This window comes from Trematomus bernacchii, unplaced genomic scaffold (assembly GCF_902827165.1).
Source record: "Trematomus bernacchii unplaced genomic scaffold, fTreBer1.1, whole genome shotgun sequence".
Lineage (NCBI taxonomy): Eukaryota > Metazoa > Chordata > Actinopteri > Perciformes > Nototheniidae > Trematomus > Trematomus bernacchii.
Genome location: NW_022987727.1, coordinates 4,516,701 through 4,588,789, shown reverse-complemented (window position 1 = coordinate 4,588,789; position 72,089 = coordinate 4,516,701). Strand labels below are relative to the sequence as shown.

At 40.4% G+C, this 72,089-nt stretch overlaps 3 protein-coding genes across 9 annotated transcripts in view; 1 reads left to right on the top strand and 2 right to left on the bottom strand.

Annotated features, from left to right (window-relative positions):
- The first annotated feature begins 38,372 nt into the window (after nucleotides 1-38,372).
- perm1 (PPARGC1 and ESRR induced regulator, muscle 1) lies at nucleotides 38,373-44,276 on the top strand. The gene is made up of 4 exons (XM_034145126.1): nucleotides 38,373-38,424; nucleotides 38,843-39,714; nucleotides 42,097-42,303; nucleotides 44,161-44,276. The coding sequence occupies exons 2-4, from the start codon at nucleotides 38,868-38,870 to the stop codon at nucleotides 44,274-44,276; spliced, it is 1,170 nt and encodes a 389-aa protein (XP_034001017.1). The 5' UTR covers nucleotides 38,373-38,424; nucleotides 38,843-38,867.
- A 1,041-nt stretch (nucleotides 44,277-45,317) lies between these two features.
- On the bottom strand, nucleotides 45,318-59,305 carry plekhn1 (pleckstrin homology domain containing, family N member 1). 2 transcript variants are annotated; one of them, XM_034145241.1, is made up of 16 exons: nucleotides 59,124-59,305; nucleotides 57,301-57,391; nucleotides 57,008-57,169; nucleotides 55,995-56,075; nucleotides 55,398-55,488; nucleotides 53,432-53,565; nucleotides 52,565-52,711; nucleotides 50,546-50,626; nucleotides 50,366-50,441; nucleotides 49,948-50,093; nucleotides 49,550-49,702; nucleotides 48,680-48,922; nucleotides 48,012-48,167; nucleotides 47,322-47,567; nucleotides 47,037-47,097; nucleotides 45,318-46,172 (listed from the first exon to the last, which is right to left on the bottom strand). In XM_034145241.1, exons 1-16 carry the CDS (start codon nucleotides 59,195-59,197, stop codon nucleotides 45,988-45,990), a joined length of 2,127 nt encoding a protein of 708 aa, XP_034001132.1. In that variant the 5' UTR covers nucleotides 59,198-59,305; the 3' UTR covers nucleotides 45,318-45,987. The 2 variants fall into 2 exon arrangements, with proteins under 2 accessions (XP_034001132.1, XP_034001133.1); XM_034145242.1 differs by having other exon boundaries at nucleotides 47,322-47,564.
- A 5,883-nt stretch (nucleotides 59,306-65,188) lies between these two features.
- The window catches only part of klhl17 (kelch-like family member 17), an 18,051-nt gene continuing 11,150 nt past the window's right edge, over nucleotides 65,189-72,089 (bottom strand). For all 6 annotated transcript variants that reach the window (XM_034144855.1, XM_034144854.1, XM_034144857.1 and 3 more), the window contains exon 12: nucleotides 65,189-67,549. In XM_034144855.1, coding sequence (XP_034000746.1) covers nucleotides 67,321-67,549 — 229 coding nt within the window. In that variant the 3' untranslated portion in view covers nucleotides 65,189-67,320. The remainder of the gene's footprint in view (nucleotides 67,550-72,089) is intronic.

Below are 72,089 nucleotides of genomic sequence, written 5' to 3'. Positions count from 1 at the left end.
CGTATCTCACACCTAAGAAGCCTTTAGTTTCACTGAAGTTTCCAAAGGTCTCCTGCTGCTCCTGTGAGACACTTGTTCCCAACTGGCACAAAAAAGCCCCTTAAACGGTTGACTTTCTCACAGAAACAGCTTGCTAAATGGTATTTCTGTAATGGACTCCTGCTAGGGTTCATATGCGTTGTATAGCCACGTTGCACAAAGTTGAGTCAACATGATTACCATAAGAATGCTCTCAAAGAAAGACCCAAAAAGGTTTTTTTTGAATAAAAATCTGAAACTATAGAATTCTTTGTTTTCCCAGAAAAAAAGATGAAAATCAAAGACATGGATGGTCATTTTTTTCTATTGGAAAAGTGCTGCCAAATGAATATCCCATTTACATGCCAATGGGAAGGGCTGTGGTTTTAAAAGGATGGGAGAGCAGGGGCCTCTATTATAGTGGTGCTGGTCACAGAGGCAGTGGCTACTCCGGCAGCCTCCCTGCCAGGCTGCGGTTAACAAGGCCTCGGCTGAATTAAAGAATAGCAATGAGTATTTAATTGGTGACACATTATATTTATCAAGCTGACAGCAGAGTGACTGCGCTGCAGCCTTCTTGTTTTGTCCTTGTGTGCGCATTACTTCCCCCTATGTGCCCCTGCATGATACCCCCTATCTGCCGGGGTCCCTCACGTGTGAAGAGAGAAGAAAAACATAATAATCGAGGATCAAGTTGAATGATAACACTGAATTATTCATTAGGGTCCCTTAAAGTGTTGGATAAATCAACCCCCCTCTCTTCTTCTTTTTTAACAAAAGCTTCTCTTTGTCACTCTGTCCAATCTCGCTGGTTTAAGGCTTAGCATAAAGACAAGTCCTTTTCAGACCTTTTTATCCATCTTGACAGAAGTTCTTCTGCAGGGCCGGAAAAGTTATTATTAAGTGTTTAATATTTAGATGGGAGTGTTTTGGTCACCTCTTCTATACATTGCATTTATGTGGCCCCCAAGCAGCTTGTGACTTTAACATTTGATAATGACAGTCAATGTTGCTAATGTGACCATATGTCATGAATATATTTGAATTTCCTTACACAACTTTTATTATCAGGCTCAATGTACTCAAACTCTCTTTAAAAATGTTCATTCACTTCACTGACAATCAAGTATCTAACGCTGTTATCCAGACTTTTTTATCTTTTTATTAATCATTTTAATCATTTAATTATTTAATATGTTTTATCTTTTTGTAGAAGTAAGTACACATTGAATTACCTATATTTTACTATAAAATATAAATACAATTTACGAGTAGCAGCCCATAAGAATACATTATTGATCTATTTCGATTGATGAGGGTTTGTATAAAATGTCATGTACACAAAAGTTTGGTTCAGTTTGGAAGAAGCACCCAAATGACAAAGTTTGGGCAAATTTTACTATTTTTTAAGTTCATAAGACAAGAAGGAAAACATTTTAACTTGAGGCACAATATAATGTTCAAAGTTATTCAAAATGTACCAGAAATAACGTAGCACATGCCTTTCTTCTGTTACATTTGAAACACTGATTGTTTATGAGCAGCAGGTTCCAAAAACAGTTTTGGCAGAAACCCTTTGTTGTCTTCGGGGCGTTACTAAAGCGAAGGGGGAGTAATGAGTAGAGGTCCTCCTGGCGATGCTCTTCAAAAAGGTAGTGAAAGAAAGGGAGCGGGGCGAAGGAGGCCTAATGAAATATTTAAGATTTAGGCTAAAAAGGAACTCTGAAAAAGTTTGCAACAAAGGGGTCTGCTGAGGGCCTCCATTGTCCCGGGGCCTGGCGGAAGCAGGGGCCAAGATGCTACAGATATGAGGAGGGCCCATATTGAGCAGGGATGTGTAGGCCCTGCTCACAGCTGTGTCGCCGCACTCCCGCCCCAGCCACCAGCCCCCTGCCTTTGTGAGCCTTTGTGTGGGCCACAGAGCGCCGATTTTACACCGAGCTGATTGCACAGCAACGGCTTTGTGTCGCCAACAAGAAGGCCTCGCCCATTCCTGACCATCGGCACTCACTCCCTCTGCATCACAGACACACACACAAACACACACATTCATCCCCATCCAATCAGCCTACACTGACATTCAGCCTCATAGGTTTTTATTATTTAAGGATGACAAGGTGATGAATCCCCCTTCAGTGGGCTGATAGGGACTGTGGTGGCTGGTTGTGGGGGGGGGGGGGGGGGGTTGATGGGTAGGAGCCCTCCTCCTTATCCAGGATCTGCCTATTTAGCGCCTAACTGCTTTTGATTAATGAAGGGCCCATTCTCTGTAACATATGCCATTTTTAGGACCCAAAAAGGGGACCACATTTGAGTAATGATGTCAGAAGGTCACAGTGAGTTGTTTAGACACAGAATGAGTTTTTCATTTGTAAAAGAGCAGTTAATCCAACATCTGGTGGGAAGTGAATGTGTTTAAGTTGCTGGTTATGTGCTTGAGATAAAAACATGAGAACTAACTTAATTGAAGCCAATTTGACTAAGCAAACAAGTTAAATCCCAGAAGCTCAGATGTATCTTTTAGTCCCAGGCAAAACCTGAACAAAATAAAGACAACTTTTCTTGCTTTGCTAGAGAGTTTTAGTCTTGATGCATAGAGTTTAATGCATCTGGCCCTTGGTCTTTTGTTGTATTCATCTGCCAAACATAAATGCTTTCCCTCAGAGATGATTTGACCCCACTAATAAGAGTAAAACCTTCCTGAATGCTTGACCATTCCCCTCTAAATCCTCTGGTGTCACCAGAGCTATGAGGCGAGTTCAGGCCTGAGCACAACAAGGGCGCAGCAGCTTAACACCCACCTTAACACATGGCTCACTCCATCCAAGCTCGTAAAGTCTTCCTAATGTGGCTAATGCGTCGGACAATATAGCTTCGCCCTAGATAACGACTGGGTCAGGTATCTGGAATAATACAACTCACTTCTAACAAATAAATATATTTGGGAAGATTTGTAAAGACGTTAATGGTTACTGCAAGGTGAAAGTAAGTGAAATTAAGAATAGCAACTTGTTACAGTGGCTTTAATGAACTAATCAAAATGTTATGAAATCAGAATCAGAATACCTTTATTGGTCCCACAGAGGGGAAATGTACATTGTTACAGCAGAAAAGAGCCAAAGACAGCTTAATTTTACCTAAGCATGCATACAAAAATGTACTAAAGATAAAAAAAGAAATTATAATAAAAAAGTTACACATTTTACAAAAATAATAAAATAAGTTACACATTTTACAAAAAGACACATCCTGTAACAGTTCTGAGGATTTAGCAGACAGGTATATATTGCACAGTTTTTAACGGCATAAATATATATATATATTTATTGCACATATTGCACATATTGCACATATTGCACATATTGCACATAATTGGTATTTAACAACAAGAGGTGTTATAGTCTGTGTTTTTGTGTGTGTGTGTGTGTGTGTGTGTGGGGGGGGGGGGGGTCTACTAGCGGCCGTGCTGGTTATATAGTCTGACCGCTGCAGGAAGGAAGGACCTGTATGTAGACAATACTGTGTAGGTAGTTGAAATCATTCATTCATAAAAACAAAATGACACTAATTCAGAATCTGCATCCTACAAAACTTTACAACATTGTATACAAATACAATTTGTTCTTACTTACTTTTATATTAGTTGATAAGCAGGTTAAGGAGTCAATGCAGCCACATACCCATTGTTATGGCTAGCACACCCTAATTAAGAATACATCTTTATTATAATTTTGGGTAAAATGACCCTTTAATGCATAGAACAAGTCTTTTGTCATATGACTTAGTAACTGAAGATGTTTTCCATATTGGTTGCACTGCCAATAAGAGGATGCATAGCAGTGCAGTAATGACATCACTGAAGCTGGAAAATCTTACCTCTAATTATCCTGCTATATAATGTCTGTTTGGATGTGCCCTGCCAGAGTTATGGCTGGCAGTATAGCCCGGCTCCACTGGGACGCTTTATAGATCTGAGGCTGCTGGAGCGAGTCAGGCAGCACTGCAGGCTTGATACAAACCAGACGCAAGAGTAGCCAACCTGTTAGCCTCCCCTTATTTAAGCAGAGGTTTTGCTAGCTTCACCTTCATGGGAGTTTGTCTCTCTGTTGTTCACAAAGACCTGTCACGTTTAATGGCCTGTTGGCTGAGTGGGCTGCTGTAGCCTTCTCTAGAAGAAAGCCCCATGAAGAAAGGCTCATGGTCAGCTAATGCAGCTTAATATTCTTTAAAAAGGTTTGGGGGACAATTAAGAGTGTTTCCCATGGCTCTCCCCCCAGCGGTGCTCGACTGCCTGTGCAGCAGCTCGTCTGTTTGATGGACTCTGAATGCATCTTATTGATGGGGGTCAGAGATTAGGAGCAGCCGTGCAAGTGGAAGAGAGTGAAAAGAGGGTCCCACATGGCGGCCTCAAACACACACACACACACACACACACACACACACACACACACACACACACACACACACACACACACACACACACACACACACACACACACACACACACACACACACACACACACACAGAGACACACACATACAGAACAGCTCTTCCACTTGTCTGTCTGTGAATGGTATTAATCTAAGCTGAATGCATGATTGAGTGTTGTATGTCCTCTTTCACAGAATATCAAAAAACTGTTTTTCTTCCCTCATGATCAAATTTCCTGTAAAATGGCATGATGATTTTACTTATAGCTACAAGTCATCTCCCCAAGAAGATTCTAGAAATCAGCCACCTGATACATGGGCGTCATGCTGTTTCATCGCCCATGTCTGTCTGCAAATGTCCTGCAGGCCGTCTCGCTGGCGGAGGAGTGCTCTGGCATGCAGCCATGGTGCAGATGCCACATGTATGAATGTGCTGGGTCATGACCCCAACAACAGACGCCTGAAGCAGAAGAAACAGCCAACCAAAGAGAGCAGAGAAATCACATATTTCTGAATACAAGCACAGAGAGCAACACACTGTACCTTTGTAAGCTGGTGATACAAGTGAATTACTTTAACATGAGCATTGAATATTCTGTTGTTAAAGTAACCAAGCATGGCCAGTATGAAATAGTAATGGAAGAAAAAAACAGCTTGCAGGACATTATTATCAGGGAAGTAGACTGACTCTCATTAAGCATATTATGTTATCAACACATTTACGTGACTTTAATTAAATACGATGTTGAAGCAAATGAAAGCTTTAGGTATAAAGCCTGTGATGCTAAAGTATAGAAATAATTAAATAATTTCCTGTGATGTATGTGTGTATTTTAAACGTATAGTGCTGTGTGGGGTTTTCTGGTGCTCTACTATAGGATAGTCCTCCTACAGCTGTAGCTGACCATGCAGTAGCAATTAGAGGAGTGTTTTGGGTCAAGAAGAGAGCCAGGGTTTTGTTTGCCTCCATCTCATGACTGAATGGCTATGTATAGGACCATGAAAGAAAAAAAGCCAATTAAGAGTGGGGCGGTTTTATTTTTTTGTCCCGTGTTGTAATTAGGCCCAGACTCCAAAAAACTTCCTCAAGTACCTTTTGGGTTGTTTTGTTGTCAGGTCATATCATTAGGGCCAAAATGATCCGCCCAGGTGCTCAATGCCTGAATATGTTGAGAGACTATAGAAAAACGGCCGTCCACAAGCTTTTGGGACTTGTTACACACTCTGTGGCTCATACACAGCCACATAAGGGGAGTCCTTAAATCCTGCCAATCAAGCCGGTTCAAACAATGTCCAACATGTTTCACATTCGGGTGATCAGAGAAAATAAATGGACTTCTAACGTCAGTTCTGTGATGTACATTCAGCCATTCTAAAAAAAAGATGGCCTAAAAAATGAGAGTAATTATTTTTGTTCCTTGGACATTTCAAAGGCACTTCAGAGCTTCTGTTACCTTTGATGGTGCAGAGCCAGGAAGTGAATCACATGCAGTGGCTCCAAATGTCTAGTTTCCTTCACAACTGCATCCAATCAAAGGTCGTTTTTTTTTGTCCACCAAGACATTGTGCAGTTCACATTTTTCCACTCGCTCTTTAATAAATCATGGTCTTGAATATCAGTAATTCATGATTATTTTGTCTTTCTCTTATATGGACTGCATGTCTAAATGAATCAATGAACTGAATGGTTCATTGACGTGGCCCAGATTGTTGTTATCTGATAACGTTTTCAGCGTTTAGCTCACACATCAAGTCCCAGCTGTGTGTAACGATTAGACAAATCAGTCTAAACTGTGACTGACAAAACAGGAACTGTTGGTATGCATATCTGACCAATTAATCAGATACCATGACCCCATAAAGTCCCCACCCTGAGACACCCACACACACATGCTGCTGACACACTCCCTGCTCCCTGACTCTGGGAAAAGGAGAGTCTGGCAGCTGCTGTCAGGGCAGGCGGTTAAGGGAGGGGGAGTCGAGGGGCATGGGAAGGATTTGAGTGTGCCATGTTAATAACTCACAAGTGGCCGGGGCAGTGGTCACTCTGTTAGTAATGTGCATCCACACTCCTGGCATGTGACCGGAGGATGCATTCCTGGTGTAATGGGCAGCAGCTGGACCGAGGTTTCCGGAGGACAGCTGAGAACAAGCGTGGGCGACCATGGGGAACACCCACCATTATCACCCCCCTGAGACTAAAACCTGCCCCCTGCCTGCCCACTGGTCCCTCCTGACCAGGAAATCTTTTCAGTTTTCCTGTTTATAGAGGAAGACGAGACAGAGAGGGCATTATTTGGTGCAGCTTATGTCTTGGGTATTCTTGGAAAAGCTTAGCTCTGTCTTCCTGTGGGTGGATATCACATGCTTAATTCAATGTTCAATCTCAAGTGTCCACATATGTTGTTCTTTTGGGCTAGTACAAGTTGGCCTCTCATGGCCATTCAAATATTAGCCTAAATGAATCATTCGCAATTTGGTTATTAAGAGACGACAGACACCTTATTGAGGAATCCTGTATTTTATTACTTTGAATTAAGCCCAAATTGACATCCATTTCACTCCACATAAAGCTCAATTGGCCTTAATAAGTAAATGCATTGCAACATGCAATTATGTTTGATATCTTGATGAAACTGATATTTCCTTATTATGTTTTGAAAGTATTTGTTGTTTTCAGGGCAGTTTGTGTGAAATAAAACCTACCATTAGTGCACCTATAGTTTTTGAAATCAAGTAAAAGTTTGACCCTCTTAAATATGATTTAATTCATTTAATTTATGAACAGGATAAAACAAAAGTAAAATGTTTTAATATGTAATTGAAAGGCAAAAGTAAAAACCACAACAGGCTGCATATTTCAACACATTCAAAGCTTACAGAAGCTGAAATATCAAAGATAAAAACATTATCATTATCAGTTACATGTACCACTTCAAAGTGCTGTCATTCTGACATCCTCCCTGCCCCTGAAAACATTGAGCTACAGTTTGGAAAACTGACACAGAGAAAAAAAAGCCCACTGCGGTTTAACTCGATTGCCAGGAATATTTCTTTTCTCTTTTTTCCAAGCACCTTCTTTCAGTGTCCATGTGTACACAAGAAGTGGGGGCTGACACACAGACCTCAGTCTTGGCTGACGACCAGCGGCCGGACCAGCTTTGGCAGCAGGACCGTGAGAAACAGGGGGGCGACACCCAAATGTCATCACAGCTGCAAAACTGCTGAGCATAAAAGCCAAATTACAGAAATATGTACCCTGAGGCCTCCCGACAATGAAAACAGAGCAGCGTTTGAGTGGCTGCTGCCCGAGGAGTGCAGTGGAAGTTGTCCTGCGTTATGTTTCGTGGGATTTACCATGAGCAAGTAACTCCAGATTCCACAGCTGCTGGCAGACATCAGGCTGCACGTGTGGGTGGTTGTGTGGGAATTCGTACTGGGTCAGCCTCGCTATTATAGTGCCATGTTATTGCTCATCAAGCCTGATGTCCACTGAATGTGCTGTTCACTGTATGAGGGAGAGCTCAGCTGACAATTGGCTACATTATGCAGAACATTTTCCTAATGACATGGATGTTTTTACTCACAGTAGCTTGACTGTCTTAGTCACCAGCGTATATCTTAAAGACTTTAGGGAGGGAGAAGTCATTATTTCTTGTATTCTTAAAGTTTATTTTGGCTTTATGATTAGGAGCTCATTAAAACCGAGCTTGAGAACTGTCATCGTGTTCTCCGCCCGTCTATGGCAGGAAATGTGTGTGTGTGTGTGTGTGTGTGTGTGTGTGTGTGTGTGTGTGTGTGTGTGTGTGTGTGTGTGTGTGTGTGTGTGTGTGTGTGTGTGTGTGTGTGTGTGTGTGTGTGTGTGTGTGTGTGTGTGGGAGAGGGATTGTTGGGGTGGTTGTGTATATCAAAACATCTGCACACTGAACTTCAAACGCTTATTTTATTATCAGATCAAGCACAATCTCCCGCTTGAATTTATATCAGACTCGGAATCATGGGATTTTTTTTCCCATGAACATATTATCACTCGTGCAAATCTCATGTAAACATTGTGCAGGTTTTAAAAAGTGACTTGTAGAGCACAATTGTACCTTTTGGAAATCTTTTGGAAACCGTACCAGATACAAGCAGAAAGACTGTTATTTGGTTTACCCATGTTTACCCATACTCATTATGTGCCCAAAGTGACCCATATGCACTTTATAGGAACTATTGAGGAGGGGCCTGTGTAACCTTATTTACTTATTTTGTTTCTACCTGTTTTGAAAGGGCTGTTCTTCCTGCAGCGTTCATTGTTTCTGCTAATCCCACTCTTGGCATACGGCTTATGTAGACAGACCAACTCAGTAAAAAAAACATGATCCTCCCGACCATATCAACAGATAAGGACATACAAATTTGACAATTCAGCAAAACCCAGTTTATGTGGTTTTATGTCCAATGCCAACATTTTTTAAATGTTCTGTTCATGGTAACTTTTGTATGGATGAGGTTGAGGAAAGGTCATTGTAACAGTTGATTATATATGTTTTGATTGCATGTCTGTTCAGACTTTGTAAACGAAACTGCTTTACAGCAACCTCTACACATCCAATTTCATCCTTCCTATTTGAAGGGCACACTCCATGCTGCATCGGCAGAGAGATTCGGCATTACACATACATTATGGGGAAATGGATAGGAAATCATTCATGGGAAACTTGCCTGCAACACTTACCGGCTTCCCATTCATGAACACTGCCAAATGTGACCAGCCAGGAAGCTGCTTCCTGGGACTGAACCAAATTTGATAATTTGAAAGATGATATAATAATAATCTAATAATCAAATTCTAAATACGATCAGCAAACTAGAATTTTTTTAACACATGGTATGGTATCCATCAATGGTCTATTATATTCATGTCATCGGGAAACTGTGAAAAAAGTAGTTTCATTACATAGATGTACTTCTCCTATAACTCAGTTTGTGTGTGCAAAGATAATCCTGCAAAGTTAAAACAGCTACGGCCCTGCTGTCACGAAATAATAGGCATGTGTGTGTATTTACATATACACAGGTGTGTCAGCATGTTTATATATGCAAGTGTACAACAGTAAGACAGTACAGGTTGGTGATTATTTGTGCATGAGAGGGAGGCTGGGAAAATGTAAGAGTGGCAGTAGCCAGGCGGGTGGCTGTGAGGGAGGTAGATTTGTGGTTTGGGAAGTTTGGGGGGTGGGTGTTAGCGATGTGAGCTTAAGGAGGCGGATGAAGAGAAGGGGTGTGCAGAGAGGGCTTGTGCTTGTGCCTTTCAAGGTGTGTTATTTGTTCAAGGCTGTCCAAACATTTACAGAGCGCTGGCAGCCCTGGAATGCAGAGGCAGGGCCGAGGCAGAGAGCAGCAGCCGTGGGAAACCGCTGCTCTCCTCAACCTCTGCAGACTCGTTCCCCTTCGGGCAGAGTGTCAACACAGACAGTGCCAGAGATGTGTGGGCCTGATAGTGACAGGTCCCGTCAGCACACACACACACACACACACACACACACACACACACACGCACACACACACACACACACACACACACACACACACACACACACACACACACACACACACACACACACACACACACACACACACAAACATGCACACACGCGCAGTTCCAGCAGGCACACAGCCGGGCTCATTGCCTCGCTTGCAGACTGACACACATTAACAGACAGAGGCAGAAGCCAGAGGCACACTCCCCTCCCACACACAGGCACAAAACACACACACACAAACACACACACACACACACACACACACACACACACACACACACACACACACACACACACACACACACACACACACACACACACACACTCAAGCACTAAGGTACTTGCAGTTTAAGTATTGTGGAAAACAAAGATTAGATCATTATTTCATTGCAGGGTTGGTAGTTTTGTATTATACCACCACATTTAGGTTTAAGTTTTCTTTGTTTCATGTTATGATATAGGTGTCATAAATAAACTAAATGAGGATAACTCCCCACCTCAACCCCTGAGGTTTGCATTCACTGAACCAAGGGAGTCTCTTCACTCTTGTTCCTTGCCAACACCTGACTGGCACCAACATCACAAAGTATCCAGCGGTACCTCCCAACACCTGTAAGTCAAGAAGATTTAAATGCAATACCTCAACAGATGACTCACTGAGCGTCAGTGCAGCAGAGTGATTGTACTGTTGGCAAATTTGATACCGCTCCAGGCAGGTTTCAACCACAGTACCACCAGTACCACCTGTAAAAATGTCTGAAATCTTCAAGATGTTCACTGTAGCTACACTATTTACACATATATACAAAAAACACAATAGTTGCAAAAATGTTTTGTTACTGAAAGTCGTTAACTTGAATGAGGAAAGCAGAGGCAGTGAATGGTTAAACATTCACCTGTTGCTGCTGCTTGTCAGTCAGACTGAGGTGACAGTACAAATGTCTCCAGGTGGGGACCTGCCGGTGCCAAGCATGAGAACCATGTCTTGTTGAAAGCCACACCAGGAAGTCAGTTGTCACTGTGGGCTGCTGAAGTGATATCCTGTGATAAGAGCTGCTTCAGAAAAAATACCCAGGAGTTCACAACGTTCCCAGGTGCAGATCAAGTTCACTCTTGGTGTTCCTGTTCCTCATTTAGAAAGAAACACCAGCCTCAAATGAGATCATGCATGACTGACCTGTTGCTGACACCTCGCCACACAACGTTTTCTAACATATTTGTAATTTTTGTTAATGCAACAGTCATGTTAAATGTACACAAATACACAATCAAAGAGTTCACCTGATCATGCTCAACACTGAAATTGAAACAAACTGATACACATTTTATGTATTTAGTTCGAAATCACGTCAACCAAATTGACCTCCCCACACATGACATCCAACTACGCTGGCATTTTCAAATAATTTGGTTATATTTGCTTTCTAAAATTAAATACTTTTTAAAAATGATCTCTTATTACTGGAATGACATTTGTGTGAGGATGTTTTCAACCGCTTTATGTTGTTTACAGATCAAATGAATAAATAATAAAGGGATAGTCAAGATTGGATATGCTGAGCAAATCTGGATGACCTGGTTTTGAGTCAAACCTTAATCACCAAGTATGCTTAGTATAAATTGACAGTCAAAATAAAGAAAAACTGACACAAGTTTATTTCCCAACTTCCTTTAAGGCAACCGATTGTGAAATGTTCTGTGGGAAACATCCTTATTTGATGTAGGAGGCTCATTTGCCTATGTATTGGCAAAATATCCACTGTTTGTGTACACCTGTCTTCAGGTTAGTGGAGCAGCTGCTAAACACAAAGGCATAGGTGAAGTGAATGCTCTCGAAAACAAGGTGCTCAACGACGCCTCACACGTATGATACTTAGAGTCTGAAGGTATGACAAAGCATGAGTGAAACTTGCTCATCACCCTCCTCCTCCTCACACGTCTCTTTGTCCTCGTGTCTGGCACACACACTTACCAGCTTCTTTGCCCTGCAGCCTCGTACACCTGCCTGCGCTGCTGGAAGAGTGTCGTGTTTCAGCGATGAGGCAACAGCCGTCCAATGAGCTGCGGTGAGAACGGTTAGGGAGCGTGGTGGGAACTCTCCTCCCATCTCTCCTCTCTCTACCTGGGAACCTGCGCTGCCTCAGGGAGGGGCCCCCAGCCGCCTGCTGTATGAATGAACACCAAACAAAAACTCTTACTAACAGGTGAGTTACACGAGTCAATGTTGGTTTTTCTCTAGACTATTATTTTTCCCTCCCCCATCATTTTTTTTTCATGGCAGGCACACTGCTCTACATTGGACTGAAAAAAAAGAAAGGACACAGAGAAACAAAACAGTCGTAGTGTGGGAACTTTTCTAGGTTCCTTTTTTCTTCTTCCAAGAGCTTTTATCAGTATTAACTCTGCTTATACAGGTATTTGTTCACCTGTGGCACTGGATTAGTGGATCAGCTTCTTCTTTGTGTGCAAAAAATAAGCACTGTGAGTTATTTTTAATTCCAGGTCTCTGACTGAAAACACATTTAATCCTTTGCTGAATAGCCGTAAATGCTTAGATTGTCAAAGCAAACTGTGTTCTTGTTTAAAAAGAAAAAAATGCTTTAATACAGTGAAGAACTGCTGATGCATGTCCATTACTCTATTGAGTTGTTTCTGATGATTTTATTTTAAAACAAAATGAGAACCGAGTTATGTCTGACAACTGTTTAAAAGGCTGACATTTGTTTCTCTGAGCTGAATGACCATCTTAAAAATGCGTCTCGATTAACCAACAAATCCAACAGTGCCTCCCTCAGTACAGGCATGAGTAATGCCTTTGTTAAATGACATCAGGCTTCTGGCCTGTGCATGTTACGTTTGTGTATAACTAAATGTGAACAAAGTACAAAGGCTAAAGGTTAAGAGGAACATGAGTTATTAGATGTGATTTATTGGCATCAAACACAAAACACATCATAAATTATTCACTGGTAGAGCTGAAAGCATTGTTCTGCTCTCAAGTTTGGGTCTGCCAAGTTTTTATCTCTTGTAGGTTTAAGTAAATGGCTGGACCATATCTAACCAGTAACATAAACAGTATTTATTTGACCTAAACTCAATTTTGCAGATCTTGCATCAGCCTATCAAATCTGCTGTTTTTTGCATGTCTTAGCAGCCCATTTGTGCATGGCCAAATCAGTAAACAGCTGACCAGTAACTCCAGAGACTTTTTAACTTTAGAGTTGTCGCTATCACTCTGCCTGCTGCTTGTGTCCGAACGTAATCTTCTTTAACCAACCCAACCAATGCTCTATCCCCGCTCAGAGAGGTATTTGATAAAAACAGTCTACATACAGTATGTGTTTGTGTAGAAGTGTGTGCATAGGCCCTGTTATTGCCAACTCTGGGCACTTCCATCATTATGAATGGGCCTGTTAACAGGATCGACACCTAAGTGTGAAAGAATCTTAGCTCCTCTTTTACTGAAGCCCCCAACTGAGCTGCACCATCCACTTGACCGCCCAATAAAAACACGTAAAAGGCTGACATTGCACTTCATTACACTGCATGCCCTTCACTCTGCCTCCTACTTAGACCATTGTCATCCACAGGGACTTGGCTTTGTTGAGAGGTTCATGTTGTCCATAAACCAAAACACCAGACAACAATAGATGGGCAGCTGTTTCCTGTGTGTCTTGTGTCCTACAAGCAGGTGCTTTCTCATGATGTCATTTTTTTGGGAAGAGAAACGCAGCTGAAGTTTCCAGGTGACTAATGTAATCCGGTCTTTTCTATGTCCTTGTCTTGCTATACTCTGATTTCATTTTGTGTTCATCTTATGTTTTGGAAACTCTATAAGTTACATTTGTGAATACCAAACCACAAGAAAGTTGCAATTTTGTGGAGTTGTATTCCCTTACCCTAACTCTGTTAGTACTACTTTTGTCTAACTCTGACCTTATAACAAAAAGGACATTTCCACAATTGCTTGATTTGAGTCTCAGTAAAATGACATCACTTCCTAAAGAATCCTGCAAATTGAAGGTCCAACCCTGAATACAGTTCTCACAAGAATAGAAAACAAAAGAGTAAAAACCCATCAAATCGTCTCTGAGTGTGTAAATGGCTCAGTTGATTTGGCCTGCAGAAGGATGTGCACTCTTTAGAGGATCATTCACAGTGAGGTGTCAGGTGTTAGAGTCAGGTTTTGAGCAACAATTCCCCCGAGGCAACACATTAACAGTGGGCCAAGACCTCATCCTGCATGCTAGCTGGCTTTTGACTCCTTTGACTATGAGTAGTGTCCTCGGAGAGGAAACACAGGAAGCTGAGGAACCACAAACCCACAATGATTATAATTAGGACACAACTCAGTCCACGGAGAACAAGTATTTAATTTGCTGACACATTTTAAAGGAGTTACACTTCTATTTCTTTGTATTTGCATTGTTTCTGCTATTATTTTCTCTGCAGCTGTAAAGAGTGGTATCAGTAGCAGTTAAGACAAACACACTCGGTTTAATCTTTCTGTTTCAACTTCCATGCTTTCAAACTTCACCCCGCTTTCTTTACCTTTCTGACTGCTCTTTTCCCCTCCTTTTGTTATGCGTCTTTCATTCTTTGGTTTACAGCAGGTCCACAGGGGAGAGGTGCATGTTTGCTCTCTCTCTCACCAGAAGGGGCTGGCAAAAAGCTGGCAATCACAATGAGCAAATATGCTCATGCAAAATCAGGCTACAGAAGGGAATTGAGGGTTGTTTGTTGGCGTATGCAAGATGGGGAGTTGAAGACCGTGCCGTGACCATAATGGGCCCCCCTTTTACAACTGTTATATTTCTTTCACATGTGCATACTCACAATGGTGACAGATGCCTTTCTCGCTGCTTGTACTGTAGCTTTGTGTCCTCCTGAGTCAAACAGTCAATGCTCACACTCACCAATCACGTCTCTGTGTGTGCAGGACCAAGAGGAGATGGAGGGTCTGTCCAGTGTCATTTAGAACATGAGTGGATCGGACAAAAAAGCCTTGGGTCTCTTAGGAAGAAAAATAATGTACCAATGTTCCCTTAAGTCTTCATAAATTGCACAGTTCTTGCAAGTTGTGGACTTTAAAGCTGTCCATTATTGCAAAACATCTTATTTTAGTCCATTACTTACATTTGGGTCACAGTGTTGTTGTGTTTCAATATAATGACAAGATTATAATTTATGTGATGTAATCGTATGGGACATTTGGACAATTTGCTAGCAGAGCATAACGTAATGTAATCAGTGATGTGAAATCTCTGCATGAAACATTGGAAAAATAAAATGAGAACCATCAGCTGCAGATAATGTATTCCTGTCCAGGAATGATACAAAGCAAGCAAACAATGTGCACAAACAGGTAATCTGGACCTATACTTCTAGGTGAAGGTTTGACTTTTTGCTTCAGCAACATATTGTACTTTGCAATAAAGCAAAAGATATTATTTACCTGACCTGAATAAGTTGCATTGTGTATGAATTTAAAACTCAGATTTGGGCAGGGTCAATTGACACAATGGTCCGACTTGTTCTGTTGTCTGCTGAACCTATTGACCTGGCTTGAACAAAATGATAATAGAGCAAATGTTTTTTTTACACACAGCAACAAACCCATATATGTTGCTCACGCCAACATGCGATGAAAAAGGTTGTTTGCTTGACAAGTAGGGGGGCTAAGTAAACTTTGTTCAACTTCTTTACTACCCAGTTTAGAAAGAAGTGTGAGTACGTATAGGTGAATTGTATCCTTTGACAACCTTTGTGGATCCATGGTGTCAAATGAGAGAAATGTGTCTCCTTGCAGTAATGTGTGATTTCACACTTATGTATTGTTTCCAGTATGACTGTATGCTAAGTATCCATTAGTAGTGGTAGAACATATTACACAAGAGGCAATTAGATGCATGCAAAGTAAAAGTGATACACACAAATATGTTGATGCATGGACTTCTGAACATTTCATAGCCAAAATTAACCTTTTGCAAACTTTACAGTTTTCATTTAAAGAGTTACCCCTTCAAGCCTTTATGTGCCTTTTCCTCAGTATTTCCATTTTCCCTCCCTGTCTGCCAGTGGAGGAAGTGACTTGTTGAAGCAGCACAAAAGCCAGCCACCTAATAAAGCTAGGGGAAATAGGTAAAAGAAAGCAGGGAGGACCAGAAGAGAAAGCAAAAAGAGCGAGGGTGTGAAAACACTCAAGGAGGAACGGTTTTATGGCTCCATGTTAATTGAAGCGATTTAAAAAAGAATCCCATATCACTGGAGGGCTGAAAGAGACAGGAGAGAGCTCAAGGCAGAGGAAGAGGATGTACCACTATAAAACAGCTGCTCCTCACTTGTATCCAGTGGACCTCCTAGACACAGTGGAAATGTAATTATATACTTGTGATACTGAAAAGCGTAGGACATCCTTGCAGGAAGAGAAAATATTTAATATTTAATTGGATTCTGTAATATGTCAAATTATGTATTCTCTTGATATTATCTTGTCTATGCCAAATTCCCCCAAAGCCTTTACTGCTGTCATTTGTAAGCTAACTTTAAAAGTGTCACAGGGGATCAAAACAGTTTATTTTCTGTATCTCTTTCTTTGTCATTTTAGGTTCTCTCTTCAGCCTCATAGCTCAGACAATTTTAAACCAGAATAAAAACCCCTATCTCTGGGTTTTGTTCCATCAGCCCCCTGCTGGAAGCTGAGCCCTAAGACAAAGCCCTGTTTACACTAATGGCCCACTAGGCCTTTTGCCACAGAAACAAATAACAGTGGGGGGAAGTCAATAGAATTTAACATTTTGACATTTTTCCTCAAGCTCTCAAAACCAATATTGACCCAGCTCCCCTACATGGCTGTCTTTAGTCCAGGACCTTGGCATACAAATCAAGCCAATGCAGCCAGAACCACAGGCAGCCAGTCGAGGGGTGAGGCCAACAATAGCCTGCCCAGGATGGGGCTCTCCCACTGGGCAAGGAGAGTGGCCACTGTCCCTGGTCTCAAGCTGGTACACAGAGGCTTGATGTATGAAAGAACTCATGCTATCCCACCCGCTTTAATGATTCCTTCTGAGAGGGCCAATTGTGCCTGTACTCCAGACCCTGCTGGTGAGTGAGGTGGACAAGTAGAAGGGACAGTGGGGGCGCTCACATGTGCAGAACAACCCCATAGCGGGCCAGTTCTTCTCAAAGGCCAGATTACAATCAATTAGAGACTAATGAGCGGGAAGCTGGACTTGTAACCTGTTGCAGCAGGGTAGTTGTTTAGAAAAGCTCAGTTGGCGGACACATCAATAACCTCTGAAATAGCTTTAGACTGAAAGCAAGACGCAGCAGGACGCGCCTGAGTGCGTGGCCGTCTATGTCTGAGTCGTGCCTCTGTCCCCTCGCCCAACGCAACTGTGTCGTGTGGTGGCTGCGGGCAGAGGGAGGAAACACACAGCAACATAACATGTTACTGTAAAACATACTTTGTATCTTTTACTTTCATGGATTCTTCTTCATTTGCCATGATAATAAGGCTTATTGTGGCAGGTGGGTGACCAAAGAGCTCATTCAGAGAGAGCAAACAAAAAAACATCATAGGCATTCATAAACATGGCAATCAACAGGTTGTAATCGCCTTTCTAGCATGTGTGTGTGAAAATGCCTGCTTGCTTGCAAATGTGCCCATGATTTTAAAATGATATCAACCAAAAGTGGGGAAACACCCAATTTTGGATGATATCTAGCTCTTGCTACGTGGTTTGATTGCACTTATTGAAAGTTACTTTTGGCAAAAGCATGTTCCAAATGAATACAATGTAAAGCCGAGATCCAGCTTCCTGCAGAGAAAGGGCAGAGTGTGTGAGCATGTGTCGCAGCCCAGCAGGACAGCTCGTCCTTAGGCCGCTCTTACCTGTGGAGCCCCTCTTTCCATGGAGACAATTCTTTACATGGCAGGTTGTCCCACAGCAGGGGGACAGAGGATGGTCATATAAGAGAAGGTGAAACAGCAGGAGTAAAAGCGATATTCTAGCCTGAGGTGAAATCAGGAGGGAGTTGATTGGTCGGAGTAAGTGAAAGCAAGTAGTGGATTGTTTCAACCAACAGAAAGGAATGATGTTACAATGTTAACAAGAGTAAGCCAGTAGGATTAATCAATATATATATGTTGAACAAGTTTAATTTGTTTTCCTGGTGCATTCTGGGAGCATTCAGACCAAAACCAACAATGTGTTAATAGAGAAAGTCAAAAGGCAGTGCTGATATTTTGCTCAGAAAGTTGTAAGATGATGAAATAAGATCCAGTTAGAGAAAGAGGTCCTCTGAGGCTAACGGCCAGGTAAATAGCACATCACTCCTATCACGTTACAAATGATTCTACTAAACTTGCCGAGCAAACGTTTTCTTTGTGGCCAGATCATTCTAGGTTTGCAGTGGACTCATGGAAATGAATGACAGAGCTTTGTGTTTCTGCCAACACTGACTATCAAAAAACTCAAAGTCTGATTGTTAAACATGTAAATGTCTTAACTTAACTGTTACTTTAAGATGTGGATTTGGAGTAACCAAGCTATGAGCTTATAAACCTACTGAAAGCTGACAGAGACTGACTCAATCCTTTCAGTGGGACGATATTAAAAAGACCTCACCCTTTAAATCTCCGTCTCCACATGCCCTCCGTCTCATGTTCATGATTGTTATGGGAAAGCTCACGAGCCCCAGCTGATCATTGTAATATACGATGCTGTTGGTTTCCTCATGGCAAGCAGTCGGGTACCACCGGTCACCACTGTGCTGAAACACTTTTAATCAACCAGAACCTACTGTGAAAGCCAGAGCCCCACCCGGCTCCCCACCTGCCAAAACCGAGTGGTTCACCTCAGCAACCTCAAAGCGACAGCTAGTATTTAGTAATATTGTGTGGCAGTCCAGCAGCTTCCACTATAATGTACCCACTGACAGCACTAACCTCTCACAGCCCTCGTACCCCCTTCTAAGGTTATATTACAACACAGTGGGAGCTCTGAGGGGTGAAGAGGGGAAGGAAGTGATTGTTTGGAAGTTTTCAAGACAGGCTGGCATTTTCCCAGGCTACAGTGGGGGTAGGCTCTCTCCCAGCATGCCATGCTCGTTTCAGTTTGATTAAAATGGTGAAGTATACAGAGTTGCCCAAGTATATGGTCATTGTTGGCCCTAACTACCCATTACCCAAGCTTTCTCAGTCAAATGTGGCCACATATAAAGTCTTGCATTTTGACCCTTGAAACCGTTTGTGGGTTTTCCCAGTGTGATTATTCTCAGAAACAGTGTAGGCGACACTATTCAAACCAGTACTGTGTTTGTGGTCACACATATTACACCACACTGTAGAACTGACGGTACATCGAGGTTAATTTGTTCCATGATGAAATATTGCAGAGTGGAAAAAATAGATGATTTTGCAACATAAAGTATTCTTATCTGGATTATTTTGAGACAATACAAACAGACTGCTGAAAAAGTGCAGACCAGAAATGTTCCCCCGCGTGCATAGGCGTTGACCAGAATTAAATCACTGTTACAGTCCGCTGTGGCTTAATAATCATACAAGATTAGGTGAGGACTTGCAGTGAACCCACAGTGAGTAATGGCATCATCATCACCAGAAACTGGCATGCGTGTCTTTCTCTTGGCTCTTCTTCAGCCCTGAAGGAAATCACTGATGTCATGTGAAACCTTACAAATCAGATTTAGCCTTTTTTATTTATTTTTTTCACTTAAGTTGGGCAATAGAGTGGGTCAGTGTCAAGCATGATATCCCTAGAGTCTTGTGTTTCAATCCTGGTACTGGCTAGTGTATATATATTTTCCACATGTGAGTTTAATATGATATATTATAATAAAATGCAGTTTACGATAATGCTTTGTAAATCAGAATACCTTTATTATTATAATATAAATATATATATATATATATATAATATATAAAGCTTGTTTGGTCAAGCATTTGATATATCGTATCGAAGTCAACATCGTACATACATGCTGAAAAGTTTTAACAACACAGTTACTTACATTTAATGATATATTATATTGGTTGTGATCCAAACTTTTCATTCGAAAAGCTTAAATTATAAGCTCATTCAGATATTACAGTATACAACAGTTAAACAGGTTGATTATAACTATTCATTATGAGTAAATTAACCTTTGTGTGTAAACCGAAAGGTCTAACTAGCATCTAATTTTAAGCTAATAAAAAGCTTAATTCCTGTCAGACAATAACCAATGGGTTCCATTGTGTTCTGCCTCTTTTTCTCTCCACTTGGAATATTTACCAGCATTTGACCAAAAACGCTCAAAAGTGATCAGCCAATAATACTCAAAACTCAGAATTCACTCTGCAGACATTTTGCGATGCATCATGAGCCTGTATGCACACATTCTGACCATTGGAGCACACTGTCCCGACAGTCAGCGCTGATTATCCTGCAGTGTAAAAGGGTTTTAGGAGCTGACAGCATTAGTAATGGTGACCTCTGACCATTATCTTTTGTTGCGCCTCATTAAGCGGGGGGAACACATCAGCCAATAGCACTTATTACCTTTTCTGTTATGGCAACTACCAAGCAAATAAGATTCAACTTGCCTCTTGTTACCTAATCTCTCCGTTTGGCCTCTGGCATCATACAAGTGAAGAGTCTCTTTCCTTGCAGAGCTGTACTCCCTGAGACCCAGACGAGCACTGGAGCACTTGTCAGGGACCGGCAGTATTGTAACGTGAATGGTGCTGCCTCAATGCAAATTCTTCCACACTCTCAGGTGGCAAAGGCCAGCATTGACTGACTGGTTGTGTTAATTTAGCTGCCTTTCAATCCTACTTGATCCACAGTATTCTGGACCTCAATGGAAAAAGAGTTAGAAACATCTGAAGTGTCAGCAGAAGAATGTGCCATTCAGCCTCGAAGCGACGCACCATTAACAAATGTCAGCCACATACAACCAGCAGTGGATAAACAAACCAGGGAGGTAGGATCTACAGTTCACCTCCCTGTCGAGGCTTTTTTGTAAGCCATTGATAACCTTGTGCATTGAGTGGTTTCAGGGGAGAGTCGTTTTAACACGGTGGGTGATCCACATCAACAGGAAGCAAACAAGCTGCAGACTGCAAAGCTGAAAATGTGGCAGCTAAACCACAAATAGGTTGTGGACTTGTGCCCTCTCTTTCAATCATTCTGCCCAGTGACAAAGCTGCGTGGAGGCTTGGGCTGAAGTCAGTCAAGGGGACTGCCCATAGCCTCAGCTGCAAAACCCCTACTCTCACCAGACGGCTGACTCAGATCCATAGGGCCAAAAGGGTACTATACAGGCAAACAGGCATTTGACTCAGACTTGTTGTGTTTAAACTCCAGGCCTGAGGGTGAGCACTGTAGGGCTGCATGCCCCAGCTGTGATTTACAGGATGGTTTTGACAAGGTTGCAACCTGTGCAGCACGCCTTTTCCTTTCTGGTAAGAAGACTCTCTCAAAACGGATTTCATGATCACGTTACAGCCCAAATCTAAAGATAACACTTTTACAACAGTCGAGGTGACACTCATAAGCCCATTTCTAATCTCTCTTGATGCTAAACTTGCTTCTGAATAATGACATTGAATAATTGTAGACCTATATAATAGGTCAACCCAGTCTCACGGCATTTCGTGTTATAGTCACGACATTTAATCTATTGATTCGTGTTCACCATCACGATTTTCCCCTTTTTTTTCGTGTCACACAGAACGATTTTAAAAGCAATGTATTTCTATTGGTAGTATGTTTCGTGCCTGCAACACGTCTTTTTGTCCGGTCGGGTCTTGGAAGACCGGAAGCTGTGTGGTTCATAAAAACATGTTCTTACTCAATATCAAGCCACGATTATTGTTTTATTTTAAATCGTATAATGTCGGACTTTTTTTGCCGTCTGTGAGGAAAATAAATGGGGCTCAGAGCCTCCGAATACTGAAATCTGTATTTTTTAAATCTTTTTTTCCTTCTTATTTGTTATTCTTTTCTAAATAACACACTGTTATTTACTCAACAATAACACACAATTATCCTTGTTTTTATTTATTCGTTTAATTCTATCATCTCTGGCTTTTTAGCCGTTCCTCAGGAACTGAATTTCAAAAGTCACCGGAAACAGACCTAGGCCTATAAGGGACATTTCGAGCATCATAGAGAGGCGAAGTCCCTCCCTTTCCATGGGATCTTATTTCGGAAAAAGTATGTATTGAAGTCAATGGAGAGAGAAAAGTTATCTTTCGATCCCGTTTGAATTGTGCCACGAATTGTTGTTTGTCAATTTAAAAGATAATTCTGCAAGTTACATTTTTTTAAATGTGTCGGAAAACTGTGAAGTAACACTTTTTTTGTGTGAAACCGCTCAATGTACTACATCTCCCGTCTCGCACCACACACCAAGACGGCCGTCACGTTGGCACATTTCACTTCTTTCTTTCAGAATGAGGCGGAAAGTATTAAAAGAGGTGAAAATCACTACAAGTCTGGGCATGTTGAGAGCTGTACATACACAAAAGAGGAGTTAGTCCGTTCCGTAAGAGCCAGCATGCGGGACCGGGATTCTGGGATTTGTAGTCTTTCTAGTTGCATATTTTTCATAGTCTTATATTTCAAGTTTTACGACAAACTGTGACTTTTTTTAGATGGAAATTATTTTTTAAGATTGACAAACATCATATGTGTAATTCGTGGCACAATTCAAACGGGATCGAAAGATACGTTTTCTCTCTCCATTGACTTCAATACATAATTTTTCAGAAATAAGGTGCCATGGGTCGGAAGTAGATGGGCGGGACTTCCCATGAGTCCCTTCCGGTGGGACTCATGGGACCTTATTTCGGAAAAAGTATGCATTGAAGTCAATGGAGAGAGAAAGATTATCTTTCGATCCCGTTTGAATTGTGTCACGAATTACACATATGATGTTTGTCAATCTGAAATAATAATTTCCATGTCAAAAAAGTCACAGTTTGTCGTAAAACTGTTGAAATATAAGACTATGAAAAATACGCAACTAGAAAGACTACAAATCCCAGAATCCCGGTCCCGCATGCTGGCTCTTACGGACCGTCCACACAGCAGCGTTAAAAAATCTTGGAACGCTTCTGCCCATTCACTTTGAATGGGGTGACGTCACTTTGCCTCACTTTTCGCCGAAGTGCATTGTGGGCAGCAGAGCGGAGATTTTCAGGATTTTCAGGATTCAAAGTTGAGCAATGTTCAACTTTTGAAGCTGAGGTGGAAGCGTCAGCCAATCAAATCCTGTGTATGCACATCTGACAGTTCAAGCGCTAACAAATCAAACAGCGTGTATGCTGGGAGAGACATACCGCAGGTCATTTCCTCATATTCCAAAAAATGGAGGAGAAATTAGCGGTAGGGAATCACCCGGTGCTTTATGACCAGTCCCTATTTACCTACATATAAATATAAACCGGAGGAGCCAGGCATGGAGGGAGGTGGCAGAGACAGTGGTATGTTTTCGCCTGTTTGGGGAGTTTATATCCAGTTTACTTCGTGCTTTTTTGCTTCGTATGTCGGGGGCGGGAGATTCATGTGATTGGTTGTTGGTGCCTTGCTCGCAAAAAATCCCCAAGCTTCAGATACGCCCACCTCCAAGATTTTTTTAACGCTGCTGTGTGGACGGGCCGTTACGGAACCGACTAACTCCCCTTTTGTGTATGTACAGCACTCAACATGCCCAGACTTGTAGTGATTCTCACCTCTTTTAATACCTTTCGCCTCATTCTGAAAGAAAGAAGTGAAATGTGCCAACGTGACGGCCGTCTTGGTGTGTGGTGCGAGACGGGAGATGTAGGTTATTGAGTGGTTCACACAAAAAAAAGTGTTACTTCACAGTTTTACGACACATTTTTATTTTTTTGACTTGTAAAATTATCTTTTAAATTGACAAACATCATATGTGTAATTCGTGGCACAATTCAAACGGGATCGAAAGATAATCTTTCTCTCTCCATTGACTTCAATGCATAACTTTTCCGAAATAAGGTCCCATGGAGCTCAACCGGAAGGGGAGGGACTTCGCCTCTCTATTGCGATACACACCACACACCCACTGAACTGATTACCCAAGATCCTCAGCTAGAAGTTCGGTGATTGGATTGTTTAGCCACAATACACGTTGGGATATGGTGTTTATATGAAATCCGAAAAAACATTTAAAAAAAAGAAAATAATACTTTATTCCGAGTGTGCTTGCTTTTCTCTTTGAAAGTCATCACATAACGGCATTGTAATACACAGTTCGGCTCCATTAAATATTACACATCTCCCGTAGTTCTCTATTTATAGAGCCCTGATTAGAACACTTCTAGACAAACTGGAAGAACTGCCACGGAAACTGAATACGTGATGTGGATCATAAATATATCAGCAATCAAACAACATCTTCAATTTCTCTTCACACAATACGTCTCCTTGCAGTATCAATACTAATTCGGCTGACTTTTATATTTGATCCAATTGGTAGATATTATATTTACACCATAACGGTGCACAGCTGATAGAAAGGACTTGTAGTTTTTAAAGATATTACTGATTTTCTTTGGATATAAGAATGTAAATACTGAGTTGAAAGAATAGTCAGGGGTTTTGGGTGATGGGAGACACATGTATGGATTCAGAATTTCAATAGCTTACCATTAAATGACGGATATACCTTTCTGTCTGTGATTTTTTACAAATCAGATATTAGATGTAAAACATGTGAAATAATATAGCAATATAAAATTATGTGAAAACATGAATAAAACTACACATCTTCAGATGTTATACATACACAAGTGTCCTACACTAATAATACAAAGTTATTATGGCTGTGTGTACCTTGTGTGCACCGCCTAGTGGTTAAAGCACGTTATTGAATTAGTTGTGTATATGATATGTCAATAAACCTTAGAAAATCTTGAAATCTTGAAAGGGATGTGCAAAATAGCCATTATATACAGTCTTTAATTAACTATTAGTAGAGAATAACGAGTAATGAATATACTTTATAGGGATCTGCAGATAAATGTTTAGTCTTCTCAAGCACCAACTTTCAAATATCTCTCCTGATTGTTGGCACTTGACAATCACCTTTCCTGAATTTTACTCAGGTGTAACTAAAGCCTGATTTAAGGGTTGTTTATATTTCACATCATTAATCAGAATCTGCAAAGTAACTAAAATAAATGTAGTGGAGTAAAAATACCAGGTTAACCTCTGAATTGTAGTGGAGTAGAATTACAAAGTAACAATGAGCTGTCATGTGGGTATATATTAATGCTGCGCATTATGTACACAAGCGATTTTCACCCATTTATTAATTATATGTTTTAAATTTGTACACACCAATTTGTTTCCTATCGCCTAAGCCTCCAGGGGTGTACACAGTTTAATACTGTCAACTTCTAATTTTGGGAAAAACGAAAACGTCTTTTAAAACTACAATTCCCAGTAGAGACGTGCCATAGAACATGTTGCAAACACAATAGCCAGCATGTGTAGTTCTGGGGGGGCGTTCAAGTCCAGTTTTGGATAGTCTGCCGTGGTTTCGTTCGATTTCAAAGAGCTGTTTGACGCTCGGCGTAACCTTGGCGCACTGCCACTCCAACATCCAATCCCAGAGCTTGAAGATTAATCACGGAGACTGTAGTCCCAAACGATAGCTGGGGATTATGGGTAGTGTAGTGTCTTCGGCCATCCTAAACTCCGAAATGTTTTTCGGATTTCATATCGCATTAACACCATATCCCAACGTGCATTGCGGCTAAAACATCCAATCACCGAGCTTAAACCATAGCTGAGGATCTTGGGTAATCAGTTCAGTGGTTGTGGGTGTTTCTCACTATTTCAAGCATACTACGTCATCGAGTCCCTCCGAAGTACTGTTCCAATGTCCAGCATACTTGGAATTCTACCGAGCCCGGCGTACTTCGTTTGGATAAATTTCGAGGCTGCACATGTGTAGACTCCGCGGTCTTAAAATCCCCACAATGCTTTGCGCACGGACCAATTTCCCCAAATCTGTGGCGGAAAATGTAAGGCGGGGCCTCTCATATGACGCACACCTGCACACTTGCTCGCCTGTTCCACTCTTCGTTTTCCGAATGCCAGGAAGTATTCTTGCCTCGCTTCTGAAGCAAGACGCTCGGAAGACATGTGCTACCAAGCAAGCGTACTCGAGATTGAGAAACACCCTGAGTATATTGCAATGATGCTCGAAATGTCCCATATAGGCCTACGTCTGTTTCCGGTTATTTTTATTTTGAAATTCAGTTCCTGACGGACGCCAAAAAAGCCAGAGATTATGGAATTAAACAAATAAATAAAAACAAGGATAATTGTGTGTTATTGTTGAGTAAATAACAGTGTGTTATTTAGAAAAGAATAACAAATTAGAAGGAAAAAAAGATTTAAAAAAATACAGATTTCAGTATTTTGAGGCTCTGAGCCCCATTTATTTTCCTCACAGACGATAAAAAAAGTCCGACATTATACGATTTAAAATAAAAACAATAATCGTGGCTTGATATTGAGTAAGAACATGTTTTTATGAACCCCAAAGCTTCCGGTCTTCCAAGACCCGACTGGACAAAAAGACGTGTTGCAGGCACGAAACATACTACCAATAGAAATACATTGCTTTTAAAATCGTTCTGTGTGACACGAAAAATCGTGTTGGTGAACACGAATCAATAGATTAAATGTCGTGACTATAACACGAAATGCCGTGAGACTGGGTTGAATAGGTACATAGATAGATAAGATACTTTCATCACTGTGTGCTTTTGTGTGGCGATTTTCATGGCACAGCTAACACAATTTATCTTTTCAGATTAAACATTAGTCTCTAAATTGTAAATCCTTCCCAACGTTCATCAGATAGCCTCTAACTCGGTCTGACTGCCGTAATATTGACATAGTGTATAGTTGTCATTTCGATTTTTTCCCCTCGCTGAAAACAGAATCCTGCTGACATTAGAGTCAGGAGTAAACCAAAACAGTAACATAGCAGAACATAAAACCAAAACAAAGAACCTAAAGTAAAATCCTCACAATGGGGAGTACTGTAGTCAGAGGATAATTATGTTTGTCACAATGATGACGAAATTGCCATTACACATTGTTGACAAAACATTTGTTAAAGCACTTTAAGTCAAATATAAAATTATACGTAGGCCCTTCTTATGTTTAGTATGTCAAACATTAATCAACAGCTATTAACTACAGTTGTGGATTCAAAACTCAACGAGTACTAGTGCCTTAAATATGTGATTGAGGCACTGTAGGCCTACTTGACTGAAAGTAAGGAGTCACTATTTACAGCAGCTGTTTGCACAGAAGTTAAAATACAGAAAGGACTGATGGGATAGTGGTGATCTAATGGATAGTGAAGTGGGCTGAAGATCGGAGGTTGTGAGTTCAAATCCCGCCAGGAACACCACCACTAGTGTGCCCTTGAGTAAGGCTTAGTTACTCCAGGGAGAATGTCCCTGTAATTGGTAATTGTAAGTCGCTTTGGATAAAAGCGTCAGCTAAATGAAATGTAATGTAATGATCATGATCTACTCTGTCAAACATGAAAAGTAAGGGCGTTCCACATCTCATCCACTTCCTTGACTTCTTCACTTGTGTAATAGATCCAGAGATATTTGCAACCCAGCAACAAGTCACTTCCAGTAGTTTTTAACTTATGTTGGTGGGTCACACGCTTTGCACAGGTCACGCCAGGCCATAATTGTTGTCAGCTTCAGACAGTAGTAATAGATGGGAGGTCAGAGGGCCGTGTCGTGTGACACATCGGCTAAAGCGGTGATAGCACATGAGCCTGAGTGTATCACATGTGATGAAAGCTCTGGAAGGATAGCTCTGTATGCATAGCTGTGTGGAGACATGCAGGAGGTGAGTGAGTGACAGTGCCACGATGTGACTGGTCTAACCACTTCCTATTGTTCCCCTGTCACTGATAACCCCCGGTGACCCAGGCCAAAGGAAGGAAGGCCATGGCTCAGTTTGGGGTGGTGGGGTTGTCAGCTCTTTGTCCTCAGATAACTTATTAACCCACGAAGTCCGCCGGGAGAAGAATGATTTCTCACATGGCCCGCCGCATGGTTAACTCAGAGTAAACAGCTTTTCAGGAGTCTGTCTGCAAAATAACACAGACAGAGACAAGGAAGGAAGAATATTATTTGGTAACCAAGGAAAGTGAACACAATCCTGCCAGGATGAAAGAAAGCTTGTTTCATTCAATTCAAGCCTCACTGAAATAATCTCAATATCTCATAAATGTATATTAGTGTTAAAGTGCAGAAGCTATAATATATAAGATTATTATCCAGAAAGGTCGATGTGAGTCATTTGAGTGTGGCTCTGGTGGCATTGCTTTATTTGAATACATTCTATACATTATATCACATGACAGCCTTTAACGTTCGATATGATAGGGGAATTGCATTCTCTGTTTAGCCTATAGCCTACTGAAGAAAAAGTTGGTTACACAGAACAAACACATTGGGCTGTCATTTGGCACATCAAATTATGGTTTACAGAAAACGACTCATATTTGTTGAGGTGTAATGCACAACAACATTTCATTTAAACTTCATTTAAAAAATGGTGTGGGTCTATGTAGTTTTTCTTTGGTGATCACACTGCTAGAAATACAACCTGTTGTCCCTCTTTACAGGAGTGAAACTTATGAAAGTAACCTGTAGGCCTATAATGTTTTGATAGTTTACTTGACTATTCTTATTTTATGATAGCTACTTATTTTATTACATATTGTAAGCCTACGTTTGAGTTTCCTTTATCTGTCAGGTACAGAAAATAGTTACTTTGTAGATTGAAAGCCTTGCACGATAACAAAGGGGTCAGTTTGGCTGCAATACCTCGGTTTAGCTCAAACATTGGGAGTACAATTTGCCTAAAAACATGATGCAAGAGTAAAAAGTACATTCATATATCACGTCATTAAAATGAGCTCCGGCTTGACCTGATGCAATGCACAATATTTCTCATGCTAATGTTTACTAGTAATTGAGTGTTTTCTACAGTGATATTGCTGCCTTTATCCGAGCAAAAGACCTGAATGATGTCATTACACTGTTTATATCCTAGTTGAAAGCTTATGTGTACACTTTTGCATGACGACTCAGTTTGGTTGGCGGTGGCCGCCATCTTGTGGTTGAAATGAAATGCTGCACTCGACGTCGTCCCAAGATAAACACAGCCAAAGCAGTTCAAGTAAGTTCAATTATTTGAGGATTTTAAGGCAGAAGCTATCGTTTGTCTCATTTGTGTGTCAAGATAAATGTAATGCAAGATAGTGTCGTAGAACTAGAGTTCTTTTGCCATCTTGGAATCAGTGTAGTGTTAAATAGGCCTGTGGTAGTGAGGATTTTGACATGACCCCCAAACAGCTCGAGCACTGATACTTCTGTGTTGTCGGTGACATTTGAGGTGAGGACAATAACGTTTTGTTAGTGCTCCTGATCAAATCTCACCATTGTCACGATGCATAATCCTCCTGAAGGCCTGCAGGCGCTTCTTGCTTCACAATTAAGTGAGGATAAACTATGGGATAAACCAGCAGGCCACAGGTGAGACCATTTTAAATGCGGGACAAGACTAGTTCCTGGTATTTTGAAACAGGCAAATGCCATATTAAAGTGCACTTTTGCTGACACAGACAGGCATAAAGGTATGGGCATGGTTTGTTATTAATTCATCACCAGATTAAGGTAGTTTACCCACCCTTTGATTGAAGATCATTATATTACAAATATTTTGTCTAGGATATCATTTTACAAGACATCTGTCCACATTATAAACATGTAGGAGTGTTTGACAATCATGACATTGGATAAAAAAAGGCTAAATGTCCAGTAGGCTAATGTGTGAATGTCATATTTACAGAAGGCAAATCAATCATCATTTAACATATTTAAATATTGCAATACAAGTTTGGTTCATCACATTTTGTTCATGTGATGAACCAACATCTCTTACCTTGGCGCGTTCACACCAAGTACTTTTCCCACAATAGTTCATGAGAACTTTAGTTCATGAGAACTCTTTTAGTTCTGATGAACTAAAGCAGCACACCAAAATGAGTTCCTGGGGGTGGATTAGGCAAATGAAGCCGCTGACGTCACTTCTTCTTCTTCTGCTTTGGGTTTACTGGCAGGCCGCAAACAACTTCACGGCGAGTACAGTAGGTGGCGGTATGCACCTTAAAGTTGCAATCCGCCAAAAAACCAAGAGAAGAAGAAGAAGAAAAACCTCCCGCGTATACTGCCATGCCCACCTGCTGTATATTAGAGATGGCAAATCCGGATCCTTTTACGGACTCAGGGTCTTCTGAGTCAGTCATTGAAGAGATCCGGATCATACGAGTCATTTGAGTCATATGAGTCAGCATCACCAAGACCGTAGAAATCCTATCGGTGAAACCGAAAAGTTGTTGCATTTCACGAGCATATTATTATTCCATATATTTTGAATATATATATATATATTTGTATATATATATATATATATATAATATCTGCATGTATATTTTCTATTTCGACATGTATATTTTATATTTTATTTTTCTTTCTATTCTTGTATATTTTGTAGTTTTGTTTTATTGTAAAATGCCTTTTATGCTGCTGTAACAACAACAATTTCCCAATTTGGGATCAATAAAGTACTATCTATCTATCTATCTATCTATCTATCTATTAAACTGACGTTATATTAACCTCCGCTACACAGTGTATTTTGCTTTAATAAAAATAGGTTGATCACAAAAAAAAGGGTTATTTTGCGATTTGGCAAATCTGAGTCTGCTGTTGACTCGTGCATGAGGACGAGTCTGCTGGATCTCTGGATCTGCTGCTATATACGGCTCCGAGTCCGCACGAGTCTGCTCTGCTGTGTGTTGTGCACAGTGAGTCAGGATTTGCGAATCCAAGTCTGCTGTTGACTCGTGCATGACGACGAGTCTGCTGGATCTCTGGATCTGCTGCTATACGGTTACGGCTCTGAGTCCGCACGAGTCTGCTATGTTTTGCAAAGTGAGTCAGGATTTGCGAATCTGCGAGTCTGCTGTTGACTCGTGCATAATATAGCGCGGGAGCCGGGTGCTGGAGGAGGGGCTATGCTCGTGCACATGACGAGTATGGATCTCTGGATCTGCTATGCTATTACGGTTAGGAGCCGTCGGCTCCTCTGAGTCCCCACGAGTCTGCAGGAAGTTTCACTGATCCGCGTCCCCTCCCCTGAGCCAAACGATCACTTCTGGCAGCTATCCTACTTGCTAAAGGGTAGGCAGATGGACTGGGGTACGTTGTAATGTGATTTTACATGTTATAAAGAGAGTAGCGAGTGACGCAATTTATAGTTTTAATTTGTACGTCACACCAAGTGTGGGACTCAAGGACTCGGGTTAATGGAGAGGGGAGACTCGTCACGACCAGCTCATTTCTAGGATCCGGGTTAATGATCCGGATGAATCAGGACTCGCCCATCTCTACTGTATATGAGGCGTCTGTTTACCTTCCGACCTCAGACATGAGCTTCGTCTGAGTTATTTAAGCAAACACAAATACAGATCGTCGACCAGTCAAATGCAATAGCAATGCTGATTCGGAGGCGACGGCGGTTAAGAAGGATTGACAAAAGGATTGGACGACGACATGCACGCGCTATGGATTGCGTAACCTGTGTGAAATGAATAAACTGTGCCAGGTGTGTCGTATGCACACTAAATAGGCTCAGCAGTTAACACACCTTTATTATATATCCTCCTGAGAGCAACTGCATCCGTCTGCCATGAACCCTACAGAAACCTACGTGTTAGTTTTGGCCCATAGTGGCCTCCATTTGTGTCGTGTAAAATGGGGGAAATCAAAAGTTAGCAAATCCCCATGTCATGTTCATAAAAACATTTAGTTTTAGGTCAAATAATTATTACACTGCTCTGAAACTCACTACACTAACTCCTAAGATGTTCCCTTACTATAATTAATTTAAAATATTGAACTCACAACACGTAACCATTTCTCTTTCTATAAATAAATAGTGGTTGTGTTGATGGACGCCATTTTGAAATACAATGAAATTATCTTTTTGAAAGCCACAATAAATAAAGCTTCGCCAGTTTATAACCAATGAAACATGATGGTATCAGAATAATCACTTACATGTGATGTATAGGATGCTACACAGGTCACTGTAAAGATAAAGTGTCAGAGGAGAAATAAGCAAGCTTAGTTACATGAAATGTAATGAAAAATGTAAGATACAGGCTCTGTTTAATCGCCATGTAGGTTCTCTTTTATTGCACACTCAAGACAATATCAATAACAGCATCACGCTGTCCCAGGTGTGTCGTATGCATGTAAATAGAAGTTAACATTTTCAATATAAAATAAAGTGTCAGTAGTATCAAAACATATATATATATATATAATAACAATAGGTAGGCTCAGCAGCAGACACACCTTAGTGCAAAGTGAAGTGTCAGTATTAATAACAGTGGCATATATATAATCACAATAATACAAAATTAACTGTCCCAGGTGTAGGCAATTTGGGGTGAAGTGTCTTGCCCAGTGACACAACGACATGCTGACTGCAGTGGGGTTTGAACCTGTGCTCTCCTGATCCGAACACCAACGCACCAGATCACTGCACCACACGCCTCCCAACAAGTCATTGTACAGTTTATCAACGACGACAAGTTTTTCTTTATTTTTTTATTGAAGGTGTCATGGAGGTGATCTCTGGGCCCATAGATCTCGGCCTCCGTTACGGGTTGTATAGCTTAATTGTTGGGGATTGTGTTCACCTGGTGCCCTGTGATGGCTCCTCCCCCCTCACCTGTGTCTAATTGCTCCACCCTCACCTGTGTCTTGTTAGTCTGTGTGTGTATTTACTGTAGGTGCTGTTTTCTTGTTGGGTTAGAGGGGTGTGAGATATTTTTGGCTGCAGGCTGTGTGCAGGGAGAAACAGCAGATTGAGGCTGTGTGTCATGTGTTCATGATTTTTAATAAAGGCCCACACCGGGTTATATTTGGGATTTCTGCCTCTGCCTCCTTACTTGGTCGGGCCGCTCAACGGTCAATCTCACAGAAGGCCTGTTGGATTTAATCAGCTCGCTTAGCACTGCCAGAAGCCCAGCCTGAAAGGTATTTTGTTGCTCCCCCTGGCGCGCCGCCGAGTCAGCATGGCGCGGCATCACCATGAGCAGCTGGTCGTCCGATTCCTGGGCCTTGTGTGAATGCAGCAGCCGTTCGTCGTGCATCTCCTTGGCACACAGGTCCTCATTCTCCTTGCTGACCATGGCACGGCGGTCCATCGCCATGATGGTGTCAAGGAAGCTGTCATCCCGTGCCCGCTTTCCTAAGGAGAAATAAGCAAGATACAAGATCAGTTTAATCGCCTAGTAGGTTGTCAACAGAGACAACATTGGACATGGTGCAGGCAGGGACATTGTACAAAATGCAGGTGTAAAGTAGAAGATAAGATAGGATCAAATAATATCAAATAAATATCAAAGTGCCCTTATTTATTGTTTTGTGCTTAATGTATGCTTGAACTTTGTTTTATACGGATTAGTGGACATCAGTTAGATGCGTAACCTTCTTTCAAGGCCAGAGTAGTTACAGTGTAAGTGGATTGACATCTAACATAACATGGCTGAGTACAATTATAACAATCAATAAAAAAAAGGAAATATAAATTGAATTTCAATTACATTTTTACTTAAATGTGCAAAATATTAGAACATCAGTCTTTGTGGCATGCAGGTAATCAACTGTTTAAGCTTTTACCATTAACATGTAGAATGAATGTTGCAAATGACTCGTGAAATTATAGCAACTACAATGTATTGTTAGAGGTAGCATTATGTCCAGCTAGCATGCTAATTGCTAACGTTATATTATCGTTTTATCCCGGAGGGGAAAGCTAACTAGTTTCCAATCCAGAGAGAAATACCTCGCCTGAAACACACGATTAGTGCCATGAGTTAGTGAAACAAATTACAGAACATTGCACACTTATTCACAAGTCAAAACGTTTTTATAGCGGCTGAGAATAGCTAGCGAGCTAGCTAGATGTTATTAGCTAGCTCGGTTCCGGCCTACTAACAGTGTTACCCAATTCAACCTAGCATTGCTAACTCGATCTACCGAGCAAATAAAAGTACATCTGAGACCAGTATTGTGCAGATTAAAACAATGCATTGCATGTATTTTATTTTACCTTCCCGGCATGACTGCGCTGTGGACGGTTTTCCAGGTCTGCTAACTTTACTGAACCACGGACATTGCCTTCAGTAGAAGCTTCTGGATCGCGTCCTCCGAGTAAATCGCCTGAAGCGCCGACACATCCTCATCACTCCACCGCTCCGATGATTTATTTGGTGTTGCTATAATAACTGCTTTCACAAAAGTAATCTCTTCGGGTGCGCTGCCCGAAGCGAGCAAATACAATGGCCGCTTAAAAAAATGTTTTCAGTCAAACGGGCGTGATTTGCATTCCGCACAGCCAATCAGACGTATGAACTTTTTTCTCCCACGTAAGTCCCTGCTCTCGAGCAGGGACTGAAAACGGTGTAAAAATGGTTCTGATGAACTAATTTAGTTCCTGGGGCTTTTTGGTGTGAATGCAAATATATCGTAGTTCTGATGAACTATTGTGGGAAAAGTACTCCGGTGTGAACGCGCTAAATGTCTTTCCATTTAGTTCCTGATACTGCAACACATTTCAACTGACAAAGAGAAATTACAGAACGGTGTACCAGACTTGGATATGTTTTTCTAAAACAATGTCTTCTAACTAAGCTTGAAAATAATTACTTTTGTATTTCTAAACTCAGTCTATTTTTTACACCTTAATATTGTGTATTGGAACTACTTCCACTCATCGTCTCACATTTTTTAAACTCTTTTCTCACTCTTAACCTCCTTGACATCAACCTGTGTGGCATTTGTAAATTGCTAAACAGCCTTTCTTAACACTCCCGTAAGATCCATAATAGGAATCTTTGTCTACGGTTTTCTGTTTTCTACCCTTTATTTGCTATAATTAAGACTTTGCACCCCTGTTTCACACATAAGCGATGCCACAAAGCAAGGTGGCTTGGTAACGGGACCAAACACAAACTCCTCTCTGTTTAAACATTATGTCACTGAGCTGCTGTTGAATGTGTCTGTTTACTGGGCTTTGTTTAATTGACGCTGAATTGCCGGGGCTGACATGGTAAACAATTAGGGTGAAATTCTGTCGCTTTAGCCAGTGTGAAACAACCCAAACAGATTCCAATCTTAACTCCCAAGACCTGACTCATAAGAGCCTAATCCTGTTGATGGAAACAGAATCCCACCCGTGTCAAAACGGCCCGCTGCCCCAGGTGCAGGAGCCACACAGGCCCTGGCTTGTCTCCCTTTATCACAGCTGATGAATTGAGAGGGCCCTCTTGGGCACATAGCCCAGGCTGTGGTTTGGCCAATTAGAGGGTCTGTTTTCTCATAAATATCTATAGTGATGAAAATTAGGCAAATAAAGGCTGTAGCTACAGCCTGGGAAAGTGTTAGATGCAAATTCGGACTGTAGAGCGACACTTTGAGAAAACTCTTTTTGATATGTTACTTTACAAATTCAATAATTTCCCAAGTTTCAAAAAGTGTGACTTTTGATGTGAACATTTCTTCATTTTCCTATAGCTAATTTACAAAACAATGTTGTAGATTATATGATGTTAGGTAATTTTTCTTCTACATTTCCAATGTTACCCCATCATCGTAATTCAATACATTCAACTGCAGTTAAGGCACATTAGGCATCTTTTAAGTACACTTTAACAGTTGATAATGAGATCAGGACTGATAGGTTATCTTTGTATCTTTGTGTCAGTAACATTTTCACAGCATGGATGGACCCGTAATCACATTGTCTTTACTAAGTCTTACTGATAGCTGTAAACAAAGGCTCAAGACCTCCACAGATAAGCTGTCTTCCCTAATGGTACATTTCGCATTCAAGCAGAAGATAAGCCCGATTTTGTAGCCTGACATCTGTGCCATCATTTCAGTTACCCAAGATAAGTGTTTCTCTCAATGGTCACCAGAATGTTCTTTTGTTAGATTTAAATGACAAAGTAAACTTCCATATCAGGATGATTGACCCACTCAAGTTTTGGCATATCAAATGAAAAGCAGACAGGAAGAAGATCACAAATGAAGTAAAAATGTGCAGGAAAGTATAGTAAAATAAAACATGAATATTTTTACAATAGAAATTCTCCAAAAAACAACTTAGAGGTGATATGAGCTTGATATACAGTATTCTGATTTCATTGGACTTTTGGTTGCTGCCTTTTAATAAGGCATATTTTAAAAAGAGTTTAGAGGCTGTAATAAAAGCTTGGTTATGAATTCATTTTTGTTTGGGTTGCTTTGTTGTAAAGAAAAATATGTGATTATAAACTCTGACATAGCTTGTTAAATGGACCACTTTTGCTGCAGGGCACCTGGGCCACAATCTATTAATTAACAGCTACTGAACATTAACAGTTCCAGATTTGGATTCTTATTCTAGTGATCGACAATTTTGTCAATGACATACTAACATTTACAGTTTAAAGTCGACTATGAGTTTACTTAAAGGGCCCATGTCATGCTTTTCCGGTTATTACCCGTCCCTTTGTGTGTTATGAAGGTTTTTATGCATGTAAACGGTGTGCAGAGTCACAAACCCTCAAAGTACACCCTGTAGCGAGTAAAACTCTAACACAGAAAATACCTCCCCAAAACGCCTCGTTGGAGATACGTCATTGTCCATTTGAGTCTTCCATTTCGTTCCGGGTACGGCATGATGTCAAGCCGTACCCGGAACGAAATGGACCAATCCGTGGAGCCGTTACGTTAAGCCCCCGCTGATTGGTCCAAATTGACCAATCCACGGACTTCCTAACACACACATCTGTGTGCAGGGAACAGGCAGCTCAGCTGATTTCTCCTCCCTGGCTGCAGGCTGATAACAGACAGTTGGGATCGCGGCGAAATTCTCTCTGCAGACCCATTCTCACAGCGTTTATCAACCTTTTTCTTACTCAATATCAAGCCACACTTATTGTTTTTACTTCGGCTGTAACTTTGTGTGTGCTCAGGATGAGTTTGGCTGTGTTTGGCTATGTATCCTAAACAAGGAAACAACACCTCCACGGAGCTCAGCGCGATTCACAACGTCCCGACCAATCAGAGCACACTGTGCTCACAGGGAGGGTGGGGGCTGGAGCTATTGGAGCTACAACGAGCCGTTAAAGGCAGAGAGTGAAATTCAGTGAATACACGTAGTTTACAGAGATGCTGTATGCGAAACCAATGTGAGTTTGGAAAATTGCACAATATAAATCTATTCTAGTAGACCTCAACAATGGAATTATGATCAGTGGAAATGGCCATGACAGGGGCCCTTTAAAAGTTTACTAACAGGTTCCAAAATCTAGAATTTCTGAAAAAAAAACTATAAAAAAAAGAAAACTTCTATACAAGCCATCACCTATTATACAGAAAAGTCCATTCACAGTTGAAGTGTACAGACTGTAAGTTTACACATCACACATCAAAACTCTGTATGATGTCACAGAGTTATGTTGGTGCATACGCGTGTTAAACATGTCTGACATTTGAGTTGAGCACAGAGGACCTTTCCCCTTCAGCAGAAGAATGTGAAAACAGCCTTCTAGTTTCAAACCCATTCATCATTCTGCACTGACGGTCGAATATCAAAGTGAAGTCAGAATTAGAAAAATACATTTTTGACTGAAAGGGGACTTTAAAAATGAATAAACCCCTCAATTACAACATGTTAATCCATAATGAACATTTTAGATAGTAGAATACATTTTCGCAAATTAAGAATCACATGATGCAGCTCCGGTCACATCCCTCCATCGTTCTGGCCTCTTGCAGCGTCTGGAAATATTCAGATCCAGTGTCACGCCATGACTTCAAAGCAGTGAGGTATCGACTGACTGACACACTTCATATCAGCCCCATACTTGAAGAGGGCCTGACTGTTATTGGAGCCCGCAGATATAGAGTTAATAAAAAAACACATTCTACAAATAAGTATAATCTAGATCAGTAATATATCAGATTTATGTACCAATGAAACAATAGCAACATCTGATATACCTTTTATCCAGTTAAGCAGTTTCATAGTGGAGAGTCTATTTAAAGTTCTGAAACGTTATGCCTCTGTTGGAGATGGTTGCTGTAAGAACGTTGTGAGTATTACGTGATCAGAAGCGTCGCTCTATATTTATCAAATCATGGGACTCACTCGAGGACATGCATCATGGTGCTACTAAGACCAAGGACTTCGTAGACCTTCACCTCTGCAGGGTCACAACTGAAGCACGACAGGTAGGAAACCTGCATGGATTTACAAGTACATATGCAGACAGCTAGAAATACAGAGATAATAAATACTTCCTGTTGCAATACTTCGATTTTTTATTTTATTAACTTTTGATAGTTTCATCTTTCTGACTAGTTGTTAATTGCTGCTCTGAAGATAGTCTGATTTTATTAGATAAGATCAGATTAAATCATATTAGATCATAACTAAAAAGTTACCCTTGAGTGGTGTCTTAAATTGTGCTGTAAAATTGTGTATAATTAAAATTGGCTTTTTGTTGATTTTAGTTATCTTGTGACAGTATTTGATATTCATCAAGTATTTTTAATTTTATGTTTCAAATATTACCTGAAAGAACAAAACATTTACTTTTATCAGTGATAACTTTTGAAATATAGTGCTTCTGTTTTGATTTTTTTCCAGGTTATATTCTACCCTCTAAGTCAAAATGGAGGACTTTGAATACAGTGTGGACATCTCTGATCGTGACTGGAAATGCTTTTTTGCTGAGTGCAAAGAGTGTAGCATACTTCCTCCTTCATTAGGTGTGGACGACTCAGGGATGAGTGACATTGATGATACAGGGTCCATTCTTGCTAAGAGAGTTCAGAAAGTCGACATAACAGCAAGCTTTTCAGAGGCTGACCGCCCCATCGATGGCCCACCAGACTGTGAGGGCTCTCCTGTGGAGCACTACCTCAGTAACCACACCATCGGTGGAATGGAGAGCGTGCTCTCGGGAAGTGAGGAGGACATACACCTGCAGTCTGTCAATATATTCTTTGAAAGGCTGAAAAGTCTTACAGAGGCAGAAAGGCTTATAGAGCCAAACCAAGAGCAAGATGGAAAAAAACAGGAGGCAATACAGGAGGAGGAGCGGAGTAGTGACGGGCAACAAGCCAGCAGCAGATTTTTGCCAAAACACATCCTCCAGTTAAGTTCTCTTCCTGCCAGCGGTGAAACAGCAGTTGGCAAAGAGACCACAAGTCCTGTCAACACCATTGGCAAAATAAACACAATGAAAAAAGACGTGCCTGGTCCAAACCTTTCCCCTAAACCTGCAGCCAGTATCGTAGTGCTCAAGACTAATAACTCAGCTTACCCCAAAACAGGTTCCTTCATCAGAGAGGAAGCCTGCACAGAAACCATAATCACCGAAGCAACACGGCTGAATCAGTCTCAAGACACACTGGAGGGGGTTTTATGCTCAGAAACAACACCTCACGCTGACAAAGTGATAAAGGCGGAAATGTGCACACTTCTGGATGATGTGAAGCAGGACGATTTGTTGATGAGTAAATTAAGTATCAGTAAAGAGTGTAGCACTGATCCTTCAAACAATCAAGAAATAGTGACACCAGTTAAACCGAATGTAAACCCAGAAGTTCTACAGTCAGACGCAACAACAGAAAGCCAAGAATTGTCTCCATCTGCTTCTTTCAAAAGAAAAAGACGGAGGAAGAGACGAGTTAATGTTGAGCCAGCTGATATTGGGCATAAATATGAGATGCAGGAGTTAGTGAAGCCGAGTGACTCAGAGGAGGAACAGGTCGCGTGGAGAGAAATAACTAGTTTCTGTTTATCTGAAAATACTAATTTATCTTTAAACCAACCACAAAGAAGTGTTTTATCCTCTTTAACTCCACTTTCAGCCACCAGAAATCTCCCAGTGAAGATTTCTCCTAAGGATATCAAAGTAAATGATTTTCAATATCAATATTCAAAAGAAAGCATTGTCAGAAAAGGAAAGTTTAAAGCAACAAGTTTGGCTGAAAATAATGTACCTAATAACAGGTCAATAGACCCCCTGAGTCAAACTGTAGACACCGTATTGTTACCATCAAACAACAGTGGTAATGTGGCAACACATTTACAGCCATGTAGCAAATTACATGCAGAAGAATCAACTGTGTTGCCAGTTTCAATTACTAACACTGTAATTGGTATATCAACCTTGGCAATAGAAACAGCAAACTGTGAAAGACAGGATATTCAAGCAAGGAGTATCAGGCAGTCTAATGAAATAAATAATTATATTTTTAATGAAAATAAACCAAATCTAGGATCTTGTACAGCAGAGGTCAAATCAATAAGCATTTTACCAAGTGCAGAGTCAAATAATCCTGCGGTGGAAGTCAGCCAAAATGACAAACTATCCGCTGCTAAGTCGGTCCTGGCTGTAGAGGCTGGAAATTCTGGCAGAGACAACTACACACTGTGTCAAAGAGAGGCTGAGCCCCAACAACAGCTGGAAATTGACTGTGACATAGACCAATATAGATCTACACTGGAAAATACTCACTTTCCACTGTCTGCAAGCAGTTTTGATGCACGCACCACACAATGTAAGAAATTAGAAACTAGAGGCTGCCCCTTCTTGGAGATTTCCAGTCAAGTGGGCTGTGCTAAATCATCATTAGATACCAGCAATGAGCCTGATAATCATGATCAGGCTGAAAGTCCCTCCAGTTCAGATATAAATATTATAGCACAGCAAACAGAATATCCCCGGTTGCTCCACACATTATCCAAATGTGATGGTTTGTCAGAGAAAAACACAAGTGACCGAACTGAATTAGGAGCATCACAATCTGCTGAAATGAATTCAACCAAACCATCCATGTCGAAAGACTTACTAATAAGTCATTTAGATACTACACCAGCATCATCCTGCTGCACTCTTGACACAGAATCTGTCATGTCACTCTCACATGAAAATATCACAGACATTTCAGGAAGTTCTTGTTTATCTGTCAATCAAAATGACCCTGAAGATCAAGGCATAAAAACATCACTAATACTGTCCAAACACGAGGAAGGAGGTGGCACATCTGATTCCAAAGACCAGTATGTATCACATGACTCGATAGGTTCAAAATGTGATTTAATGGACACAGCAGAAGACGTCATCACAGTATCTGAAGCAAAATGTGAACTTGAAAAGGCATCAAAACATTCAGTATTTACTATGTCTTCTTTTTGGAGTGAGATGGAGATGCTGACAATCAATGATATTCTTGGTTTACGAATTATCAGAAATGGTGTTCCACACAGCTCACTCCCACCTCTCAAGGAAAGTGAGGAGACGGACATGTCTGCTATGACAGATTCAGGCATTTTTACTCAGCGTGAAGAGTCCAAGGCTGAACAAACCAATAAAGACATATCCAGTGATCCTAACCCTGCAGAATCAAGTTCTGTTATAGGGGAAGATTCTTCATCTTCAAGTGATGTTATGTGGGAGAGTCTAGAGGCTGATATCTACCCTGAAAATATGATGTTGACATCTGCTGGTGACACTTCTCAACCGGTCTTCCCTGCAGGTTCTCAAACATGCCTAAGACAAATGTCAAAAAATGTAAGCGTTGACAATCTACATGCCCTTAATTATGAGTCTTTCTGCTACAAAAGGAAAGGCCCAACTTTACAAACGGTAGACGAAGGAGAATTCCAACAAGAAGAGCATCACAGTGTTGGACACATGCCTAAGCAAGACAAAAACTTGGACTCTTTATCTTCATTTCCAACAGACAGCTACAAAATGTCTCTCTCAAATATATTTCAGTATGTCTTTGGTGGACAGCCATCAATTCCCAGCCAATCAGCCACAGATAACATCCCCACCTCCTACAGTGAAGGAAATTCTGTCCCTGAAACTTATGATCATTTCTTCTCAGAGTTTGATACAGAAAGCTTCTTCTCCCCTCTCATCACCAAAGACAAGCTGGTTCCTATATTTTCCTACTCTCACTCAGCTACTAGAGATCTGCAGTTCCCAGAGGCCTATGAACACTTCTTTGCATCTTCTTCTTCTGATGATTCTTCTGGGGAATCTGATGGAGAAGATAGCTGCAGTCCTGTGAGGGTGGTGAGCAGATTCAGCCGTACAACTAGCGCCTCTCAGATTTCTACAGACATATATGAACATTTCTTCACTGATGGAGATCTCAGACAGAATTTCTTTTGGAATAACACATTGTCCTTTAGGAATATGAGTTTGACTAAATGCACGGTTCACAAGGAAACTCTCTCAAACCCTCTATCTAGTGTACCTGTGAGTCAAAGTGGCAGATCCATTGGAAGGATAGTTCATCCCATAAATGCTTTGGGAAATCAAGACATCATGTTGGCTGATCCACTTATCCACCACCTGGACAACAGGATCTACACACAACTAAGGCATCAGCCTTTCAGTTTTGAGGACTTACAGACGGCTGTTTCAAATCCAAGTAAGTCAATCTGTGATTAAAACCCTTTCCCCTTTCAAAATATCTCAGATTTGCTATCACGCTTAAATTGATTTAAAGGGGAGCTGCACTTATTATACACATCAAAGTCTGTTTACAGGCTAATGCATATGTGAATAAAAAGTTGTGTAAAGGCTTTCAAATAAAGAATTGCAGTTAAAGACTACAGGTTTGAACATTAAAAAATCTGAGGGTGTGGAGAAAGAAAGAAGTAATCTTACAACAGCCTACTTAACATCTCTGCTTATTGCTCGCTGGTGGCTATCAGTAGTTGCATTGTGGGTAATGTAGGCGAAATGTAGGGTTTTGATGATGAAGAGAATGTGTGTGTAATCAACACAACACGAGGCAGTATTAAATGACTAAAGTTTGCACAATACAGTCCTACAGTGTAAGCAAACAAATGTAAAAATAAATTACTCGTCAACGGGTGATGTTTATTGTTGCCATGGAAAATTAAAATGTTTCCTTTTTTAAGTTCAAATTTCTAGGCTTAAAAGTAGTGTATATCAATCTGAAGACTGGTTTACCACTATTGACCAGTTTCACAGACACAAACAAAGCTTACAGAGATATCTTTGAATTTGAATCATATATACACATTTACTAACTGTAATGTATTTACCTCTATTAGTTCAGCTCTTTTTGCTTTTAGCACACATGGACAGTTGTAATGTAGTATATGTCATCCTCTAAGTCAGCTGTTACAGTCGGGGCATCATATCTCTAACCTCAGCTGTCAGAGGACACGGACGAGACTGCAGGCACGTAACAGTGAAAACTAAGAGGAGTGTGTTGTGCGTGATAACTTGACTTCATTTAATGAGTGTCTTCCCTAAGCTCTCAGTAAAGAGCTCTAGATTTGATTGGCTGCAAAGGAAAAACAAAGTACCTCGACTTGAGGTGTCTATATGTAAACCCCTCGTCTTGAACTTCCACTGAGCTGTAATTAAGATAATAACCTACACGCTACTAATATACCACATCATGTTCAGTAGCTGCCTGTGAGAATGTTCTTTAAGGCCACTAGAGTCATATTATAAGATATCAGTAACAATAATTAGCGTTGTATGTTTGCATTAAAGTAATCTGTGCAGGGGCTAGGATTTGACTGAGTCACATTGTGACAGAACAGGAAATCCCTTCCTATTATCGAGGGACAGTGACAAGTATAATACCCTTGACCTTTTTACTGGACTGCTCTGTGACTGGTTATTTTTAATGTACAATATTTTAAAATGTTTTCCATGATAGGCTGCTTTCACTTTCTTCTTAGGGTTGGATACCTCCCTCCTGCCTCTAAGACAGTCCGACATGTGTCTGGTTTGTATTGCATTTGCTTCGTGGGTGCTAAAGACGGCAAACCCACAAGTTGGAGACACATGGAAGGCTGGTATGTCTGATTATATATAGCATTACATACATTTTTTTCCTTTGGACTCAAAGTCTCATGAGTAAGCTGATTTCTCACTTTTAATATGTAATCTCACACAGTTCTGCTGGCAAATGTAAGTGCTCTGACAGCCATCAGATACCTGCGTAAATACGTCAAGATGGAGGCTGCAACAAGTGAGAAGAAATTGAAGTACACAGCCCCGTCTGATTCTTGATGTGGTTGTGTTGTTAAATGTTTGCATTACATATTTGCACTATAATTGCTTCTAGTTAAGTTGACCCTACCATTGAATGGATATGGGCAAGGGTTTCATTTAAATAATTTGTCTGTTATTTTGACCTTTAACGTCGGAAAGCATAAGACCAGATGTGTATTTTTCAGAAAGAAAGCTCTAGATATGTGTAAATAAGGTTTCAGTATGTGCGTACTGATATAACATATTCCGTTATGTAATTCATGAAGGACATTTTGTGTTCATGTTGATTGTATTTTTTGGGATGGCTGTACAACATTTTCTGATAAAGACTGTTCTGCAAGATGTTGATGAATGTGAGTTTACTACTGTACAGTAAATACTATCTCTTAAGATGCGTGCGATCTCTTATTTTTTACAATAATACTCAGACCTGAAGTTGAAACTTTGAAACACTAGAGGGCAACGTAAGCTCAAGTAAGAACTTGAACTAATACAGCTGAAAAGCTAGTTGCCATTCTATAAATTCATTTTATCCCACAAATATTAGAACAAAATATTAATTATCATAATATGTGTGTTAATAATGTCTTTATTTAACGTTTTTGCTCAGTTTTCACTTGAGATACTGTCCTCTCCAGGATTCATAAATATCTTTCTCCAGCAGATGGCAAAGTTGAGCAATAAAATATAATTTTAAAATGCAGCAGAGCACAACCTATGGAGCTGTATTCTGACAGAAAAAAACACCAAACTGATTAGATTTTTGATGCAATCTTGAAAATAGTTAATGTCATTACCATGCGGGATCTACAGTAACTTAAAATCTTGGCAATTATTTGATGCACCTCCTCTATTTATATACAACAATTTAAACATTAGATAATGTATTTTTGGAAGTATTGGAAAACGAGTTGTGAACAAATGTGTGCATTAACATATCATCATCTGTATGTTGTGATACATATTAATATCATGTCATTTGATACCTGACAGTATAAAAATATGCATTGTTGTAGCAAGTTTAGGAGTTTCATTAGAATAAGAAAAAACAGCCATAAATGTGTTGATCATTTTTTCCAGTTTTATTTTCAAATATAAATAAACACCTCACACAAAAATAAAACAAGGAATCCACACAGGTATCAACACAGTACAGTAGTAGTGCTGGTAATGTCAGCACATAATAAGGCACTCCTTTAAGCCACACATGTTTTCCTTGATAATGTAACATAATAAAATAATAAATATACAACATTTACAAAGATTTACATCGTAAAAAAGCCCTGGTGGAATGCTTTTTATAGATTTAAATACAAACTAAATAAAAAAAGTACAATAAGTAAACTGTACACGTTAGAAAATACTTTAAATATAAAAAAAGGACTGCATAAAGTTGAAACCTTTTGTGCAGTTATGCAAGATATACAAAATGAACATAAACCGTTTTTACACTTGTGTCCTTTTTCTTGGATGCTACATATCAAACATACAGTTGAAGTCTGTCTATCACTTTCATAATGTTTTGTGTTAAGCCTGTTCCTCTTCATTCCTGCACTTTTGTTACTCCGCCTGACTACCCAGCATCTAATAATGCAGTTCATGGGATTTGTTGGTTCATACTGTATGCAGCAGGAGCAACACTGGCTGTGTTAGTTGGCTTTTTATTATCCCTCTGATAGAGATCTGTTGTTTGCACACGTCCAGACGAGTGCCGGGCTATTGTTTTGTTTTATGACCATCTCTGCTGGGTTGCCATGGCACCAATACCTCTGGCCCCAAAGTCTAATCCTGCCAAGTGTGTCGAAATTCCAGACGCTGGCTGAATCATACCAGTATTACAGTCGTACTCCCAAATGTTGTCATAGTCCATTTCCTGGTCATCTGGTTCTGTGGGTTCAAGGTACGAGTGATGATCTATAAGAGCGAGAGAAGATTCACAGGCTTTTAGTTTCAAACAATGCAAGACAAACCTCGTCCCAACGAAATAAACTTGGATACATTCCCAACATATGTATGGCATGATTGGCAAAATATAATCTCACTGTAAAACTAGTAACATTTGTTATGAATGTTCTCTTTCTAATGGTGCAGAAACATGCAACTATCAGACTATTTAATTGAGTCCTAGCACATGTTAGAATAAATCAAAGTCACCTTCAATAGCCAGGTAAGTTTTAGTAGTTTGTTCCATTTTATATGAGTCTTTAGATACACTCGTAACCCTACACAGTTGTGTGCCGTGCATAACAGTGCAGGAGCAAACCCTGTCTGTCAAACAGTGCTCTCTTATACTTGGCTTTCCCCCACATGGGGCATCTGCACAATGGCATTTGGAGCTGCTCTCAGCACCGTTTCATTGGCACATTTCCTGCGTTTCCAATTTAGTAGCCTTTGGCCTTCTGTCTACCTGCTGACAGCCCCAAGAGTTCAATCAGTCCGCAGTGCATACAGTGTTTGATTTAAGGTGTAAAGGAGTGTGAGCTATGCCCTGTGTCCTTGTTGCTATTTTGAAAGGTGGCTGCTAGTGATGGTATTCATAATGCAGACTTGTGAAGAAGTATGGATGCAGTGTTATAGCTGCCCATTGTTTTTCAATAGAAATCTAAATTTAGTTTAGACATGTCAAGAAAAGAAAGCACTGCCTTTTTTCTTCTTCTGACAAGATGGATGATTTTTCTGTCATAACTTATAATCATACTTGAACTCTGCACACAAGCACACTAATAATAAACAGAGGAATTATTGTCAGTTTTATGATTGCATGCCTTCAGTTCTTACCTGGTGAGTAACCACAAGGCATCTGGGAGGTGTTTCTTGCAGAGCTTGACGGGAAGTGAATCTGTGAAAAGATGTGAAAACAATAGAAAGTTACTTCCTGTGATCATGTATAACAAACATTCTCACATTCCCAAAAATATCTGTTTCATCTGTGGCACCTGTTCAAATATTATCTGCAGATCAAGTATATACACACGCTGCTACCATACAGTGCATTGCTGTTGCACTTTGTGCCAAAGCATTCCAGAAACCAGAGTGTTCTGGGAGTTTCTATGTGTTTCTCACCTGCTCTTGAACTTGGCTGGGCACAGGCAGCAGCTTTAGCCTTGACACGGCCTCTGCTCTCTGCTCGGCTTGGCTTTGAGGAGTCTCCATCTCCAGGCCCAGAGCCTGTCCCTGGGAATTGGTCAGGATCAGGCTTCTCCTGCAGCGCCTGCCCATGGGAGGGGTGTGGAGCTGGAAGGAGGAGGGTAGCAGCTGGGGGTCCTGCTGATGGTGGTGGTGCTGAATTGGCTCTTGCCAGCTCTGCTGCTGAAGAACAGAATAAGATGTGTCAGACTATGAAGCTATAAGTAGAGCTGCAAGTATAATTTGATTAGTTGAGGTAATTTGTTATGCAAAAAATTGCTTTTTCAACCAATCCAAATTAAGATGACCTTATAATGATAATAATGACCAACGATAATATGATAATGAACAATCACGATAATTTCCCCATGTAGTAAAATGGATCTTGGAAAAGGGTAAAGCTGCTATGATACATTTTGGTCAAAATATTTCTTATTTATTTAACAAATTGGAATTACATTTAGTAGTGTATGAGCCCTCCCACATTTTTCAGCTCTTTTCTTTACCACTTTTCTGCATCAACAGCAATGTTGTTAACTGAAAGTGTGCATTTGAGGTTGTACACTGCTTTATCTTGTACAGGCGTGTACATGGAGTCTATGGATCCAGTATCATTGACCCACTTACCACTGGTCTGGCCTTATCCAGGGAGTAGATTTCGGGGCTGCAGGGCTCATCGTACAGGGGTGACAAGGGCTGTCGGGGGGCGCACATGTCCGAGTGGCGCTGGGGGGTGTTCAGTGAGACGTTCAAGGATGTCTGAGGGGTGCTCCAGCTGTTGGACTGATCACAAAAGATTCAAAGTTTTAAACACCAAGCGATAAGATGAAAATAAATGTTCCCTCTGTCTCTCTCTCTCACGTAGTTCAAAGAAGGCCATCACATAAGCCACAGTGTATGATCATATTACCAAATACAGGTTTTGGACCCATGCCATGTCATGATCTGCAGCAGTGCTGGTGTGACAGCAATCTGTTGTCTCACAAATCAAATTCAGCTGTCACGGCTGTGTATAAAAACTGAACTCCCAACTGCCATAAGAATATGTGGATACAATTTTCCTCTGATTGGTGGCTAAGTTTTTCATAGACCTTTTATCACTGGTACCATGAAGAAGATTTATCTGTCAACCTCAATCTGCTGAAATGCTTCCATTACCCTGTTTGTTAACACCATTTACATGACCTTTCCAAGCCTACTGGTTGTGCCTATTTTAGTTACTGTTCACATGACATGTAAAATAAGTCAGCACTCTCAAGGGGAATATTAGCAAGTTAGACGCCAGACTGAATTACCTTTACAAGTGGAGCTTTCTCCAGCCGCTGAGGGCTGGCACGATGCAGAGCAGAGTAGGGTGTGCTGTAGACCTGAGATCGCACTGCGCTCTCCGCAGGCTGGAGGTGGGAGCTGCGCTGCGGGGAGGAGTAGCGCAGTGACGAAGGTCGTAGGTCGCGCTCAAGCCTGGTGTGGGAAGACACGCTGTTGTTCCTGCTGCCTAGGCGAGCAGTCTCAGTTGAGGAGGGACGACTTGAGCTGTACTGTAAGGACAGACATAAACACCCAAGGCAAATGTCAGACCAAAGTTTTGTCTTTTAGCTTTTAACTATTTATTCTGTCTTCACCAATAGATATTTTCATTATGTTTTGTTTCTTTGTAAACAGGTCTCCATTAAATTAATTTGGGAGGTCGGTAGTTCAGGTCAGGAGCTGAAAAACATGTCTTCTGGGCACTGAGCCCTCTACACTTAAGGCTAATTGGATTTGTAGTCAGCCTGCATAGCCCCTCTCCCGGGGGAGTTGGTGATAAGTCCTGAAAATGCACAGTGCTTCAGTACTGAAGAGACTGAAGTTTGCAAGAAAACCTTTTTTAAGTTGTTTTAGTAAAACAAATCTGACTTTGTTTTGAATGTTTTTACTGGACGGCCGGAAGATCATCTCCTAAGCCTTTGAAACTTGAGCAGTTTGGTCTCCAGACCTGGCTTAATAATTAACTTTGTGAAAGAAAGCAGTTGCTGCTCAGCTCCACCAAAACAAACACAACGTTTTTTTTTAGCAATGAACAACTAACTCCTACCACATTTATATCTGGGCCAATATTGGTGTGTTTGCTTAGGTTATTAGTTAAAGGATACTTGAATTTGAGAAGTAACACACAGCTGACTTACACAGAGGGGTTCGGTGTATCCTGGGGAGAGAGGGTTGTCTTCATGAATGGGTAACTGAAGGTTGAGGGATCCAAATCCACTACCAGACTGGCTAAACTTAAGAGACTCAGAGCGTCCATGGCTGTTTCCACTCCACCTGTCAAACTGTGGAGCCTATGAATTAAAGGGGAGAAGAATATTGTTTAAATATTTGACTAAGGAACAATGAGCAAAGCTGTCAAACCTTTTGACTTTTTCAGACTTCTATTGGACTGTTGACTGAGTAGCAGCAGTAGTTGTAAATCATAAACATAGTCATGGTGAATGTTAAATTACAAAAGAGGCATGGCTACATTCAATGTCTTTATCACTTTTCGTCATACTCCAGTATTGTAAAAATGAAGGAGGGCGGGCTTCACCTCTCTGTGCGTCGGGGTGTAGATGATGTCATACACAGGTGGCGGAGGGCTGAGAACAGGCACGTCAGCACTTTTGAAATGCTGGATCCAGTCGCAAAACTCAGCCCTATCCAGACACGACACCACTATGGGGTTGATCAGCTTCCCTGGGAAGAGAGAGGGGGGGGGGGGACAAAGCCTGTCATTCGGTCTGTCGCTCACTGGAATGTGCCATAGTCAGATTGTCATTCACTGGGGATAAAACCAACTCATTCATGGAGGGTTACACTCTGTGACGCTAGCAGATTCAGTGAAAAGGCCACATAGCGTGAAACATGCATAAGAATGTACACATTTAAATCCATTTAACATGGCTTTTTAAATGCCACTGTGCTAACGAAACTGAAGTAGAGCAGCACAATGTATTCACTGTATTTACCTTCAATCATAAAGGTGTTGGGCTTGACGTCTTGGCAGGGTGTGGTCACAGAAATCATGTTCAGTTCAAGTTTCCCCTGTAATCATAATGACTCTTTAACACAAGTCTTTGCAAACACTTGACATACTGTATGCATACAGATCAGGACATGATTAGGTTGTACAGAAAGGTCAATGTTACCTTATAGAAGAGCGCATCATTCTCCTCTGATAGGATGATCAGCGTCGCTGGATACATAACCAGCAGTCTGTCACTCTGTTCCTGCAGACACACGATTATAGCTGCTAATAAGATTTATGTAGTTGGGTTTCATTGCAGAAAAGGAACAGTGCTTTTCTTATGCTTGAGTAGAATACTATTGTCATTTGTATGTTATGACCATTAAACCATAGTTTATGTTTTGCTTACTTTTTTTCATCATTAAATTACACTTTATGGACAATAAAATAACAACCATGCATCTTAACATTTATAAAGCAACACAAGAGATTATTTCCTTGTGGAGAAATCAATTTTTCATCTGTGTACAAGGTGAGGATTTTTTTTTTAAAGGAGAGGTGTCATGGCCATTTCCACTGATCATAATTCCATTGTTGAGGTCTACTAAAATAGATTTATACTGTGCATTTTTCCAAACTCACATTGGTTTCTCATACAGCATCTCTGTAAACTACTTGTATTCACTGAATTTCACTCTCTGCCTTTAACGGCTCGTTGTAGCTCCAATAGCTCCAGCCCCCTCTGTGAGCACAGTGTGCTCTGATTGGTCGGGACGTTGTGAATCGCGCTGAGCTCCGTGGAGGTGTTGTTTCCTTGTTTAGGATACACAGCCAAACTCATCCTGAGCACACACAAACTCACATCCGAAGTAAAAACAATAAGTGTGGCTTGATATTGAGTAAGAAAAAGGTTGATAAACGCTGTGAGAATGGGTCTGCAGAGAGAATTGCGCCGCGATCCCAACTGTCTGTTATCAGCCTGCAGCCAGGGAGGAGAAATCTTAACGTAACGGCTCCGCGGACGTAACGTAACGGCTCCACGGATTGGTCCATTTCGTTCCGGGTACGGCTTGACATCATGCTGTCCCGGAAGAATCAAATGGACAATGACGTATCTCCAACGAGGCGTTTTGGGGAGGTATTTTCTGTGTTAGAGTTTTACTCGCTATAGGGTGTACTTTGAGGGGTTTGACTCTGCACACCGTTTACATGCATAAAAACCTTCATAACACACAAGGGGACGGGTAATAACCGGAAAAGCATGACACCTCTCCTTTAAATCACTTAAAGAAGAAATGTAATTTATCTCTGGAATATTTGCATGTTTCTGCATTATAAAAGAAGAATGACACCGAATACTTTTTTCATCAGTTAAGAAAATAAGTCCTGATAACTGAAGATGAAGATAAGACTATGAATAAACTGTGACACATTGTGCAAACATAAAATTGTGCCCTTTAAATATACTTTTGAGAGGCACAGTTTAAATCCCAGTAAGATCTTCAGTGGAACCAGTTAGTGGTATATTTAAAGGTGCGGCAGACTGAGAGTTTATGTTTCCTCTCCCTCTCAGAGGGTGTGTCGGGACAGACAGCTGACATTCCAGCTGTGAGGTGAGTCGAGTCACTGCGTGAGCTGGGCCATTGCCTCTCACACACCCAGGCCCTAAATCTCACACACTTCAATCAGGCTGCCGCTATTTCCCACAGTGAATTAATTACAGATATTCATGCAAGCCATGTCATGACAAGTGTTTTTATTGGCTGCTATGTGAAGCTGTATCAGCATTATTTATTTGTGATTTGGTTAACAAGGAGTCATATGTTTTTCCAAAGTTAGTTGCAGGTGTCTGACACTGTCTTACACCTTGACGGGAAAATAAAGATAATATTGTTGCACGAAAGGAGCCATTTGCTTAAATATGGGCTCCACCCTTTCCACTTATTCCTTTCATTGTGTTGAGGTAATATGTGTTGCACAATTTAAAAACTATGAGTCACCTGAAATTAGAGTGGATGTTATCCTGCTTTTTACATCATGTGCTAAATTCCCAGACATGAAAACCTGTATCTATGACGAGTTACAGTCTGCTGTACTGTACATTTCCATAAATGGGAGGGAAACAACCAAGATGATGTGTTTCACTTCCTTGTGATCGGTGACAGTGATTCACTCTTGATAAGCAGCAGCAATGTCTTACCTGGCAGGGCAGGTGCTGTAGTTGCACTTTGGTGACATGGATGATGGTTCCCAAGCTGTCCCGCTGGGAGCCCTCCCACTCATAGATTGGTTCTCTGTTTATGGAGTTCCTCAGCTCCTCTCTGCCTTTAGTCTCATTCTGGTTCAGCTGTAGTAGTTGAAAAGGAGACAATCATAAGCAAAGTAAATATGAACAGTGCTTTACCCTTTAGCAAATGTAAAAGTGTTGATTTAGATATTTTTCTCAGAATGTCACTCGTTTGTTTATTGTTAAGGCTCCTAAGCTAAGGCTTATAATGGATCATCAGTTCAGCTGTTTTCTTCTGTCGTGACAGATCTAGGTTCATGCCTTTTCCCCCCTGTGGGTGTGGAGTCAGCACTTTAGCCTTTTGTAGATGTGAGGTAAGCGGTGATGCGGTCAATGCCACTCCCTATTACCAGCAGTGACCTAATTGACTCATCTCATCTATACATTACATTACATGTCACTTGTTAGACGCTTTTATCCAAAGTGACTTACATACTCAATACTGTGGACAATCACCACAGGAGCAATTTGGGGTGAAGTGTCTTGCCCAGGGATACAACGACATGCTGACTGCAGTGGGGTTTGAACCTGTGACCACCTGATCCGAAAACCAACACACAACCCACTGCACCACACGCCTCCCTATACAAACCACACACACACTTTTTATATCAGAATATATTAAAGACTAATTATTTCCAGGCTAATCCAAGTGCTCGTTTGATTTTTTTTTTTTAAAGGGATGTTATTATTGTAGCCCAGGAGCCAGTTTTGTATGCACCCTGAAGATATAACAAAGTCTATTTGCAGGCAATGTGGCATTAGTGTTGCTGAACTTACTCTCACTCTGGTGTAGTTTTCGGGTGCAATTGCAGTTCCCCCATTGGCTTCAATGTTTTCTTTGAGCAGGCCAAACCATAGGTCCATTTCTTCTTGGTTGGCACAATAGACGATGATGGGGTTAAGGCCGACACCTGCAGGGTGCAAAGTCACAAGTTAAAAATGGGAATACATCCCCTAGTCTTTTTTTCTGAGCCTTTCTTAGAAAGATTTCAACCATGGTGGTAAATCATTAATGGCATACACAATCTTGTTTTCTGACTAGAACACGGTGTGCAATAAGTACAATAAATGTTAGCACATGTTCAAGACGGTAAACCACATTTAAGACCTCATGTGGATGGTTCCCCCTGACATGCTTGTTAGGTATTTAAAAATTGTAGCAGACTCTCCAACCCCCCCTGCCCATAAACTGCTTACCGAAAATGAGCAGGACCTGGGATGAAAAGCTGGAATTCTTCTCTATCTATCAGTCCGACACATACCAGAGATAACCAGCAGAGATAGCCTATTTCATTCTAACCCCATGGCTTTGTACTGTAATTGTTGGGAACCATAGTTGACTGACAGCTCCTTAATAAGCAACCACTCTGGACTTATCTGTTGACTTTCTTTTCCCATCCTAGTTTTACTTAATGTTAGACCTTGACCATGTTACTCCCGTAAAAGTTATGTTTCTCCACATTTCAAGCCAGTGGACTGAAAGCACATAATGAGACTGTCTTATTCAAACTTTCAGTCAGTTTACTGAGGTCATTAACTTGTTAAAAGTAATTAAGTATCATTATCTAACAGCTACATTAACCATCTGAAGGTTTCCGGGAATTCTTACCATCTCTCTCATGCTGTGTTTGCTTTGTCACCGTCTAACTCACCAACAGCGCATACACACAAGCTGATTCATATTCTCAGTTCCGTGAGAGGAAGGCGCAGGAGGAAATCTCTACATGAGACCCTTTACTTGACTCAGGATTTCGTCATGCTTCCTCTATGTTTCCTGTCAATGATGCCCCCATAAAGTAAATAACGGTTCACCCTGAGCTATTAAAACAACGGTAATGCCACAAAAAAACAAGCTTAATCCGGGAAATTGCAAAGTCAAATTATATGTCAAAGCAACACCAACGTGTTAATAAAAGATTCAGATTTCAGACTCTCTTTATGACTGGGCTTGACTTTGCTCCCAATTTTACGTCAATCCGAGACTTTCATTTTTTCCCAGGCAAAGACCAAAGCCCTCTAATCACTACAGCATCTTATTTCTAGTTATGAAAATAAGTCAAGTTTCAGATTGTTTTCGTTCATTCAGAGGTCCAAAGCTAAGTGGCATTTCCCACTAGACTTTAACCTGAACATTTTTTTTCAAAATGCGCCATAGATTATATAAAGTGACAAGGCTAAGAGTGGTTGCCTGGCTTTTTTGCGCGACAGCTGGGCTGACTGAAGTGCACCTGTTGTCTAACAAGCATATAGCCTTTAATGCGGGTTTGTCCCCCTGACCAAGGGTGAAGGGGGCCCAGCTCTAGTTAGTCTTGGGGTTGAGTGGAGGTGAAGAGGGTCACGGCACCTTTGAATCACTGGAATGTGACAACATAGGAAATGCTGCAGTTGAAAATATCCTGTGATTTCTTGCAAGTTTTTTAAGTAGGGAGAATTTTAACTTTGATCTTTAACTGATCAAGTGACAAACAAAGACTACCAGCAGGACTAAAACTAATGACAGATTATAAACTTTAGATTTAGATAATATGAGCAAAATAACCAGAACCCTCTCTACAAATCTTGTTCCTTCTCCGTTTTGTTTTTTTAGAAGTTTGAAGCTCCTGTTGGATTAACTGGTTCTAGTCTGTAAACTGAGTGATTGATTAGCTTAATTCAAAACTACCAATAAAACTCAAAACTGATGATTACAACATTCTAGGGCTCTGTGCCAACACCCACTTGTGTCTTCTCTAGCCAAACGTACCGTTTATTTGAAAGGCAAATTCCTGGGGTTGGCTGTGGTTGCAGTTCTGTTGCAGGTTGCAGATGTTGAGTTCTTTCAATGGAAGAGTTCCCTGCACACAAAACAACAAAAAGCTTGACCACGCTTCTTTGGACAACAAAAACATTTTCTCATTCCATACCAAAAGCAGTGTCTGCAATATTTCCCTTGCTCTTGTTGAGCAAACTATTCAGCTCTAAATTGTAACTATCAAATTATGTCAGCATCGTAAATCGATGATGTATTTATGTCTGCCTGACATTTGCTGTCTTTAATATTCTGACTAATACTGAATACAGGTGCTGCTTAGCTGTCTTTTTTTTACATGGAGTTGGTCTCTCCACAGACAAAGTAAAATGATGAGTAATGGCTGCTCATGCTTTATGACACAGGTGAAGAATCATCATCATGTTTACCAACGCAAAGCTGGTTGGCAGGGTAGGCAAGTGAGTATGACCTAACATCAAACTGCCCAGGGGATATTCAAACTATACAAATAACCCCTGATTTAGAGGTGAGCTCATACCGTGAAACCATGGATTAAAAATGTTTTATATAATATTACTTTAAAAAGCTCACCTGGTATGTCAGTCCAGTTGTGTTGTTGGAGACAAAATGGAGATGCGTCTGAAAGAGATCCAGGTAGCAGTCATGTACATCCTGCAGAAAACGAGAGTTATTATTTAAGAACTGTTAATAAAAAGTTTGAGTTACAGTTGCATGTAAAATTCTGATATAGTTAGTCCTGTCTCAGAATTAGTTTAGCAAGAAAATAATTACTTTTTTTTTGACATGTGTGTACAGTAGAGCAGGTGATTTCACAGATTGGCCAACATTTATTTAGAAAATATATTCATAATATGTGCTGATAAAAATGTATTATTCTTTGAAACCCTGACAGGGGTTATGTATGCTTATCATGTATTTATTTCTAGAACAGTTTGGTCTTGTATCATCTACTAATCAAAACAATCGCTTTTTTTCTTTAGTGATTCATGTATGGCTTCATTTGTAAGTACTTAGTAATACATATTTCCTTCCTGTGTGATAGTGTTTTCTGTTATAACACAATGTGTTCTTTGCTGCCATGACGGTATTCCTTCAATAAATCTTTACTTTTTAGTTTTTGACAGAGCTGTTGTGTCAGCTCTGACAAATAGCAGTTCCCACCGATCTGAGCCGGCGCGTCCTCTATCTCTGGGATCTGAGGAACTCGCTCTACCCTGAGGTTTTCTTTTGGAGTTGTTTCACAACTGTAGCAGAGGCGAGCATGTCCAAACATAGGTTGCGGTTAGCTTTGTTGAGAACAAATTGGATTATTCACAGCCAGCCACCACGTCAATACCAGCAGCGATGTGTGTGTTTGTTGGCTGCAGAGTAACATCCTGTTCCTCTCCACCTTTTTTTTTCGTTTGTTATTTTTGTTGTTGACACCCTCATATGACTTGCATGATGTGTCATTGTGGGCTTGGCAATTGTTTTAAGACCTCATTAACCGCAATCTGGATTGTGCAGCATTAGTTTATTTATCTTTATAGTTACTTTCCGGATATTTCAACATACTCATTAAAAAGTACTTTTGCACCACTCACCTGGCAGTGAAGGAAACGGAAACGAACTTTGGAGCTGTGAATCATTCGTCCGTAATTCTTCACATTGATGCTGCTCTTCTTCCAGCCACTGGCTGGGTCGTAGGGGAACGGAGGATCCCATTTTATGTTGTCTATCTTCTGCAGATCTTTATAGTGCATTTCCTGCAACCAGTCATTATGTTAGTGTTTAGACATGACATGAGTAAACCAGTTAGACCTGCTGTTACAATTAATTTACAAACTATTGAGTTTCATGCCGTCACCATCTCCTAGATATTGATAGAAGTTCTTACCTTTCTGGGGGTGACAGTGCACAGGATATTAATGATGCTGTTGGACTTTTCCTGTCCCTCTTGGGGATGTTTCTTGCGAAACAGGCGACTGCTGCAAGAAAGATAGGAAAACCAAGTTTTACCACTCAATCCCAAATGTTTACCATCTATTCTGTTTGCTGTTCAGTTAATTACCCAACGCAGTTTGAACAAGGAATATTTCCTGTTTCTGGGAGTTTACTGTCATCTGCTGTTGTCAGATGGAGAGTTGACCTGAATACAACAGTCCTTGCTCTACTGTGTTGCATTTTAAATTCAGTCAGGGACTTATTTCTCTGTGTTTCCCCTTTTTCCTATTCATTAAGTCACACACTGACAGATCTCACGGCAGATTGATGACTGTAAATCGTGATTTGTGTCTCATGTCATATAAACTGAGCCCCTTTCTTGGTCCTCACTTCATCAATGCCAGCCATTTAAATGATAAACACAATCATGTCTTGTGTTTCTGATAGTGAGGATATGCATAGGAAAATCAGCATTCAATGCCCTTCTTTGTTTAACATGACCCTCATCTGTTACCATTAGTGTCACATCTTTATGAGGAAGCTCCCTCACTGCAATGATAAGGCTGGGGGACTGCTTTTACAAGCTCTGCCTGTAGTTGATCTGCTTATCTGCACATATAGTATGTCCGGGGTCCGCATTGCAACAACGCAGCCTTTTGTTTGCATGGTGGGAATCAAGGTCTGTCTAATCAGGAAGTCCAGCATTAGTAATTGATTTGTGTTTGGTGAGTGATGCTTTCCTCCATAAGACCATGTGAAGAACTCATTTATGTACAGGAAAAAAATGAAAACCATCTACACTAATGCAATTTGCAGTTGCAAAGTGAAAGAGGAATGTAGATAATAGACAGGTAGCGTATTTGCACACCCAACATTCTGCAAGTCACTGCAGTGGCATTCAACCAATTCTCACTCCTTCTCTGAGGGGAATACCTGAACCTGGCCTGACAGACCAACACAAAGAGTATAGGGTACACAGGAAACGGGAACACTGAACGCATTGTCCACACTGAACCGTTGACCCAATTTGGAAGGTGTATCAGTGTTCAAGTATGAGCAGTTGGGTTTCTGAAACCAAACTGTTTTTAAAGGGCGTCTGTTTTGATTTGAAAATGTAGAGGTAAATCATTTACCGTAAATGGCACATTTGACAAAACCAGACCCTGAATCATCACACAGCACAGAGAGCAAGAGTAAGGAAGAGACTAATTAGAGTCAGATGTGTTGGTCCAGCATTGTGGGTTAGTGTGAGGGTAACATGCCCAGGCATATAATCCTTGAGGATGAAAGAAAACAAGACAGAAGACCAAGAATAACCCATTAATGTTAGTCAGCTCCTGTATTTGTTTTCTACGGATAGATTACTACAAGCTATTACCTTCCATATCAGGTGTCATACAACCAAATATGATCAGCTATTAACTATAATTGCTAACATGTGATCCTAATAATGAATGGGGTCAAGTCCTGATTTCGGAGGGAAACCAGATTCACTGACAGCTGGCAAAGAGGAGGCAAATGGTAACTGGATCATTGACACCGTTGGTCAGAAGGGCACCACTCAGGCACGACTGAGGAACTATCCTGTGTTACCACAAGATCCTGACCCTGGCCTCACAAACTTCACAACCTCTGTTTAACCCCACCGGTTAAATCGCAGAGAAATACCAATAATTCCTTCCAGCTGAAACACAGTCTAAAATAACAGCCGAGGACACGAGTCACTCAATGAGTTCAGTACAGTAAGAACACCTGGAGAAGCTGGATTGTTCTTACCTGTTTCTGCGTATGAAACTCTTGCTGGAATATCTTAAGTTGTTTTGGGGGACACATGACATGCTGCTCCCCATGCTGCCGTGCTCTGTTGGGCTTTGTGCCGCTTTGAAGGCAAACTGTACTCCTTCTGTGATGGATGAATGTAATCCAAGAGTGCAATGCTCACCCTGCTGCAGTTAGATAGTACTGAGGGAGAAGTGGGCAGGGTGAGGGTTGTATAGGCAGACCGGTGAGAGTGTGTCTGCGTAAGAGGGGTGGAGTTTGGGGCTGTCACAGCCTGTGTGTGCGTGCGTGCGTGCGTGCGTGCGTGCGTGCGTGCGTGCGTGCGTGCGTGCGTGTGTGTGAATAACCAGTGGGACTCACACTTTCTGTGAGTTGCCTCTGTCTGTTATCAATCCCAACAACAAAGACAGGGGGGTTTGAGTTGAAGTGTGCCGTTTCACACCTTCAGGAGCCAAATGGAGCTCATTGTTGGGTCACTACTGCAATGAGTGGTCAATAAACACACTGGATGGTGTGTGTCAATCAAAATGGAAGATGGGAGCTTCCACTGGCATGCCCAGACATGAAAAGGGCCTGCATACTTAAGTAGTCTATTTATTGTTGTCCCAAATACTTTAAACACGTCAGTGAAATGAAACTAAAATATCTGGGAAGTGTTGAATTATGGTTGGTTCCCTTGTTTTTGTTCTTATAATTAAAAAGAAAAAACCCATAGATGTTTAAAAATAGACAAACCATCACTGATATCTTGGCTGAGGATGTGAATGTATCAGGTATCACATTGTTTTCAAACTTTGTGCATACTTTATGAAATATTTTCCTTTAGTCTGTAGTCCTTTTTATCGTTTTTTTCTGATATGGGAAGGCAAGATAGTTTAAACAGGATTGTTGTGTATTCAAAGGCTCTAATTTTCATAAGGCGAGAGGTGTATGCAAACATATCCTGTTTGCATACACCTCTTGCCTTGAGTTGGTTGATTCCAAAATGAGAAATCCACCACCTCAGAAATTAATATCACTCAAACAAACAAGCCTAAAATCAACGTTTGTTGCTTTTGCACAGTAAAATCAGCTTTTATTCCTCTTTATTTACATTTCATTATTAAGTAACACAAAATCAATTAACAGACAATATTGTATAAAGTTGATTGGGAAGTGAATGGAATCAAATGAGATGTTGGACCTTTTGGGATTTATGTTATTATTAAAAGGTTTTGGGTTGCAAAACTCATGACTCACACTAGTCATTTTCCATGGACAGTGTTAATTGGTCTTATCAATCAGACAGCAGTCAAACACTCATTATCGTCTTGTGTTTGCTTATTAGATCATTGTCTGTGGTGAGCTGCTGTTGTCATAAAACGAAACGTGTGCTGCTTGCTGTCAGGTATCGCCAACCTGTTCCGCAGGATTGTTAAACGGATGCACCTGAGGCAGCAACAGTCATCAGCTTGTTAAATCCAACTGAAGAGCAGTCGTTGTCACATTTCAGTCTTCCTGATACTATATTATTGTTTTCTAAATGCCTGTTTTATGGGCCATAGAGCTCAAGTAATTTAATCAATGAAGATTACTGATTGAACTGCATGTGATTTAACTCAAAATAAAACATCTTGTAGTGAAAGGTAATGCCTTATCTCACATCAGTAGATTCATTGTTAAAACAGGTTAGATTGACTACCTGTCTTTGATCTTTCCTTAGTGTACTGAGTTAATGTCTGCCTCTCACATGATTTGCAGTGTAGTTTTACTGAGTACATTAGTAAGCAATGTGTGAAACACTTGACCTGGAGCAAGTAGGGACATGAAAGATTGAATGCGTGGCCAACAAAAACACATTGTGACATTTCAAAGCTGCCCGAAGATATCGTAACATTACATGTCACTTGTTAGACGCTTTTATCCAAGCTTTTATAACTTGTCTTATTCTTTAATCTTAAGAACCACTTTCATTTGTCGGATTTAGTCAACTATAATATGTTCATATATTAATTTGGCTGTACGTTTTCAAGAAGCATTCCCTTAACAGCAAATAATTAATAGCTTTCACCCTTAGGCTGTATTAAGCAAGACAGCAAAGTATTGGTGATAATTAAATTAAGGAAGGGAAAAGGAAAAGGAAACACATTTACTCAATCACGATGTGTTGGATTTGTTGTGGGGGTAAATATCTCTTAATGAAAAATGTGAGAAATAAAATGAGTTTGATTAAAAAGTTTAGTCAGCGAGAGCTAAACAATGGAAAAACATGATTTCTCGAAAACAAAGTTCAAATAAGCTGATCATGACATAAACCTATAGGACTGTATGTCATCCAGGAGAGTCCTGTGATTCGACGTAACACTGTGACTAGTTTGTAGAAAAAATTAAATGGGAATACAGAATAGTGAAAATATAACTACTTTTCAACTCAAGTTAAACATAAAAAAAAAACTTTTAGATCATATCTTTGACTTTTTCCTAGGAATGGGATAGTCAAACAGATAGTTATCATTTATATTCATGCGAAAGCACCTTTGTAGTCTGGTGTTAGATCATCATGGAAAAGCAAAAAGTTGAACTAGATAATACATGCGGCCCGCATGGTGACTCACCCTTTCCTCCCAATATTCCTCAAGGAAGGCAGCCAAATGCTGTTAACAACCTGGGATTTTTTTACTGTGAGCTCATACCAGTTTCAGTTATACTTCAGGTAGAGTTCATCACCAAGTTTCCACCAAGATTATAATAAGGTTGCAACTCTTTCCCAAGAAATTACCCATTATTGGTACAAGGAAGCTACAGTATGTTACATACAAAACCAAGAGTGGGTCGACTGGTAGAAATCGGCAACAAAATTGTAATAAAATATTACGTCTCACCTTAAACTTAAGACATATACTGTAGTTTTTGCTCAAGATATTTGAGGTACCCAAAGGATGAATCTCATCTTGACTTTGGACAATCAACAGTTCCAGTTTCCCTAAACTGTACTTTAAGAGTTGTTAAGTTAGCATTTTATCAACTTACAATAGTTATGTTAACATGCTCAGATTTAAGAAGTAAATACAGTATTTGTAAACTGTTTACTTGATAACATACTTAGAATTGTTAACATGTTTGCTTAAATATTTTGTTTGATTTTTTACAGCTCCAAGGTGGCAAGTCATGAGTTAACCTGAGCTTTCCAAATTCTTGATATAATAATTCTTAAAATAATTTTGCATTTGTTGCTGTTGTTATTCCCCACCATTACACTGGGAGACAAAAAACACCCCTACCTCCATTATCTTTTTCACGCATACAATTGACTGCAACATCATGAATACTTTCAGAGACAGACTGTCTGGAACTGCTTCCCTATTTAATGTTAATTTGTCTTGATAGGGTTAAGACAAATTCGTGGCCTAGATTTCAAGTGAGGCCTTTTGGGATGGTTTTGTTAGAAGTGGATGGACAAAGTTAGTGGGAATGTACAAACTAGCTTGTTGAAACAACCTAGACTCTAGTTTGGTCCTACATTTAGGATTGAATAGCACCCAATGTGCCTGTTGTTTAGAAGTTTAGATTACTACTGTAGATCTCACTTCTCCAGTTTTGTGTCACATTGCTCAACGGGGACGGGAAATACCAGATGCCTAGCCAAAAGCAACATTATATGTAGAAAGACAAACAGCCCATTCAAACGGTGGGGCTCACAGTTCCTGAATGAGCTGTTTCCTAACAAAAGACCACATAGTTTCACATTGAAAAAAACAATTACTTTATTAAGAAGTATTTTTTCAGTCTGGGCTCACCATAATAATATATGTAATCGAGCACAGTTCTGCTTTAATGTGTTATATATATCCAATGTATATAAAGGATACTTGGGTTTTCCTTAAAGCTTAAACTTCATATTTCTTTTAATGATATATATCACATCTATATAAAAGAAGAGACCTAAATGCCATTTTCATAATGTCATTCCCTCCATGTGTGGTGGGATGAACTTTGGCTCTCCCCAAGAAGTCACTCGCTTGTGTTTATCCAGACTCAGCGGGTAAGAGCAGCGGTGCTAAAGTCACACCTAAGGCCACTAAAACGGAGTCTGGATATGAGGCCCCCAACATCAGGTGTCCAACAGAGAATCTGACGTGCCAAAGTTCTCACACAGGACGACCATAAAGGAATCTTAATTGGACACTGGCTCTCCTTTGAAGGCAAGATCAGTCAAAGTCCGATAAACCGTTTTAACTTCTCAATTTAAGAAGAAGAAGAAGAAGACACACTTTATTTTTCCTCATGGGGAAATGTATTTCTCAACTCTGTTGTGTTTACACACATTACACATAGTAGTAGATTAAATCCTCAAGTTGACATGAGTATACTAATCAATACGAAGATTGTATTTAGATTGTGTACTTCAAGGTTGCAAATACAGACATGCACACACATGGATGGAAATTGGGCGTAATTTCGCTTTGTGATGCAAGATTTCCCTGGAACTCTGATGTCTGTTAAAAGGAACACAGAAAAAGACGTGCCGTGATAATTATTTGCTGAATAAACATGCAACGCCTTGGGCATCACATGGACGCATATCAAAGTTACATTTCTACTCACATTTGATCTGATGTTTTATATATAAGTCCAACTTATGTACACTGGTAATGTAGTAGTGTTGTTGTTTTTTAACAGAGCTCTTTTCTTTTGTTTAGGACATTTGATGATTACATTAAACCTTTACTGTGCCACATTTCATTAATTTCATTTTCAAAAATGTTCTGGTCTTTGTGCTCTTTGAATAATTAGCTGCCCGGCATGTTCTTCAGCTTCTGTAAGTTGCTTTACATTAACTTGAACATTCCCTTTAAGTGGTTTTGTCGGGATCTCTAACCTTGTTCTAAGCTGACACAATATTGATGGATACTGTAATTGAAATATCTCACTAATGTTGCTTCCTTTTGAATAATGTTCTACAGTAGATGCTACTTTACTGCATGGCTTTTGTGCTGCTAAGCACACATCTTGATTTTGGCTTTACTGGAGCATTAAGGCCTTTAATAGTTTTCTGCTTTTAACACACTAACATGGGCTGTCCAGACCTGAATAGTTTTGATGGGGTTGAGAAAGTTTCCATTTCAGACCCGGTTTTATCTAAAGGATAAAACCGGACGTTCAAAAAGTTTACGGCCTCTCACGGTATGTGTAGTGTTCCAGTTGGCACTTTAGAGGAGGGAGGCCTCTCCACGGCCTGATAAAGGCTGTGCGGTGACACCAGGGGAAAGAGAACAGACTTCAGTGGCAGGAATGCTTGAAAGAACCGTCCGCACACCCAGATCAGCTACTCTTCCAGAGTGAGCACATTTATTCAGACAGGTTGTAAACTCATTAGCATCTCATAGCAGTGGAGGTGGCTCACAGCCACAGTCCACGCACACTTAGGAATCCTCAAAAGCCTATATATTTTAGCTTTTATTTGGTTTTAATATCAGTTTAAACATCAATTGTTTTAAAGTTGTATAGTCTCTCATGAAACAAATTAATAAAATAATCCAGAGTATCACCTAAACTCACAAGAATGTTTCATAATTCCCATAATGGAGAGGAAAAACATGTAAAACGTTGTTTTTGCGATCAAACACCACGAGTAAAGTGTTTTTTTCCCCATTCAAAGCTGTAGGTGTTTTGGATTGTGTAAATTTGGCTTGTGTTTCTACGTGTTTTGGGAGACTGGGAGTTGATAGGTTTGAGTGTATGCAGAGACAGCCACAGGTGTGAATGCCATGCGACTGAGGTCAAGAAGGGTAAAGTGAGAGTGTTCAGCTGTCTACTTAGATCAATGTGAAAGAGGAGAATGTTGTGACGGTACCAAACCACAGCATATAGTGAACCTAGCAACAAACAGTCCTAGCAACACAACATTAAGTGTGTTTGTTTGTATATTATATATTATTATTAGGTAATTTAGCAGCTTCTCTAATCCTGAACGACATTCAGCGAGACATTTTTGCAGATGCAGGGATCAAATCTGCAGCAAGAAAGGTTTAACCTTTTTTCCCACCCAGTGTGTACATGTGTTCAAACTTGTCAAGCCAGTAATCACATCAGAAAACGTCTTTATTTCATTTTTTTTACAGTGTATTGCTCCATTTCGCAACAGTGCAAAATGCAATATTTTAAAGTTCCTCATAAATAACAAACATACCATAAATAAACAAGTATCACCACATTGAACACAAAATTCAAAAAAGCTACAGTCACATTGAAATTGCACAAACGGATTTAAGATGAGCAACTTTTGTATTTACAGTTCAATCAGCAGAATGGAGGCAAAAGTCTTATGTGGTTTTCTCTGCCTTTCTACTCAAAGTCTTGCTCTGATCCACAGCGACTTTTACAGAATATCAGCATGTTTGTAAGACCATCACAGCCCCTATTCTAATGTGTCCACTCAAACAAATGAAAAGTAAGGTAGTTATAGATTAACGGAACCAGATCAACAAAATCCTTAAAAAAAAGGCAACTTCTCAGAAGTTTGGAATAGTATCACTGCGCTACACACGAACTGAACTGAACTCAGGCATTAACTGAGTCTAGACGACTCAAAGTAATCAATTTATTTTAGACAATGCAAGTTCAGTGCGACATTCCCAAGTCACCCATCACATTTTCTATAGCCAGTATATTTGTTGTTAATTGTACTGTTGTTTCTAAATAGAGTTGGATCAATTTCAACAATGAGGTAATATAACAAGACACCACTTGATTATGTATGGAATGAAATATGACAGCACCAAGTGTCAACAGCATTACTCATTAGTGTCAAGTGTTGGTATACAGTAGGTAAACTAGTAACTGCTTCAATGTCATGTTGAACTGTCATGGGTCCAAGGATTAAATCCACCTTCATGTCCACTTTCAAAATAAATAAATAAATAAGTAGGAATAAAGACAATGTAAAGTCATTTCATTAACTAGTCTGTAGTTCTGCAAGCATCTAAATTATTTTTGCACAAATGTAGCAGACATAAGGTACAGTTTCATGTGCGATCATGCTTGTGGCAGCGAAGAAACATGAAGAAATGTAAATCAAATGCTTCATTTCAAATTGCAACAATCATTCCCCTTAATAAGGAGAAACTCCAACCTCACTCATACTTGGACATTCTCTTTGTCTTCTCTGTTAAAGATATGCACTTCACACACCTAAATAAATATATTAAAAACACTCTTAAATAGGCATAGGTCTTATCTGTTTCCTTCTTCAACCATCTTTAAATCAGAATATATTAGAATGTATACATTTTTATAAATACATATATTTCTACATAATTATTCTCTGTTTATAAAAAAAGGGTTTAAACTCATAGTTCTGAGGGCCTAACTTCTCTGTTGTCTGTGAGCATGCTTTCTTGCAGTGTAGGAGGGGTTTATCACATTGCCTGTTTCTGCCACCTAGTGTGGCATAGGAGCACTACAACATTTTATTCTCCTGTTGGGAGTTGATGCCGATATGTAAACATGCATGGTATACCGAGTCAACAGCTACATTCCAAAAGTAAATTCATTCACTTTCTCTTTTTTGTACATTATTGCAAAAATCCCGTTCAAAAGAAAAATATTGCAAAGGACAACAAATCAAAAAACATTTACATCACACACAATTAAGTGCCCGCCACGTTTCACAATGAGTGTGTCAAACACTAGAGTGGTGGGAAATAAAGTGGAGCTTGAGGAAAGATCGGTCAATGTAACACATCCAGGAACATCTTAAAGAGAGCATGAACTGGTATCTGTACGATGGAGCTGTACACTGGAGTTTCTGGCATCCAGACTAAATACAGTGCAGTTCAGAATTAATGGCAAACTTGGTAAAGAGCAGTAAAATTGGTTTGACGATGATATTAAAATCTTGGTGAATCTTACATTTTTATGAAAAATTAATAGTTATGTGTAGAACTTAGAAGAAGAAATGATATTTGAGAATACTGGGCACATAAACAATTTTTTTTTTTTTTTTTTTTAAATTAAAGTTTCATCATGTTTTAATGAAGAGTGCCACTAATTCTGGAGGAAACTGTACATTAACAAAGCCAGGAGCCTCCATCCATCCAGTTACCTGTCCACTTCCCACCTCCTCCCCATCTTAAACGGAGCAGTTACGTCTCTTCCCAGAGCCAGTCTGGGTTGTAGCAGCAGAGGCTGAGGGCAGCCAAGCGGTGACCCCGTGTCAAAGGCTTGTGGAGGAAACCGAGAGGGTCGGTGAAGAGGGAGGGGGGAAGTTTAGCAGCTCCAGCACAGCCACGCCAACGCTGCTGCGCCGTGTGAACATGCAGGAGGCCGCAACCCATTTGTTGCTGCGCGGGTTGTACTTCTCGATGGAGTTGAGACTGGAGCTGCCATCGTTACCTCCCACCGCGTACAACCAGCCATCCATAGCCACCAGGTCATGGGTGCTCCTGATAATAGATAAAATACTAATTCAGTACAATCAATTCCACATGTATTGGAGAGGCATATTTTTCTTACACCACATCAGTATTTCTTTCTTAAGCTTTTATCAGGAATAAATAATAAGCATGTATTCTGTTTAATCTAGCGAACTACTAAGGCAGCCCCTTTACAGTTGATGCAGTCTGGGCTTTGCATCACATTCACATAATAGAGCCTACTTTACTGCATGCACATTATCACTAATTGCATAGAAAAAGTGAAAAATGACAAGACAAGAGAGGCTTCTCAATTCTTAAATTTCCCCTCCTCGACTCCTCGACTCCTCGGTCCTCCGGTAGTGACCCGGAAATGAGTCATGTTGAAGGACATCTAATTTCTCTAAATGCACATCGAGGACCGAGCATCGAGCATCGAGGAGGCTCTCTGGAGCAGCTATGATCGAGGATACACTGATGCATCCTCCACAGCTCCTCCGCGGATGCATTTCCGGGAACGGTGGAGGCGTGACGCACGGCCGGACTTATCTCAGCCAATGACAGCTCTGCATGCATCCCCTGGATATTATTTTAGTAACTGCTTTCATCGCGACGCGATGTTTCCAGTGAGAACAGCTGTGAGGTCCGTGCAGAAAGCAGAGCAGTGTGTAAAATATATATCACTCAGTATAACAGGCCTACTCTCTGTATTTGTATGCTGTAGTTTAGTAGATATCTACAAACAAAGAGTCGATATTTTTCTAAGACCATTTAGTGCTTCACATAATAAAATACACAACGGCTGTAGCCTGATTATGCTTTAGGAGCTGTAGGTGTGTGTGGTAGGCCTACAGTGTGTAGGTGTGTGTGTGGTACAGTGTGTAGGTGCGTGTTGTACAGTGCGTAGATGCGGCGGACAGACGGGTCTCAGTTGGTTTGGTGTCCTATGCTTACTTTTAATACAACTTTTGGCCCGTAATTTCAATTCCCCATTTCAGCGACCAGAGAGAGGAGGGGGGATATATCCAGTCTCTGATTGTGTTACGTTATTATGAGAGTGCTCTCATACTTTAAATGGTATATATTTATATAAATATATGTGTGTGTATATGTCCGCATCTGTAGCCTGTTATTGTCTCATTATACCGCACTGTAAATATATAAGTCGTCATGAACACATCTGTCCATCAGACAGAGTGCTGCTGTGCCTCCTGTCATCATTAACGGACGTCTCTTTAAAATGACTGCTCAGAGGAGAGGAGTTCTCATTTCTCTAACCGCCTGCTGCTTCCCCTCCTCTCTCCTCGGTTCCCCTCCTCGACTCCTCCGCTCGCATCTCCTGTGGGCGGGACTAACTCACGAGGATAGGAGTCGAGGAGGGGAAATTTAAGAATTGAGAAGCCTCTTATGTGATGTGCAGATAAGAATACAACTGCTAGGATTTAATTAAAAAGACAAAGCTCTATTATTATGGCAGTAACTCATCATTATCACAAGGGAGGGTTCTTTCTGTGCCACACTGTTGGAGGACACCAGGAATAATACTTCAGTTAAAAATTAATTGTATCAGTGGACCAATGGGAAAGTGGGTCATTTAAGAGACACAACTCTTTTTCTGTACTTATTCCAATTAATCTACAATATTTTCACATTGGCACATAGGTAAAATGGTTTAAAACAGTGATAGATTAATGGGCAATACAGCTTGATGTTTTGAACTGTGAAATGGAGCCTCCTAGCAACTGGATAAGAAAAGAACTGAAAGCCACACAGCTGATTAACACATGGGTTATTCATGGGGCCGCATAGTCAACTGTTGTCAGGTTTCCCTGTTCCTACAGCATACTGACGTGGGTGTGTGTGTGTGTGTGTGTGTGTGTGTGTGTGTGTCTAAAGGCCTAGATAACAATTTAATCTGCTGATGTGTCCTCAAATCCAAGACTTCTACATCTCTAAATCTCTCTCCCTGATGCCGTTCCTCTCGTATCAATACAATGCTGTGAGTGGGTGCATGCTTGCCTGCTTTAATCACCCGCACAAGTTTTATTTTCTAATAAATAATGAAGAGCCGACTTTTGGAAAATAGGTCATTTTATGTTTATGCCGTAAGAGGGTTTTAGAATGAATGCCCCAAATCCTACGCCATGAAGAGTAAAGATTTTTAACAGAGCTAAATAACCGCAGCAGGGGAACCTTTTTTTTTCTTATTAAAGGTAGGGTAGGTAAGTTTGAGAAACCGGCTCGATATCGCTAGAATTTGAAAATACACAACCGGAGAAAATCTGCCACTTCCTTTCAGAGCCCCTCCTCCAACACACACGAACGCGCACATGACCAATGAGGGCACGAGATAAGTTTGTGCACAGATGGAAGGCTGACAGGCAGGTAGGCCATCCAGTTATTTTAGCCGGGCCGGCTAAAATGATATGGATTTTTTGTCAAAGCACTTAAGATATTCATTGCTATCGGGATGTTAAGAGCATTCCATGGAATATAACAAAAAGTGTATCTCGAGCCAGTTTCTCAAACTTACCTACCCTACCTTTAACTAAGAAAACGTTTTCAATTTTAATTGACTGAATTTATTAGAAAATTGTGCTTATTACAGGGTTCTTACACCTTTTCCAAAGTCAAATTCAAGCACTTTTTTCAAGGTGCATTTTCAAGCATCTTACAGCTGTTGTAAATTACATATTTATATACACATACTTATACTCAAATGATTATTTCCCTACCTCACATTAAATCAGATGTTCTTTATGCTATAAACAACCAAATGTGTGTTTCATAATAGCATTCTACATGAGGATGAAAAATTAAAGAAAAGAAAACTAAGTTTAATATTTCAAAATGAGTGACCCATCTGTACGTAGACTGGGCATCCCATATAACCTGGCTGAGCCAATATAAAACAATCAGCCAAATAACTTTTCAATACATTATTGATTACTATTTTTGAGGTACTTTTAGCTTGGCAGTAAACATAAGTCAGAGGTAAATGGTGTACTTGTACTCCACTACATGTATTTAATACCTTTAGTTACTTTACAGATTTGAATAATGATGTGAAATATAATCAAGTGTTAAATCAGACTTTAGTTCCACCTGGAGTAAATCCACAAGCTACCCTGCAGTATACAAAGGCATTCAAACTAGCTGCACCTTTACCAGCTTTGATAACACTTTAATGATCAATCATTATAAAACATATCATATATATTATTCTGATACTTTTACTGTCGCTACTTTAACTATATTCTCACGAAATAAATGTAATCTATTGAATCGTGTTCACCAACACGATTTTCCCCTTTTTTTTCGTGTCACACAGAACGATTTTAAAAGCAATGTATTTCTATTGGTAGTGTGTTTCGTGCCTGCGTCTTTTTGTCCGGTCGGGTCTTGGAAGACCAGAAGCTGTGTGGTTCATAAAAACATGTTCTTACTCAATATCAAGCCACGATTATTGTTTTTATTTTAAATTGTATAATGTCAGGCTTTTTTTGCCGTCTGTGAGGAAAATAAATTGGGCTCAGAGCCTCAGAATACTGAAATCTGTATATATTTTTTTCGAAATCAGTCAAAAGTCGCAACGGCTCATTTAAAAATAAACGTGGATTTGTGTAAAAAAAACTAGTTCTTCAGGGTTCGGGTGTTTTGTTTGATTTTAAATAAACAAAGTCTTGGCTTTCAGAATATGAAACTGTTATTGCCAAAATCTCATGATAAATACATTTTTGGCATTTTTGGCATTTTTGCCTCTCAAGAGGCACCTCTCAACCCGCACTCTGCCAGTTAAGGCGTATAGTAATCATAGATAACACGACAGGGTCCGGGACAGTTTGTTTTCATCTGTTTTCAAATAAACAAAGTCTTGGCTTTCAGAATATTAAACTTGTTTCGGCAAATTCAGATGATAAATACAACTCTGAAGCTTGTAACGGCATAATTACAAGTGGAGAACGGAGTAACTTGACGTCACAGCAGGCATAACAACAACCGGTGTTTCTTGTGAGTGTTTCCCCGGTACACAAACACAATACACACAAATGCAAAAATACTCAAACACACACTCGCGAGCTTCCCCCAGACCAGTAATACAAACGAAAATGTGTCTTCGGGTCAATGTGACTGATTTCGATAGAGCAAGTCACATTTGGTTTAGGCACGAAACATACTACCAGTAGAAATACATTGCTTTTAAAATCGCTCTGTGTCGAATCAATAGATTATATTTCGTGACTATAACACGAAATGCCGTGAGACTGGGTTGAATTACAACAGTGAGTGCTTCATCCTCTGAACACCACAGGATGGCGAATGTAACGCACATAACATAAGGGGCGTTCACACCAAGTTCTTTTCCCACAATAGTTCATGAGAACTCAGTTCATGAGAACTCTTTTAGTTCTGATGAACTAAAGCAGATCGCGTTCACACCGCAATGAGTTCCTGGGGGTGGATTAGGCAAATGAAGCCGCTGACGTCACTTCTTTTTCTTCTGCTTTGGGTTTACTGGCAGGCCGCAAACCACTTCACGGCATATACTGCCACCCGAAGTCCCCGGTCG

Bases quoted from the DNA above. Each gene is read 5' to 3' on its own strand.
- perm1 (XM_034145126.1), top strand. From the start codon at position 38,868: ATGGAGGACTTTGAATACAGTGTGGACATCTCTGATCGTGACTGGAAA. The intron at 39,715-42,096 runs GTAAATTAAGTA...ATTTCTTCTCAG, and splicing joins GCAGGACGATTTGTTGATGA to AGTTTGATACAGAAAGCTTC. The intron at 42,304-44,160 runs GTACAACTAGCG...AATCTCACACAG, and splicing joins GGTGGTGAGCAGATTCAGCC to TTCTGCTGGCAAATGTAAGT.
- plekhn1 (XM_034145241.1), bottom strand. From the start codon at position 59,197: ATGGGGAGCAGCATGTCATGTGTCCCCCAAAACAACTTAAGATATTCC. The intron at 57,392-59,123 runs GTAAGAACAATC...TCTTTCTTGCAG, and splicing joins AGTTTCATACGCAGAAACAG to CAGTCGCCTGTTTCGCAAGA. The intron at 52,712-53,431 runs GTAAGTTCAGCA...CAACTACTACAG, and splicing joins AAAACTACACCAGAGTGAGA to CTGAACCAGAATGAGACTAA.